Source organism: Vicugna pacos, chromosome 9 (assembly GCF_048564905.1).
Source record: "Vicugna pacos chromosome 9, VicPac4, whole genome shotgun sequence".
In the NCBI taxonomy this organism is placed as follows: Eukaryota; Metazoa; Chordata; class Mammalia; order Artiodactyla; family Camelidae; genus Vicugna; species Vicugna pacos.
In genome coordinates, this window is record NC_132995.1 from 22,857,734 (window position 1) to 22,929,565 (window position 71,832).

General features: G+C 42.2%; 1 protein-coding gene and 1 long non-coding RNA gene across 2 annotated transcripts; both read left to right on the top strand.

The window, feature by feature from the left end:
* The first annotated feature begins 3,903 nt into the window (after positions 1–3,903).
* On the top strand, positions 3,904–43,731 carry LOC140698397 (uncharacterized). Its single transcript, XM_072968736.1, has 13 exons — positions 3,904–4,034; positions 6,309–6,629; positions 7,104–7,384; positions 7,911–7,989; positions 28,958–28,984; positions 30,795–30,853; positions 31,072–31,203; positions 31,740–31,863; positions 36,435–36,494; positions 36,593–36,750; positions 37,029–37,149; positions 42,253–42,362; positions 43,704–43,731. Exons 2-7 carry the CDS (start codon positions 6,437–6,439, stop codon positions 31,144–31,146), a joined length of 714 nt encoding a protein of 237 aa, XP_072824837.1. The 5' UTR covers positions 3,904–4,034; positions 6,309–6,436; the 3' UTR covers positions 31,147–31,203; positions 31,740–31,863; positions 36,435–36,494; positions 36,593–36,750; positions 37,029–37,149; positions 42,253–42,362; positions 43,704–43,731.
* LOC140698404 (uncharacterized) lies at positions 12,408–23,719 on the top strand. Its single transcript, XR_012076188.1, has 3 exons — positions 12,408–12,650; positions 14,023–14,192; positions 23,604–23,719. It is a non-coding gene; the product is annotated as an uncharacterized lncRNA (long non-coding RNA).
* Positions 43,732–71,832: the final 28,101 nt, after the last annotated feature.

Here is a 71,832-nt window from a genome sequence, read left to right on the forward strand (position 1 = left end):
TCACTGTGGTTTTTAAAAGTATTTCTCTAATGACTAATGACACCTTTAATCAGCATCTTTTCATATGCTTATTATCCATCTGGATATCTTTACTGAAGTGTGTTTTCTGGCCTCATTCATTCAGGTGTTTGAATTATTATTGAATTTTGAGACCTCTTTATTCTGGATCAGATACAAAGAGAGACCTTTATCAGATATATGATCTGCAAATAGCTTCTGTCTATGGCTTGTCTTTTCATTTGCTTAGCAGTGTTTAGAAGAGCATTGAAGAGTCTTCATGTTCATAAAGTTCACTCTATCAGTTTCTTTTTAAAATAGATGATACTTTTGGTGTCATAGCAAAGAAAAATTTGCCAAACCCAAGGCCATAAACCTTAAGCCTATGCTTGTTCTCCTAGCTGTTTTATAGTTTTAGATTTCCTATTAAGATCTATGATCCATTTTGAGGTAAATTTTGTATATTTTGTGAGGTGTGGATCAAAGTTCATTTTTTTTTTTTGCGTATCACGATCTAATTGTTCCAGCACTACATGCTGAAAAGATCCTTTCTCCACAGCATCCTTTTTGAGAATCAATTGTCTGTATAAGTCTTGGTTTAGTTCTAAACATTCTATTGTGTTCCATTATTCTATTTTCCTGTTTTACACCAACACGATAATTTCTGATTACTGTAGCTTTATAAAAAAAGTTTGAAAATCAGATAGTGCAAGTCTTCCAACTTTGTTTTTCTTGTTCAAAGTTGTTTTGGATTTTTGGGATCCTTTGAATTTTTATATGAATTATAGAATAAGTTTTTAAATTCCTTACATCCTGTTCTGCCAAAATTCCACCCATGTCTTTGGCCGTCTCCAAAGCCACATTTTCTGAAGAAGTCTCTCTAGATCCCAGGTGAAAGGAATTTCTCTTTCGTCTGTGCTCAAATCACATTTGATATTATTTGATTACATTTAATCATATTTGCCTGTATGTACTTGTCTGATCTTTCCAGCCATTTAGTAAATCTCAAAAGATTAGGAATCTTGACTTGGTTCCCTCTGTGTGCTGAGAAACTAGTTCTATGCTTTGCAGGAGTGAGCCCTGCAGTAAGAGGTATCTGCAGCACACATCTAGCTCATTGCTTGAATATTGTCAAGGAATTCTGCAGATTTAGAATTGTTTATTGATTGTTGTCTCCAAGACGGCTCAGTCTTTTTTATTTCTATTGCTACTGCTGCAGTTTCAAAGAACAATGGGCTAGTTATTTTCCAAATATCAAATCATACTCTAATTGTGTTGTCACGCAAATTATGTGCTGCTGTGTCTTAACAACCTGCTTAGTGTTCACAGGCTCCTTCACTCATGGAAAATTTGGGAGAATGTCATATCCTTAGAGATAGCAATGCGGTCTTTGGCGACCTGAGCAGCAGTATCTGAATTCACTCCTGCTGTTTTTCCAGTGTCCCCTCTAGACCTCCTCCAGCCCTCCATGGGGGGCCCTGCAGTTCTGCCCTAGAAAAGCCTGTTGCTTCTCAGGAAGACTTCCCTATGAAACATAACCATGTCCTTCTTGTGGGGACATTCAGTCCAGAGACCTGAAAGCAGGGGAAAATATTTAGCCTGCTTTTGGTAGAACCTAAATTCTTCCATACTTGTTAGAAGCAATTTCAATGAGGAAACTGTTTTGGCATCTAACAAATCAGCATAAATGACTGATGAGGAAGATCAGCTTCCCCATCCCACTCAGTCGTCATGTTGATGTGACACACACATTGGCAAACATTTTCTCCTGTGAGCAACATAAAGTTCAAGACGTTATGAATGGCTTTTTGTTTTTATTTCTTAGTCTTTCCACATTCACTGTGTCTCGTGAGATTATATGAATCCTGCTTATTTCCAGCCCAGCACTAAACTTTTTAAAAGGATCACGTGTTTAAAAGGCTAGTGGACAATTTTTTAGAAGACAGAAATCCTTAGATTTTGGTCCCAGAGTTGAATCTTGGTTAGTGGTGAATGAAAATTCCCGTTAAAATTTTAAATTCAGTGATATAAAGTCTTAAAAATAGTTAAATATTAGTCAATTTCATTAAACACTATAAGAGTTATTTACCTTTAAGCCTGTTTCTGGGGCAATTTTGCAATGATTCCCTCCCTTTATCGATTCCCTCTTTATCAGAATCCTTGAGAGGCCCCTGTCATCATTGTCAGTATCATCATCATCATCATGGAACTGATTCTTCTGGAAGATTCTAGGAAAATAAAGAGATGGACGGGATTATGTGTAGGTCAGTGTGTGCATATACAATAAGAACAGCTGTCAGACATTAGATGCAAGATACCCATTTCATTTAGGGGAGAATGTGGTCATGAAATCCTGATGTGGTGAATGAAGGAAGCGGTGGGAACAGGATAGTCAATGGAAAGGAGGAGGAAGTGAGTGAATTGGAGAGCATAGATCCTTGGTTAGTTGATCAGCACATTGGTGAGAATGAGGGGAGTGTGATGGCAGAATCATGTCCCTCCCCGGCCACAGGGTAGCCACCTGTGACATGTTACTGTACATGGCAAAAGGGATGACAGATATTTTAGGATTAAAAATCTTAGAGGATTTCTGTCTCCTAAATTGTCTATTAGTTAGCCTTTAAACCCATGATACATTATTATAGATTAGTGCAGGGGCACAAATAAAAAGGATTCATATAATCTCACCAGACCAACTGAATGTAGAAAGGATAAGGAAGAAAAACAAAAAGTCACTTATAAGTGCCTTGAACCATAAATTGCTCATGAGGAAATGTTACACAAGGTGAATGTCACAGCCACATACATACTGCCTGAGTGGGATGGGACAAGGGGATCCTGAGATGAGACAATAGGGTGAGTAGTCTGGATTGTCCAGGTGGGCTGAATGTAACCACAGGGGTCCTTAAAATGGAGGATATTTCCCAGCTGAGTTTAAAATCAGAGGGAGGTGTAGCGATGGAGCAATGTTCAGAAAGGCTGCTGACCATGAAAATGGAGGAAGTTGAGGGGCACAAGCTAAGGAAGGTGGGTGACCTCTGTAAACTGGAAAAAAAAAGGAAACATTCTCTTCTAGACCCTCTAGAAGGAAGGAACCCTGCTGGTATCTTGAATTTATCCCAATGAGAACTGTGTTGGATCTCTGACATCCCATAAGCTAATAAGTCTGTGCTGGTTTAAGCTATTAAGCTTATGGGAATTTGTTACAGTGGTAATAGGAAAATAACATAGTGAGTGGTAGTGTAAGGGATTAAAGGTCTAGGATGGGGTGTGGAGAGAATTCTGATATTTACACCTAAAAAACAACCAGGTGAAGTGGGAAGGTGTTTTAAGGAAGACCTACCTGGCAGGGCTGTCAAGCAGACTGGAGTGAGCGAATCCTTGGAGTTAGAGGAATCAATTAAACCTCACAAGGAAAATAAGAAATAAAATGTAGCAGGGCTTCAGTGTTAGTAGATGTAGGAATGGAAATGGGCAGAGAGATATAAACATTATTTTGAAATTAGCTACAGGTTTGATGACTGCATGTTTGGGAGAGTTAGCCGATGTGTGGACTGAATGCATCCCCTCAAAATCCATATGTCGAAACCTCATCTCCCAGGGTGATGATATAGGGATGCGGGGCCTTTGGGAGGTGATTAGTAGGATAAAATGAGGTCATGAGAGTAGAGCCCTCATGAATGGTATTAGTGTTCTTATACAGGGCCCCAAAGTGCTTGCTTCTCTCTCCTCTCTGGGCCATGAAGATAGTGGGAAGACAGCCATCTTCGAGCTGGCAATCCTCTCCCAGATACATTGACCTTGAAAGCCTCAGCCTCCAAACCATAAGGAATATGCTGGTTGTTTAAGCCACCCGACACACGGTAATTTGTTACAGAATCCCAGACTGACGAAGACAGTGGAGAATGCCACTGTGTTTTGCACTGATTGCCTGGAGAATGCTGAAACCCAGGGAAGTGGGCAGCACAGACGTTTACTCATTTAATCCTGCCAACACTGTAGGGGATAGAGTCTACATTTTCCTCGCTATTTAAAAGGTAAGGAAAAAGAGGCACAAATAATAACAATGACAACGACAACAACAACAACAACAGCAACAATAATTTGTCCAAGATTCACACAGAACTCCCTGGAGGGAGAGTGAGAATTAATACTTATGCAGGCTGGCCCCAGAGCCCCTGCTCATAACTACTAAGTCAGATCACCTTGCTTATTTAATCAGTTTTTTTCAACTGTGATATGAGTGTACTGTGTCCAGTAACTTATAATTTCAAAATACCTCACTGTAAGGGAAACATTAGTCGCAGGCATTACAACCCACAGAAAGCTAGACATACAAAAATAACTTGTTAGGGCAAGATAACCAATAATGTTTTTAAATATTATACCTGCTGACCCTTTGCAATAAAGTGTTTATTTATAATTCTGTCTGGCTACAGAATAACATCATAATCCTGCATGTGGCTGGTGGCTCCCGTGTTGGACAGCACAGGTCTAGAGAATTTAAATGACTTGCCCAGCCTTGCCCAGGAAGCTCGTGGTGGGATCAGAGCTATAGTCTGGGACTGTTCCTTCCTATCCAAGTCCCTCATGGAAGTTTAGAAGCTTCTCCTTTGGTGCCCAGCTGTCTATCCGTACTTATGACATCTTGTCAGGTGCCCCGGCCTGCTCCTGAACATCAGCCAGAACCCACTTCTGCTCTTTTTTGGCCAGGTAATACCTTCTAGCAACTTCCATTGCCTTCTTGGCATCAGTTTTTACATGGAAGGGTAGTGGCTAGAGAAGGAAATGTGTCCACATGACAGGTTTTTCATAAATAAAGTAGGAGTGGTCAAGAGAAGAAAACCTCAGGAATATGAGTGGAAGCAGGTCATTTAATATACCAAATGCGTACTTTCAATGTATGTTTGTGTTTCCGAGTCCACGCTTGTTCTACTCATGCATTATAGGCCAACACATCAGGAGACAAGGATTTGGGGCAAGAAATAGCGGCTTTAATTTGTAAAGCCAGTGGAGAAGATGGTAGACCAATGTCCTGGAGAACCATCATCCCAAGTCAGAATTCAGGCTCTTCTTATATTAAAAAGGGGAAGCGGGAATGCTTGGTTGATGCAAACTTGGTGTATGAATTCTTTGTTTTTAGAATCCTTTGTTCTTGCAGCTCTTCACCTGGGTCAGATCCGTGTAAACCTCCAACAAGCAAATGTTATTTTCTATTCTGTATCTTGTTATCTTTATACGAATGGAAAAGTGATAATATCCTTCAAAGTCAGAGTCTTGAGAATAGGGTCTCCTGTATATTTCAGGATCTAGGCAACATTGTTTCACAAAAGGTGCAGAAACAGCAAGACTAAGCCTAGGAAACAGGGCACAGGTTTAAAGTCAAAGGAACAGATCTAATATGGAGTCAGATTTGTTCTTTCCTATTTCAGTAGTGCCATGGAGAAGGCACTGTGGGCAGCTTTCTGTAGGGTCCTGGAGGCTTTCTCTCTCAGCCTCTGTGCGCCTCTATTGAAAACCCGTCATCGCTATCTGGCCTGCTGGAAAACCAGTCCGCCTGTTTTGCCCTGAAGTTGTGTTCTGTTTATAACTCATCTCTACTCCTTGGAAAACAACTCAATAAAAACTCAGTTGGTTTCCCACCAGCCCTGAGCAGGGGTGAGGGATAGCATGTTATTATTTTATAAAAAATATATATAAAAAAGTTTTAAAACAGCACTGGGCACATAGGAGAGAGACAATCAATGCTTCCTGGCTTAAATCGAAAATGATGACTCAGTGAGTCTATGGCTGCTGTATTTGCTGAACTAGTTACTCCTTTGCTCCATTACACATTTATTTTAACTGAAAAAGAAATATATGCATATGGTTAAAAAAATTCAAACAGAGCAAAAAATACTCAAGTGAAAGAAGTTTTCCCTCATCCTCTGTTCTTACACGCCTCCCTGGAGATGCCAATGTTTACAATCCTTTGTGTGCTTTTCCAGATATGCTATGCAAGTTCCCACCAATGTATGTAAATTCCTTTAAAGTTTTACTTATTTTTAACTTTAAGGGATTTAAATCCTCAAGTGGCTTCTGCCACAGTAATAGAAAAGAAGAAATCTGACTCCATATTAGACCTGTTCCTTTGACTTTAACCCTGTGCTCTGTCTCCTAGGCTTCTTGCTTGTAAAACAATATTGCCTAGAGCCTAAAATATACAGGAGAGCCTATTCTGAAGGCTCTGACCTTTAAGGGTATTTAACACTTTTCCAATCATATAAAGATAACACGTTGCAGAATAGAAAATAACGTTTGTTTTGTTGGAGGTTTACAGGGATCTGACCCAGGGAGATAGCTGCAAGAACAAAGGATTCTAACAAGAAGGAATTCCTACACCAAGAAGTTTGCAAAAACCAAGCACATAGGAAAGCAGCCTGAATTCTGACTTGGGGAGATGGTTTTCCAGGACATTAGTTTGCCATCTAGGTCTACAGAAACTTGCTATTCCATGCCCCAACACTTGGTCTCCCAACTTACTGGCCTGTCCTGCACTGAGGAGAATGAATTTGGACTCAATAACACTTCTACCTACCTAGCAAGTTGGACACTGGGACTGAGGGCAGCTCTCCCACACACAGGGGCCTACGGTGAGCCCTTGATTATTCCCCGAGGTTGGGGTGTGGTTTACCCAGGAGGGATGGGGACTCTACACCAACACTCAGGCAGTCTGCTCCTTCTGGGGCTCTGACATTTTACCTCCCGCTCCCTGCCAGCCCAACATTTGGGACAGTGGAGCTAAGGCAGAGATCGTGCCTGCCTGTTTCCCAGCGTGTAAAAGGGGAATATGTACTCTTCCCAAGGTAGTTCTGAGAAACAACACCTGCGGGTGCTTGGTTCCCTGAGCAACAGTAAACCTAGCTCCTTGTGGGGGCAACGGGTATGATACCCGTAGGGTTTCTGCAGAGACCTTAGCTGGAGGGCTGGGCCAGGGACGTAAAATATGAGCTGTGGGCAATGACGGGTAAGAGAAGGGTGTATAGGCAGGACTGCTGCCTCCTTCGGGGTGCCACAAGAGGTAAAACGCTTTCTCCCCATCTCTGTTACTCCCCTCCCAATTCCAGATAACTGCCTTCCCTCTGCTCCTCCTGTCCATGTGTCTCCCTCCACTTTTCCCCGCCTCCCCTCCTCCTCCCCTATTCTCCCTCCCTCGGTTCCCCTTCTCTCTCAGGACCCAGAGCGGATCGCTGGCCCTCCTGCGCATGCGCAGTTGCTGCCAGCTGGACCGCGGGTTGGAAGCTCCAGCTCCGAGCCGGGGATCGGCCCCAATGGCTTCTCAGCTCTGTCGCCCTGTAGGCCTTTGGCTACTGCCTGGGGCCGGGGCCTCTGGCTGTGGAAGTGCAAGGTGAGGGGATATCGGGAAAGGGGTGAGGCGGCTGCGGGAGGGCGGTCGGCGTGTCACAGCCCCCCAGGGCGCCAGTCAGCGTGTGTTCAGCTGGATTGCTCGGGCCAGACCCCTCTGCCCGCGCCACCTGCCCCGGCGCCCCGGCCACAGCTGTCCAGGGCCAGGTGTGCCCCTGCCGCCTCTTGGCCCAGCCGGGCTCCCCTCAGTCCGCGGCTGGCGTCCGCTTCCCCTCTCCCGCCCGCGAGTCCTCCCCTCCCGGGCTTCCTCTCCTAGGCCGCCGACCCGTCCCCACCACTGGGCGGGCTGTGTCCCGGGCGGGCGGGGTCTGCACACCCGGACGGGGCGGGCGGCTTGGGCTGGGGCTGGGGCTGGCCTCCGAGCGGGGCTGCAGCCCGCGTCCCCCACCCCGCTCTCCCTGCCCCGCGACCCCGGGGCTGCCTTCCTCTCCCTTTCCCGATCCCTGAGGTCCAGATTAGCGGCGTGGGCGCTGCTCCCCAGGCTGAGAGCCCGCGGCTGTAACTCCCAGCTTCTCCTGGTGGAGTCGGGAAAAGGGAGCGGCAGTGCTGAGGGAGCTTCTGTCTCCTTGATCAGGATTTCTGCCCCAGGTAAGTACCTTGAACACTTTCAGGTGTTATGATGGCGGTGCTTGTTGATGTCACATGTTTTTATACTGAGAGGGATTACAGTGGTGAAAGCAGGGCTTGGTTCAGTTAAAAATGAGCTGAAGGCATGAGGCTGTCTCATCCTCCAGCATTCACTCTCCCAGGGTGAAACGTGAGACCGTCGATCTTAAAAAGATACTTATAGTCCCTAACTAGTCCAGCCCAGCTGTTGTGTGTTAACAGGAACAGCACAACCTGAGGCGTTGGAGACCCAGGGACATTGCACTCCTAAAGAGCTCCTGGCAAAATCTGGTTTGTTTTGGTTTTTTTGTTTGTTTGTTTTACTTAAATTGTGGGACAGACTAGTCGTATAGAGGGAAAAATAATTGGCAAGAAGGATTTTTTCATATAACAGCTTTATTGTGATATTGTTCACACACCATGAAGTCCACCCACTTGAATGTTACAATTCAGCAGCTTTTAGCATATTCACATTTGTGCAACCACTATTATTCCAGAACGTTTTCATCACATCAGAAAGACCAGTTGAAATGCATGACCTATCCACCCCTTCCCAGTGGTGGTTCTAAAGAAGTTTCTTGGCTGTTCCTGACCATAAATTAACTTGTTACATTCCATGAAATATCTGGGAGGAATTCTAATCAGAATTGCAATGAATCTGTCTATCAAAGCAGGAAGAATTAATGTCTTTATGGCATAAACTTCTTCTACACATGAATATATCTGGGACCCTATCTTTTCATCTGTCCAGAGCCAGGCCTATGGGAAATCCTCATTAATTCTTGGGTTTGTGAATGATGAGATTCAATACATCATTAGATGCAACTGTAGCCTTTCACTGAAGAGAAAAGTAACCTCGTAGAAGCCAAGTGATACTCTGATGGTTAGAATGAGTGACCGCCAGTGCTGGAGTATTCGAGTGGACTTGGTGCTTGCAGAGTTCTCCACCACCTACAGCTAAGGGGATTACCGTGTTCTTTTACTTTTTTTTTTATGGCGTTGCTTTTATTTTTACTTATTATATAAAATTATTTTTTATTGAAGTGTTGTAAATTTACCATGTTAGCTTCAGATGTACAGCAGAGATTCAGTTATAAGCTTATGCATATGTATATAAATGTTTTTCAGATTGTTTTTAGTACAACTCATTACAAGAAATTGAAAATAGTACCCTGTGCTATATAGTAGGTCCTTGTCATTTATTTTATATTTATTAATGTGTATCTGTTAATCCTCCCTTTCCTGCCTGCTAACAACAGTTTGCTTTCTATGTCCATGAGTCTATTTCTAGCAGCACCGTTTTTGCTAGCAATATATGCTGGTTGGCTCTTTTCTGTTTCAGTAGTTCCATCTTATGTGTGGGCGTTTTTCTTCTGGTGGGCCTGTGTGTGGTTTGCACACGTGATAATAGAGATCTGTATTTGGGAGAACTCCAGGCCTCGTGTAGTCCCTCGTATGGAGCGCCCACTGAACTGATGCTTGAACTTGGGAAAAAACAGTAAATGTTGGAATTTCCACTATGGTTGAGACTTCCAGGTTTCTATAACCTCTTTAGCCCACCTAAATTTTGGCTGCACCCAATACTGGATAATTTGGTGGAACTTCATGGTATGGTGGTGTAGAGACAGGGCCTTGTATGCTTCTTCTCTTTCCTTTTTCTAACAATCATTTTCCTGGGCCTTCCAGGTACTCCCCCAGAAGGGCCCAGGGCTGGCTTGGTGCTGCACTGAGGCAATATTTGTTAATAAGTCCCTTTCCTCATCTCTTCTGAGCCTCCATTTCCTTCTCTGCACAATGAGGGCTTAGACTAGATAAGTGCTTTTCAGTTTCTTTTAAAGCCATGTTTCCTTTGAGAAACAGAAAGTTCAAATCTCTCCTCCCATCACAACCCTTTAGATTTTGACACGTCCTCCAAGGAGTCACATAGCTCTTTGTGGTAAATTGACGTGATTGTGATTCCACGTGGCACAGAAAAGACTCTTCAGAGATTTATTGCAGGGAGAGGGCAGGAAAGGGGCAGTATGTCACACTTTCTTGTGTGAGCACTGGAGCAAAGGCTTGGGTTTAAATACAGTGTCTGATGTGGCAACTCTCTAATCTTGCACAATGTGATAAACCTCTATCCCTAGTTTCTTAATGTGTCAAGTTGGGGTGGTAATGTTTTAAGGCTTTTGTGAAACATTATACACATAAGCCATTTGTGTCTCGGTAGATACAAGACCTGCTAGGGAGTCGGAATTTCTTTAAAAATACATATATATTGTCCACATCACTCTGTCTGTGTGTATTTTGAAGTTCCTGGAGGGTGAGGGTTGAGTGTAATGTCCATCGTGGGACAGGTGGCCCATGGGTCTGTGTGCCTCAGATTGCCCCCTCCTCCTCAGTCCTCTTCCTCTCAGTCCAGGATGAAGTTCCCTAGTAGATTTACACACAGGTCTTGTGGAAATGGCTTTTCATTTTATTGTTTCACCAAGGAGGGTTGCCATCATGATCTCTGTGGTCAGGTTTTGGTGACCTGAAGGCTATGCAATTGGGGATTTCTATTTTATAAAAAGAAAAAAAATTACAAATACAAAATTAGACCTAGGTTGGTGGCAGGGGCTTTTGAAAGTGGGGACCATTAGCTTTTTTAGCTTCAGGTGCAGTGGCCTCTGGCCACGAGGACACATCCTCATGCTCTGAATTTGGAGGGACCAGTGGGTTCAGTGGGAATATTTACTGAGTGCATCTCATGGGCTGCGCATTCTCTTATTTGTACTGTGTGTTCCTTATTTGAGACGGTGAGCTGATTTAAACTCAATAGCCTCTTTAAAATAATAGACTTTTTATTTTTAGATGTAATGTAGATTCCCATGTAGTTGTAAGAGATAATATGGAGAGGGCCTATGGACTCTTTGCCCAATTTTCTTTAATAGTTCCATCTTGCAAAGTTGGGGTACTATTCATTCGTGACTCACTAACCCTTTTAGGTTTGTGTTATTGCCCTCATTTCTATTTATGAATAAACTGGTGTTGAGAGAAGCACACAGGTCTGCCCAGGTCACCCACATGGTTAGTGAAGATTTGGGTGGAACGTGGGCTTGGCATTTCCAAGCAGTACCATTATGATGGTCTGTGGCAGGGAGCAGCATTCACTTTGCTTGTTTATTCATTCATTCAACAAACATTTATTGAATAAACTCTGTGGGTCAGATGCTTTCATAGGGTTATCTGATTCTTCAGCAGTATGGAGAATCAGGTAATGTTTTCTTTTTCTTTTTTTTTTTAATATGAGAAAAATATCTCTGAGAGGTTATAATCTCCCCAAAGGAAAAATAGCTCATAAATGAGGGATAGTACATTTGTACAGTTCCTTCTTCTTATGCAGGTGGTACCCTAGGCATTTTACATTTGCAAACTTCCATAATCCAGATATATTCTTGTAAGGCAAGAAGTTTTTTTTTAATTGAAGTATAGTCAAGTTTACAATGTTGTGTCAATTGCAAGGTGGGTTTTTTTGAATTTTGAATGGAGAAAATATTTTTTGAGGGGGTTAATTAAGTCTATTTATTTGTTTCATTTTTCTAAAATGAGGTACTGAGGATTGAGCCTAGGTCCTTGAACATGCTAAGCACGTGCTCTACCACTGAACTGTACCCTCCTCCCCAAAGCAAGTTTTCTTACCCATTATTCTGCACCTTAGGAGTTCAAATAAATTGGCGTTGAAATCCAGATATTTTGATCCTACTATGGTTCTTTGCATTATATCCTGCTGAGGGGTGGGGAAGCAGTTCCTTTATTCATTCATTTATTCAGCAGTTTTGAGCACCGACTTTGCATCAGGGCCTGCCTAGGTGCTTGGAAACAGAAAACAAGAAATGATCCTTTTCTGCAGGGGATGGAAGCCTAGACCAAAAGCTGGGTAATGTGATCTGAGCTTCAGTAGCCATGTGCAGACGCTGAGGACAAAATTATCCCCGATTTGCTTGGACTTCCCTTGCCTTCTGTCTGGTGCACACCAGGTCGCCTCATCCCAGTGAGGCCCGCAGCCCACAGCACAGTGTGTACATCGATTTACCCTCCCTTCTCGGCAGGGCCTGCAACATGAACGCCCCTGACTACGTGCAGTGCGCTGAGGACCACCAGACTCTCCCTATTGCGGTCCAACCCGTGGGGATCATCTTAGAGAATTTCTTTTGCATCTATAATGGAATCTCCTTGGTGAGCCAGATCAGACCGTGCGGCTCCCAGTGGGCACTCTGTATCTACTATAGGTATCTCTATGCGCCCGAGAATGGATGGAGTGACTTCCAGACCCACCGCAATGTCATGGGCCTTGTCACCATTACTGACTGCCTCTTGGCCAAGACCTTCTAGAAGCTCCACGCACAGAGGAGCTGTATGGCACCACACTCTACGACTCTCAGCTCTTTGTCTTTGTGCTGTATGGGGAGGTGGCCGAGCAGCCGCACACCGACGTGGCCTTCAATCTACGAGGACTGCAGGGTGGTGGAGAAGAGGATCGACGACTTCACTGAGTCACTCTTCATCTTGCCCAAGTCCAAGTGGCTGGATGGGGACCCCGAAAATTCTGGGGAGAAGACCCCCCTCCTCTACATCCTATTTGAGAAGGAGGACTTCGTGGGACTGGACACAGACAGCAGGCAAGTCAACCTGAAGGCCGGGCCACCCTGGCTGTGTGACAGATTGCTTCCCTACATCCAGAATGGGATCATCAAGGAGGAGGGCTTTCTTGTAGCCAAGGCGGGAAGGAGGTGTAGCCCGCCGGTTTTCAGACGTTTAAAACTAAATCCGCCTTTGTTTCAGAGAGATCCTTTTAGGGTTAGTGTGGACACTTACTCCCCCTTTTCAGCCAGGACACTTGGGGGGACCCCTGGAGTTGCTGTCCAATAGAGTAGCCACAGCTACTGTTGTTAGTAGTGCTGGGGAGGAGGCCGGTCTGAGCTGAGATGTGCTGTAGGTCAAATGCACATCAGACGCTGAAACTTGTCTAGTAAAAAGAATATAAACTATCTTGTTACTTTCTATATTGATTACACGTCAAAATGATAGTATTTTACATACAGTAGAATAAGTAAGGTCTGTTCTTAAAATCAGTTACTTGGTTTTTTTTTTTGTTACATTTTAAACGTGGCAACTGGGAAACGTTATTTACATGACTCTCATTTCATTCCTGTTGGACAGCCTGTCCTGGGACAGTTTCATCCCTTTGCTTATAAATGAGACTCTGAATCCCGAGACGCAGAACGAGGTGCTGGTTGAGCTCAGGGTGGAGCCGATGTCTCCTGCCTCCCAGGCCCAGCACCAGCACGGCTCAGGCCCTCTCCCCTGCCTGACAGCCACCATGCCAAGTTAGGACATCAGAAACACTGCCAGGGGCTTCCGAATTAGCTCCTTACGCAGGGAAAGGCGTGTCACGGTGTATGGGACACAGCAGGGAAAAATTCGTCCTCACTTTGTCCCTGTGATTAGGTCAAAGGCCCCACTCTGCCTTGGAAGTGCAGACGATCTCTTCTGGGCTGCCTAACCCCTCACCCTCTACTATGTTTCCCTGTGTATCTTTCAAGCTGTCCCTCGGGCAGAAGAGGGTGAGACATCTTTGCCGAGAGGTGGTCCCCCTTTACTGGGGAGAGTGAGGTGAGCTGTGTCCCCCCGGCCTTCGGCCTCGGGCCTTGAGTCTGGAGAGCGCTCATGGCGGTCCCACAGGTGACGGTCGGAGGACATGGCACGTGCTGCCGGGCCCGCTGTGCAGGAGGGGCTCTGTGATTCTCTGTGATTCTAAGGTCAGATTCTACTTTCTTGTTGTTGGTAAGATGGAGGAGAAGATGCCAGAGAATTGATAAAAAGAAAATCCACACCAGTCCTGTGAATGACAGACACAGGGGATCCGTGTCCCACCTGCGTGTGGTGCCTGGCGGGCTCTGGAATAATTTTCACTTCCTCCCCGGACATTCCTCTATGGCTTAAGGAAGGGGAGAGGCATGTCGTGGCCATGATCTGTACTTGTCCTCACAGGGCCCTGTGATCTACATGCCCACACTACACTTCTGCTCCTTGGAGATGAGGTGTCAGGTTTAGGAAACTGGGCACTGCTGAGGGCATAGCTGCCAGAACCGTGCTACACCAAGGCTGGCTCCGTTCACCTCACCTGTCACCTCCTGTTGAGTCCTAAGGCGTCATTCAAGGTAGGTGCATCGGTGCAATGAAAGCAGGGACCTCCTTCACCCCCTGGACAGACTGGTGGGTGATCAGTGGAAGCCTGGAGCCCTGCCCCAGCCCCACGCCAGTGCCTCCTATTTTGTCATAGGAGGCACTGGTGACATTTTTGCTCAGCAACTGCTTGGCTCTGATTCTGCAGAGCCAACAGAGAATGCCAGCTTGTTTTTGCCTTTTGAAGTCTGCCCTTGGGATTTGGCGGAGTAGCTGGATGTGTGCTTAGCCCATAGTGGTTGACACTGTCACCATTGTTTACCCAGAACCTCATGTACCAGGCGGCATGGCTGCCGGCATCAAAATACAGCAGCGCATTAAACCTCCCTCCTGGTGGGTCTGTCTGTTCTGGTACCATAAGGGCTCAGCCAGCATCTGAACGTCAGTGAGATAACGTGGCCAGTGAGCTCGGGTCAAGCACGTTCTCCTCCAGTGACTTTTACTCCATTGTTGCTTTTACTATTCCACAGTCATTAATTTTTTAAACAATGCTTTGGTTCAGGAGCAGAACCTAATTCTCCCCTGTTCCTCTTGGTGGGAGTGAGTAAAGTTGTCCAGCTTGAAATGCGACCACATTTTGTAGCTCAAAAGCTGTCTACACGCATCTAGGTGAAGTTTTGGTTTGGGGCGCTGACCACGTTGGGGTCCCCCGGCAGCATCGCTCCCCTCAGGCCCCTGCCTCCCCTGGATCAGGAGGTGAGGGTGGGTCTCACCGTCCCTGCGTCCCTGTCCTCATCACACTGACGTAATTTCTTGTAAATGCTGTCAAAGTCATTTTTGTTCTCGTGTGTTTCTAATTTTGGCTGTTCCTGTATTCCTTTTTCTATTTTCCTTTTTCCCTTATACCACCCCGTGAGCTTGTTGTTGGGTCTGAAAATGTGGGCTGTGCACACCCTGCATTGGAATAGCCAGATCGCCCTCTGTGCCGTCTCCATCGCTATAAAAAGCAAAAACTTAACAGTTGCCATGATTCGTATATTATCCTAGTCATCTTATTTTCTACTTTTTTGGAATTTTTGCTATGTTAGCACATCACCCACTGGAGTTTGATATCTGTTAAAGTCCTTGCTTTGAGGAACCTGTTAGTTCGTCCTTATATTTGGTAACAAATGCTCTCTTACTAATTTTGTTTATTTGTTTTGAAGAAGTGAGATGCGAATTGATTTAGGCAGCTGCTGAGGTATTTTTTTCATGGAGTATTTAAACTTGGAAAGTCAAAATCTGCAGCACCTTGCTTGATTCTGGCTTTTACACAAACGTGCTCGGCACACGGTTCCTGGCTGTCGCTGTGTGATGTGCGTGACGGCGCTTCCTGGCCGGCGGTCACTGGTGAGGAAGTGGCCACCACGGAGGTGACAGCTGCAGGGGACGCTGTTGGAGGAAGCAGTCACCGGTTTTTTGTTTTTTGGTTTTTTTTTTTGCATTCACCTTCCCAGTGCCATTTACTTTACTTTGCATTCATAGAGGGGCAGGAGCGGGCCTAAAACCATGCCACTCTTTTGTTCCCTTTATGAGGCTGGTTTTTCTAAGTATCAGGAAAACATTGCCTTGTCCTAAGTAACTGGTTCACTTGGATCTGGTGGACACAGGGACCGCTAAAGGGGACCGTAGCTTCCTCTCTGCTTCAGCCAGTGGGCATTCAGAGCTGGGTCTGTGGTTTGCCTCAGCAGCCGTGCAGGCCTCCCTGCACCGGCCTTTACTTTTACCCCTTTTTGGCAGTAAATAGCTGACTCTGTGTCTGTTGCAGCTGATGTCCACCACTGACGGCCGTGTGGTTATTTTGCGGTAGTGAGTCTCCAACACCCCTGTCAGCCGTGAAGGGACCTTGCATTCTCACCCCGACCCTGGTTCATCTCACCCAGGGAAAGGGCTTGGCCACCACCGTCATGCTGGACATGAGGCCTTGTTTCTCCTTTCATGCTCTGGTCCAAATGTGGACACTTCATCCTTCACTGACTTGGTCTCGCTTGAGACAGTCCAGACTTTCTGAAAGAGTCCATCACATTCTGGGGGGGAACAGAACAGAAGTAAGAGTCGCAAGTAGGAGTCTAGGCTGTCTGGGTTGGCAAATGCAGGCTGGGATCTGTGATGGCCGGTCTGTGCCCTGGAAACTGGCCTTTCCCGTGGCTCCCGAGAGAAAAGGGGTCAGAGCGAGAACAGACTTGCCTGGGTTCCTACCATCCTCATCTGCTCACTGACAGGAGTGTCAGCTAACTAGGAGCTCCCCCAGACCTCGGGCCCTTCAAACCTCAGATCACGGGAGATCCTTGAGTCCCTTCTTCTGGTCCTTCTTTGTGAGAATCCAGTGCCTTCTGAGGTGACTGGCAGCAGGAGATGCCTCCCCCTCCAGGGAACTCCCTTCGGAGGACTGTGACTCAGTGCACCTTGCTGTGAGCTTGTGGGTTTCCATCGTGCTCCCTGCAGAACCAGACTTGAGACTGGCTTAGCGACAGAAATAACAAGACTGATTCCAGGGCAGGGCCAGGTGGAGGGAACAGTGGAAATTGAATGTGACCTCAAACACCTAGGTGGGTGCTGGGGCTGTTACTAAAATGGGGAGCCTGGGAGGTACCTGCCAGGAATCGAAGTCTAGAGTAAATGGTGGACATAAGGCCTTTTTTTGACATATGGCATTTTTAAGATGCCATTTGTCATCCAAGTTAGGACTTCCAAGAGGCACTCGTGTCTATGAGCCTGGGGCTCAGGTGAAGGAGCCGGACTAGAGATACACATTGGGATTCGTCATTCTTAGCTGGTGTTCACAGCCGTGCAAGTGGATCAGCTCATCTCAAGAGGTGCAGACTGTGTCTGAGGGGGGGCAGGGCTGTGCCTGGTTTGGAGGAAAGCCCGGACCATGCAGCTTTGGTGTGTCAGTCAGCGGCGTTTGTGATTTTCAGAGCAATGGCATTTATCCTTAAGGTTCTGGGGGGTGGGCAGGGCCACACAGGAAGAAATCTGAAGAGAGGGTTTTGGCCACGTGTGCGCGTCTTGGGACGATCCAGAGGCTGCAGGGTCCAGAAGGGGAAACTCCTCAGAAGCTGGAGTCGGAGTGGGGAGTTGGGAGAATGTAGTCACACTCTCCTGTGATGAAGGGAGGGAGGCCTAGGGAGTCCGCACCCTAGCGGACTCTCTTTCCCACGAACAAAAGGCAATCAGACAGAAGATTTGAGGTAAGAAGGGATGGGCGTTGGGAGAGGAGCCAACCTGGAGAACGGTGGTTGAACAATTCTTGAATAGTCTCCCTGAAACATAGAGTTAAAAAAACCCAGACTCTTAAGAATATTGATAGTGACTGGGGAGGAGGCAGTTGTTTTTCTGACCTCCTAAGGGTAAGGTATGTATCCGGGGATATACAGAAGAATCGGGCAGTCTGTTCCTGGGGCTTCACCCTTACCAGGGGGAACAGTGCAAGTTTAAAGGGGGAGAAGGGCAGCGGAGGGAAACTAGCCAGGTCCCGTGTCACGTACCAGTCGGCCGCCCTACTTGCGTGTTGCATTCACATCCATGCCTCCCAAGTGGGCGGTGGCAGCCCCGTTTTGAAGATTGGGAAGCCTCCTCAGAGGTTTAAGGAATTGGTTCATTTAGCAGCTAGTAAATGCTGTAGCAGGATTCCAGCAGGGCCTTGTCAGACTTCAAGGGCATGTTCTCTCTACTAATTCCGGTTGTACCCGAAATGGTGAAGTGAGTCAGTTTCGGAGCCTTTCAGAGAAAGTACGCTTTAAGTGCCTCAGGACTGTTGCACAAAGCTCAGTGTTCTTTCATGGTTCGGAACCACCGCAGTGCTTTTTGCCCCACAGATGTAAGGTCTTACTCCTTTGACGATGGCGTGGTTGTAAATGACATACAGGTGCAAAACCACACTTAGCAGCTTCTGAAGGGAAACTCTCCTGTTCTCCCTTGATCGGCTTTCTTCCACGGGATGTAACTGTGCTGCAGCTAAGGCCTGAGCTTTCCGTATGGAGTGAGGGTTTGATATCCAAATTTAGCATAAAACAGTCAGATGGAGAAAATCGAAGATGACAATATATTTTGGGGTTTCATTAGACAAGACATACTATCTGTTAATGGCTCATAAAGCTAATGAAATTGAGTACAGAACATTGCATTTCTTACTTTCTACTGAGAGCTGTCTTCCAACATAAGGTTCTCTGCTTTGGAACTTCAGCTCAGCCACTAGGGCGCCTGTCATTGTGTTGGTGTGATTGCATTTACACAGTGCATGTAATCTGGGCTTCCTTAGCCCCAAACACTCCAGTGCAGAATCATAGGCTGTAGCCATCACTTAGTTATACAAATACTTCTAAAACTATATGATACCAAAATAAATAAATAAATAAAAATAAAGAGAGAGAGGGAGATTGCCTTTATCAAAGTTCCTTTGGATTTTAACTGCAAAGTGTTGTTGAGCAGCTCTGGTTTCCTTTGGATATGAATATATACATTTCTTTGCATGTAACTTGGATTTCAGGCTTGAACACCAAGCTCTTGTTTTCCATGAGCCACAAAAATCATAGCCAAATGACACACGTATGAAACAGTTTATTCTTTTTATCTGAGACAGAATCCTTGAATTTGGGACTTGAGCGGCGACTTTCCTGTTTGCTCTTCCCACCCCTCTTGTCACCTCACTCCTTTTTCCCACGTGGCCTCCAAGAGGTCATGGTCTCATAGGAGCAGGTGGACAAATACCAGTTGGTCGCCAAGCAGTGCTGCTGTAGATGGAGCCCAGCCAAGAGCTAAAGGACATCATCAGGGAGGACTTCCTGGAAGAAATTGGCTCTACATTCAGTTCTGGGGACAGAGTAAGAGTCAGCCAGGGGAAGGAATCAAGAGGGTGACTCAGGTGGCAGGAGCAGCCCGGGTAGAGGCCTGGAGGCTTGTGGGGTGGGGACTCGGGGAGACTGCCCTGTGTGGTCCAGGGTGGTGGGTGACCCTGCTTTGAAGGACACTGGAGAGGGCCTAGGGGTGGAGGGCTTTGGAGGAGCTTGGTTTTTACTAGAACTGACACAGAAGAGGCAGTGAAGGGTGTCAGCAGGAAGTGACCCTTAGGAGAGCAGCTCTGCCTGTCCTTTTGAGTCCCACCCCTTCATTCTTTTATTCACAACACACGCAATTCTGAGTGTCTAGGGGAGAGGGGGTGGACCCACAGTAGTAAGCAAAATGTACTTGCTTCTTGAGAGCTTAGCAGTGTCAGAAGTTGACTTAGATTAAAATGTTTTATTAACACAGCAGGGCACCTAATCCAAAGTGCGGAGGTTGGAGGGAAGGAAGACTTCCTTGACAAACAGTTAAAATGAGCCTGGAGGCTAGTGGGAAGTAGCAGCAGGTCACGGGGCCCCTGAGGTCACTGGGGACCTGGTACTGAGGTGAGGATGGACAAGCAGGGTCGGGGGTGGGGCTAGAACTCTACCAGGGAGCCTCTGATGGGTTTGAAGTGGGGGAGATGTAATCAAATTTGTGCTTTGGGAAGGCTGCCTTGGCTGTGTGTGTGTGTGTGTGTGTGTGTGTGTGTGTGTGTGTGTAGCGGGGAAGAGGGGGAGGGTGTCACCAACTGGGAGGGTCATTAGAAGACCATTCACAGGCTCGGAGGCCACCAGTGGGAGAGGGGCGTCGGGACTGCTTGGGGACCGCAGGGGCAGAGTGGATGCCGGGTTTCCTTGTGTGGAGGGCTTGTTAGCGGGGTCGCTCTAGTGACACCTTGTGGCTGGAAGTAAACAGATGGAGGCCGCCAGGTGGACTTACCTCTTCTCTCCTTCCCTGCCTTGTGTGATGATCTTAGCTCTGCCAACATATGGAACAGAAGAGCTAAGTTCCAGAGTAGCCCAGGACTTTGCTGGGCTCGTTCAAGTGAGAGCAGATAGGATTTAGGCTTGTGTTGAGATCTGTAAGTTAACTTAGCTAGAAACGTCCTGTCTTTTGGATTTTCATAGGGGTAGTAATTCTTGATAAAGATTGCTTTCTTGGTGAGAGGAAATTTAATACAACTGATGTCTTTCTCAAAAAATATCTTATCTTTTAAGAAATTTAATATTCAAAATAATAGGAATATTTTAAAATGATAAACTAAGGCTTTCGTGTAGTTTCTTTGGTTTCTGAGTTGATGTGTAGGTAGACCCTTTGCATTACATAATAGCACATCTTTGACAGTATTTAAAGAGCTGTTAGTGAGCGCCCCCAATTTGAAAGCATCATTAAAGCTTGCTCTGAAATAGTGAAGTCATATAGGTCTTGTTTGCAGAAGCCAGATATTTGGTTTATAATCTGCAGCATAGCTCCCTTTATAAAATAATAATAGATTCAAAATTAACAAAGTGGAAAATAATTGATTTTTTTAAAAAAATGAAACATAAACTTTCTTGTGCTATTGTTGCAACTGGAAATTTTGAAAAGAAAAATCCTATTGTAATATCATCTAAGTGAAATACATATATGTCTGTCACATTTGAATAGTAACTGCACAGTGGTTTTTGAAGTCAGGATCATTCCAGCTCAGATACTGGCAGTGATGGTTGCTGGTTTTCAATGGAAGAGCCTAAATTTGCTTTCTTAGCTTTATTCTTTTCTTTTCTTATATTTTCTTTTCTTTTCTTTTCTTCTCTTTTCTTTTCTTTTCTCTCTCTCTTTTTTTTTTTTTTTTTTTTGGGTAGTGCGAGGGTTGAGTAGTGCTGTGCCAGCATGATTTGGGGGCAATTTGTGGGCAGATGTCGTGCAGCAGCAGTGAGATATTTCCATGCATTTTACTTTCCGGACATCACCAGGGAACATGTGTGGTTTGTGCCTGCAGGATGGGATGCTGCAGGACTCCCTGGTCCATCAATGTTATGTCTTGGAGCTGCTCCGGTCAGTGAATGATTTTCTGTGGCTTGGAGCTAATGTGGTCTGATGCAGATGATCAGATGTGTAACTAAAGTACTGTTACTTGAAATAAGAGAAAAGCTAGCAAAAATGTCTCTAAAATACAGGATGAGGGAGGAGAATTGGCTGAGCTGCTTGCAGTGGGGAATATTCTCAGGTGACTCCCTCACTGTGTCTCCTGTCACTATCCCCCACAGCCCTGCATGGCAGTCCTACTGAAGCAACCATGCACTTTCTCAGAAACGCGCTGAATTTCCTTGTGTCTCTGATTGTTCACTTTTTTTTTTGAAAGCACATCTTGCCCTTTGCTTAAATGCCATCCCTGCTAGCCACCACTTACACTCATTCTTCTGGACCTCGTCCATATATAGCTGCTGAATGAAAGAACAAAATGTAGTATCTCCATTTAGTGGAATATTATTCAGACATAAGAGTGAATAAAAAAGAAAAAATAAATAAAGGGGAATATGAAAAAAGCCATCTGCTCTGGGTAGTCCACCCTGACTGCTCAACCCGGCCTTTTCCCTTTGAAACCCCACCCCTTATACCCCACTCTAACTATTTTTGATAGTATTTACCACCTTCTAATAAAGTTTAACATTTTCAAAAAAAAAGAGACATGCTGATACCACTTCAACATGGGAAAGCCTTGATAACAGCACGTTAACTGAAAGGAACCAGACACAAACGGCCACATATTGTTGATTTCAGTGATCTTAGAAATGCCCAGAATTGGCTCATGCAGTGGCAGAGAGCAGATGATGGTTGCAAGGGGCTGGGTGGAGGGGGGTTGTGGAGTGACTGCTAGTGACAGGGGTGTTCTATTGGGGTGATGAAGTGTTCTGGAAATAGATGGTGGTGAGGGCTGCACAACCGTGAGTGTGCAGAAGACTGCTGAGCGCTGTCTCTGGGAGTGCTTGTTGTTGGGGCGGCTTTATTTTGTTCTCATCCTGTAATGTGAAGGGTCATCTTGTGCTGAGACCATTCAACTCCTGTGAGTGGTAAGGCTAAGAGACTTTGCAGAGTCATGTTTCTTTTTTCCCCCTTGCTGAGTGTAGGCAAAAATGGTTTAAGCCTGAGAAAGTGCTCCATATGCAGAAATGTCTTTCAGTTTTGGCTGGTGTAAAAATCTTGTGAGCTTTTTAATCATTTAGGACAGTCTGTAGGGGGAAACAGCCTGTGAAGCCTGGGTGAGACTTGGAAGAGCCGCGCTACCCTCCCAGACACGGGTGGGGATTTCACCCCCATTCAGGCAGTGAAGGGCCAAGACCCGTGAGAGGAGTTGACAGTCATGAATATTTATGTGTATCCGCTGCTTCATCTTGGATATTAATTTCTAGCTGAGTCATTTTGTGGCGGCAGCCTCATCCTACATCAGGAATTTATAGTATCTGCTCTTTGAGGTGAAGAGCTGACAGACTTGATTATTTAACAGTCTATCTTGTATTGATATCTCAGATTCCTTTGTCAATCGCAAAACAGCAGAAATACAGACGTCCTTTAATGCCGATGTGACCTGGAGCAGGTTTAGTTTCTGTACCTCAGTGACCTTATCTGCGTGTGGGGAAGATGATAACAGTGCTTCCCTCAGAGGGGCTGGTGAGAGGAGACTGAGAAGCACAAATGGAAGACTTACACGAGATGCTCATGAATGACAAAATTTAGTGCTCTCAGCCTGGTGAGGCCTCAGGGGCAGAGATGTCAGAACAGAGCAGTCCTAGCCGGAGTTCGATCCGCATTGGCAGGTTTTATGATCACTATCACCACTGTGGGTTATCAGGTAGTTTTAAGACTTGGTAATATGAATTCATGTATAATGTTAAAGACTAGACAACTCAGATCCGGTTTACATAGTTCTCAAGATTTCCTGTGAGAAATGGATATTTTTTCCCCATCTTAAATCTGAGTGGATTCTCTAAAAAAATTCTGTAGTCCTCCATCTTTTTCCTTTAATTCTCCTTTTTTTTAAATAAAAGTTTTTAAATGGAGTTACTGGGGACTGAACTGAGGGCCTCATGCGTGCTGAGCACATACTCTCTCAACTGAGGTATACTCTCCCCCATAATTTTTTTAAACTTTACTTTCTTAGTATTCAGAGGTTAGAGGCCTCTAATTCTTTTTTTGGAGACTTGTCCATAAACCGGTAAATCTAAAATTAATGGACAAAATTTGGTTTATTAAAAAAACATTAGAACTTTTATCAATCCATTCAAAAGGAAATGCTTATTGAGTTAAAATGTTTCTCCTTTATGGTGATTTCTAATTTTTGGTCTAGCTTAACTTATTAAAAGTAATCCTCATCATCATAATGACCAAGCTTGCTGTGAGTGGACACCTACCAAAGGCTAAACTGTTTTTCTCATGTTTTACTTCAAAGCAGGTGTTTGACGGTAGGTATCAATGTCTCCTTTTTGCAGCTGAGGGATTGAGAGGTGGGCAGCTTGTCCCAAATCAAACGCAGCTGGCGGTGCCTAGCTCGGTGCTGGAACCCAGGCTGCACAGGATGCATTCTCAATTTCTCCTCTGATCAGCCTCCCGTTGAGTGGTTTCCCGAACTCCTGTGAGTCCATAAATGACCGATTTTGGCGATCTCAGCCTGATGAGGCCTTCAAAGGAGAGACACCAGTGAGAATGTGAGACAGAGTGGCATAAATTAAAATTGTACATTTTCACAAATGTTGCATTCTCAGGTAATGACTTAAATAGTTTATGTTTTCTTTATATTAGTGCTATGTAAGCACTAAAAACAAAACATTAAAAATGATTATAGTGCAAAATAGGAGTGGGCTTTGAAAGTCCAATCATTGCTAATGATGTTGCTTGTTTTTCTCTAGTGGTGCTTATTGACAGAATAATTTACAGTGACTGAATTTGTTTTATGTATGTAGTCTTAGTATGGAGGAAAAGTTTGTCAGTGCATATTGAAAGTAAAATCTTTACTCTTTTCTTTCCTGATGATAAATATGTACGTTGTTTCCATGGCTTAAGTATATTTCCTCATTTGTGAAATTTGAGTGATGCCGTTTACCATGTCTGACTGTGAGAGGTAGACGCCTTGTATACAAAGCATCCAAAAGCTGCTTAGTAAAAATGTGCTGTCACAATGACAGATAGTTTAGAAGGATTAACTGTGAATACTAAAGAGGGTGGCTTGTTTCTGATGCATATTCAATATGGATATATATGAATATGGCTTAAAGTAACAAGGATTCAGGGTTTTGTGTGTGTGTGTGCGTGCAGTATGAAGTTTTAATGAAATCTGTATCATTCTATTGAGACAGGGACTAGTTAAATTGACTTAAGCAGACGACCTTGAAGATTATTTACACAGAATGTGTATTGTTACAACTCAGTGTTCATGCCGCCGTGTAACTATACACTCAGACATTTAAATTCGTAGGACTCTGACCAGAAGCATTAAGTTTAGAAAAATCCACATTGATCATTTTCAGGGAATAAGCTTCTCTCTTTTGTGATTAAAGAAAATTTTGATTTATTTTTCTGCACTCTTAATAGGTTTTAAAATATCAAAACATTGATTTGACATGTCAGCTTTTTTAATAGAAAAAAGCTCATGCTGTTTTAATATGTAAATAAATGTTTTTGTATTTCAATACACTTCTATGATTTCCTGGCTCTTTGAGAAGTATTTTGCAAGATACTTAGATTACCTCCTGTTGGAAAAATACAGACATGACTTTTATGAATATAGGCCTAGTACAGGTCTGTTGGTTTTTGCTACAGTGCAAGACATGAGGACTAGGAGAGCAGTATGTGCTACATAAGCTTTTAGTTATCTGATTCTTTTTTCTGATCCACAGGCAATTTTTGTGTTGCACCTTTCCAGGCAACCAGGAAGGCCTTTTAAGCCATAGGTGGCGCTGTTGCACCTTCTTACAGTCTTAACTTTCCTGTTTGTAAAGGAAGTCTTAAACAACGTTTTTTGTTTTTTTTTTTTTTTTGATTCCTTTGCTTAGTGCTTCAGGGTAGCACAATGTCCATTATGTCTGGCTACCTGGAAATATTATTCTGCTTATGTCTTAGTTTTATTCTATCATCTCGCTGTGAACATTTCAGACTTCCTGTGCAAACAGTTGCAACATCGGACTTTTCTTGCAGTGTTAGAAACCAGTGAGCCGGGATTTTATAAAAGAGCTAGAAGCGGCCTCTGGAGCACCTTAAAGCTGAAAAGTGTACTGAGTTCCCTAAGTATTATCCCCACCGCTGTGTGTCAATGGGTGGTAGGAGATTTGGTACATATACAAAGGGGTGTGGTGTTTTGACTTGGGTTTGCGTGCACGCGCTGCCACTGAGCTACGTGATCCTGAGTCAGTTCTTTCTGAGTTTTTCCCTCGTCTGTGAGATGGGGACACTCATTTCTGCTTTGTAGAATTGTGAGAATTAGAAATTATGTAAAGTGTTTAGCACAGTGTGTATGACAAGAGGGCTCATAATCTTAACTGCTGTTTGGTGTGAAGCCATCATTTGATAGTCTTTGGCAATTACTGAGAAACAGGAAAATAAAAAAAGCTGGTTTTATGATGAAAGATATTTGAGGAGGTTCCATAGTTCCTATACACATAATTTAGCATCAGCAGAGTCAGGACAGTTAGACAGTCGCCCTGAACCAATGTTAAGCCACAGAATTTTTGTTACTTCATATATGTTGGGGCTTAAGGGGACCCAATACTTATACACATGTTGTGTCCAGCAGCCAACTGAGAGATGACAAAGAAGAACAGGCAGGCGATAAATGTCTCCTTTATTACTGATGAAGCCACGTTCTCCATGAAATTCAGGGCTGTGGGAGAGTGAGTGTCATGACACTATGTCCCAGAATTAGAGACTTACGCAGTCCCAGGTAACTCTGGGCCACAGCGAGCATTCCCTTGAGAGATTCTGACCCATAATGCACAGGACTGTCTTGCCATGGAACTGAGCATCCCGGGTGCTTCCTAAGGGTGGCCAACACTGGAGGGGAAGGAAAGCTTTCATATGCCCTGCTTGTCTCCCCGGACTCACACCTCAATCTGTTAGTGTGAGGAGGGCTAGCCGTGGGCCAGTGGTCAGGGGTGTGAAGGGAGAAGCAGTCTCCCATGGACCAGAGGAGTGGGGAGGAGGGAATCCCCCCTCAGTTTAAACAGGTGGTGGCTTGAAACAGAAGGGTGCTCCTCAAGAGTTTATAAGAGGGGAAATAAGGATTTCCTTTGGGACTCAGAATAGTCATGAAACACAGAAGATGATTAGATGGGAGACTTGTAAATCACTTTCTTGTTAAATTGAAATTTGTTGGGCACCAAAAATGTGCTACATTCTGTTCTGAGAGTTTTACAGAAATGAATCCTCCAATTTTCACAACAAGTGAGTAAGAAAGATTTGATTGTTATCCCAGGTTTACAGTGTGGAAATTGAGGCACACAGAGGGTAAGTAATTTGGCCAAGGTAACAGAGCTAGTAAGTGGCAGAGCTGGGATTTAAATCCTGGCTATCTGGTTTCCAGGCTCCCAGGGATGGGCTTTGGGTGTTTACAGGTATCTGCATCCCTGGATCTCTGTACCTCTGCATCAGTTAGACCAGAAAGGATAGGGAAAGTGGAGTTATACAGGTGCTCACTGTCGTGTCTCAGCCACTGTCCATGGAGTGTGCCCTGTGATTGGCATTAATTGTTTTCCAGGCAGTAGATCTGTTCTTATAACAGAAATTTAGTCCATTGAGTTAATCTAGAAACCCTTCCTGCTCTGCTTCAGTCCACGCTTGCCATGTGACTGCCTGCCCGAGATTGGGCCGTGGAGGAGAATCTGTACTCATGGTTGAACTCTGATATTTCAATCTGGTTTGTAGTTTCACATCTCCTGTTACATTAATAAATTAAATTTCTGGTTTTTTTGCATCAGTGTGTCATAAGTTTGCTTAATGTGAAACCAGTCCATGGGAGCCCAGGGGTGCTGAGGGTATAATTTCTGAGCATGTGGCATTTCTACCCGTGCAGAAATGGCTGGAGGATGTCCACCTTCCTCACTGATTTCTCCCAGCAGCAGGGTCCTCTCCCACCCCCGGATGTGAGGATGGGATCTCTCTGAGTAGGCCATTCAGAGGCCGAGTCCACCAATCAGATGAAGTACCTGGAAGTGGGTTTAATAGAAGAAAAGGGCTTCCAGGTAGTCCGATGGGCTGTTTGAGTCCGTTTGGTGAAAAGATGTCCACTGTCTGTGGTTGAGCTGCTTCTTTGCTGTTTAAAAGTCTGTATTACATGAAGGGATTTTAAAAAGCAGAAAGGTGTGATTTCAGGTGGTACATCCGCACCGGTGAGTAGTGCTGGATGACCGCCTGTGTGAGGAATAGACAGTCTTACAAACTTCATAAAACAGCTTTTAAAGCTCTTCCATCTGAGTGCACTTCGTATGGGGTCCAGTTCATGACTGGTCGCGCTGAGAGGGCACGTAACTGATGATGGCAGAAAGGACACGGAGGCATCAAAAAGGTCCCAGACATGTTCTGTGTTTAGAGGATGGGGCACAGAGTAATATATTTGAGCCGGTTTTTCATTGAACACTTTTGAGTATTTTCTAGGACTCCCCAATCCCCCATGGTTCCATGCAGCTGGGTGTCCCCTCAGTGCAGCTCTGTCAGCGCTTGCCCTGGGCTGACGCGGTGTCACGGGGAGCAGGACGGTCAGTGTCCCCGGCTCCTCCGAGCTCCGTCTCCTCATCCGCAGAGCCGGGTTTCTCATCCGTGTCTACTTAGTAGGATTGCTGAGAATCACACGTGATGGTTGTCAGGTGTGATTTGTGGTTGTCTCTGTGATTGGCGTATAGTCAATATTTGATAGAAACACTTGTTTTTTATTATAATTGTGGCTCCTAGATTGCAGTGGTTTTTAGTCTGCATTTATTTTTTTATATAAATTTATTCTTATTTTTAAGTAAGCACTTGTATTTATTTATTTTCATGAAGGTACAGGGGATTGAAGCCAGGAACATGTGCGTGCACAACAGGTGCTCTACAATGGAGTAATACCCACCCTCCTTGTCTGCACTTAAAAATAAATATTTCAATACACAAAATATTTCTTAAACACCATCATGGGTCCTATTTTCTGCATAGACAATTGAATACATATGCCATCTCAATAAGAATAAATGTCATAGGGACATACCTTTCTAAATCTGTTTACGTGTTTTAAAACGATCATAGCTAGTGAAAAACACGAGTCTTGGATCCACTACTTCTTAGGGTCTGCTTTGCCATCATGGGGAATTACATTCTACAGAGAAGGCTAATTGGATCTCATTGATATTTGGATGATTTTGCAATGTTCAAGGCTTTCAAAAGCTGACCGTTTTGTATTTTAAACTAACTACAAAGTTATCTTCTAGAAGTTGTAAGTCCTTAGCTTGTGAAGTGCCCAGTAATTCAGTTTGTATATGTCTGTGTCTCTGTGAACGTGTATGTGTGTGATTTCAGGAATGTAGCAATAAGTTCCATATAGCCTTCTGAAATCTTTCTCCTCCAGTTCAAGGTGTAGGTATATATTTACACAAATAAATTGATACTCTTTTGTGATTTGGCATATTGGTGGGAATAAGAGGTTCTCATAATTGTTTCAGAAGGGTTGGGGAGCATGAGCTTAGAAAATGGGAGGAGATAGAGGCAGGGAGGTTCTTTAAACTTTGTGCAAGATGAGAAACAGTAGCTTTTCTTTTTTCTTCTAAAGCAAACTGGCACTGAATTGTAACATACTAATACTCAGAATTGCTTTTCTGATCAGAGACAAGTGCCTCAGATTTTTCAAGGCAACATGAATGATGAAATGTGTTTTAGCAGTTATCTTTAAAAGTAGTTTTATTTTTCAAGTATAAGTCTATAGACTGTTCTTTTTTTCCAGCTGTACAAGAATTTCTCATTGATCCAGGTACGTGATCAATGTGTTTAGTTTCTTTGGGTTATTTATTTTTTTTAAGTGCTTGAGTCATTCTGGTGTGAATGAATGTTTAAAATTTCTGGATTTTGATCTTTAAAACTTGCTGATTTATCAGAACTGCAAAAAACCTGATGTTTGTTCCTTGTTTGGTGGGGCAACCTATTGATTTATGTTGTCTGTTATAGAGGGAAATTCTTCCTCTAGCCTGTAGATAATTAAGTGAATGGTTTGCAGTGTGCCTTAAAAATTATTTGAATGCATTGAGCATGTTTGTCCAGTGAATTTTGGATTGAGTCATAATAATGACTTTGCTTTGATTCTGTGGCTTTTGTCCTCTCCACAAGAATTTGAATTCTCTGTTGCATTTTGTATTTGTGTTCTTAACAGGGGAAGGAATTTTGCATTTTTTACAGAGGTGGGTTTTCCTATCCCCTCTGAATTCCTTCTGTAATTGATACAGCGAAAATCTGTTATTGCAGTGCTTAATTATTTCATAAAAAATTTTTTGGCTTAATCAGAAACAATGACAAAGAATGATAATAAAAAATACGAAAACCTTCCTTCCTTTGAAGAATAGAAATGAGGTGGTCAGGCTCACGCATGCTTTGTACCTGACACACTTACTCTCATGTCATTGTGTATCATGAGTCGGAGATGGAGTTGCTTCAGGTTTATAGATTTTTGTTTTAACAGTTGTGTTGAATTCATTCTCTAGGCATGATGATTCCTGTTGCCTTTGTGGAAAGTGTAGATGAAGGGAAACAAATGCTTTGTTTTGTTTTCAGGAGGCCTGAGATGCTGATGAGAAAAGAGTAGAGGGTGGGCTGAGGAAAATAGTGATAGACCCTCACCTCCAGGCTGAAATTGATGAACAAAGAAATCAATTAAGTGTATTGGTATTTGACTAATAGAAGTCAGACAGCCCAGACTGTCTAGTTATGCCCAAAGGAAAGTACTGAATTCACCTGCAGAATTAGGTGCTTTACCATGTAGAAGCAGCTTAGAGCAATCAGAAAAATCAGTCTTATGATGAGATATAAAAAGAATATAATATCTTTTATTTCTGAAACTTTTCTACATTAAGTTGTGTAGAGCTAAAATTAAGTTTCAAGCACCAGGAGTTAAGAGTTTAGGTGGTTCTGTGGGATCGTTATTCAGGGATGTGTCTAGACCCTGCTGGAGTGGCCGAAGCTGGCAGGAAAAGATCCAGAGCCAGGATTTTTCATCCTAGGATGTCCTCCATAATGGTTCCATGTGGGAGCCCATGATTGAGTTAACAAGTTGTAACACATCCCAGCCGCCTGTCAACTTTAAGAAGAAAAAATGTGCTTATTAACTGCTTTAAAGCAAACACCTGTGCATCCTCACTCCTGTCTCCTTGCCATAAAAAGCAGAGACAGTGCCTTGCTTGCATATTTGAGGTTATAGATAGCACACTGCTTATTGCACAGCAATGACCCAGGCCCTCAGCTATAAACGCCAGGCCTGCGTGGTGTTAGATAGTCTATTATCCCCAAAACAGGGACCAGGCTGGTCTGGTGGTCTGCTTTGTAATGAACATGTCTAAAAAATGTATCTTGTTCCCCTCAGCCCATGACTTCCCTAAAGGTAAACTAAGCCTTAGTACTCATGGTGGAGTCTACAATCTCTGTCTCATCCCTTCTTTCCCCAAGTTCCTGCCTACTATCTCACAACTGTTATTGACTTTTTACTTTGATTATACACAATAAATATGGGAGCATTTGAGAGACTCGTGGATTTGGCTCCCTAATCCCTCTCGCTTTCTTTCCTTTTTCCGCAGTCTTGAGAAATTCATTCCGTGTCGGTAAGACTTCCGCCAGCCAGAACCCACAGTTCCAGGTGAGAAGGATGCAGGCTTTATCCCTCCTACCCGAGGGAGAGAGAGGAGATAATTGAGATATGCTCCCCTGTGGTCCCTTCCTGCCCCAGGGCCACTCCAGTTCACCTGCAGCCTTCTGGCCTCTGCTCACAGGGCCTCTGTCCCAGGATTGACCGCAGCCTTTTATTCCCTTGTCAACATTCCCTGTGCCTTTCAGAGGTTGCTCTCTTCTCTGCAGTTCAACCCTGGCAGATGTGATGGTGGTCAGCGTGCTGATGGGCAGTTACTTGGGGACTCCCAGGAGCCATGCTGATTCTCCTGAGTCATTCGGGGTTACAGAACTGTCAAGCACTGCAGGAAGCCCATTCACGTGAGTTCAACACAGCATTACATCACTTTCATTTTATTTTTGAATTTTCAGTGGAGAAATTATTTGTAGCACACTGTTCCAGATTTTAGGCCGCCTGCTTTCCTCACCACCATTTCCTTGTTGGCTCTGGTGCTTGTTTTAAGAACCAGGTTTCTTCTCTGGTCATTTGTAGCAGCTGGGCTCGCCGAATCCTTGATTTGCATTTGAAGCAGAATGCTTCTTCGTGATGTCAAACTGATTTTCCTTGTCATGTCTGAATATTTCTTGTACACTCAGCAACAGTTTCAAGTGAAATGCTCTTGTCCAATTTCGGTTAACTAATATTTGCTGATCTCCTGCTTTCATGCTGAGGGCAGTTTCTTCTTCCTGTAATAAATGTTAGCAATTTGCATTTACTATGGAAGGTACTAATCCGAGGTACTTTTGTTCTTAACAGTTTTAATACAAATCACCCATTAAAATGTACAGCGGATTTTACTCTATGCCCAGAAATGTGCATCCCAGTCAATCTTAGAATATTTTCTTCCCCCCAACAGGAAACCCAGTACGCATAAGCAGACATTATCAACTTCCCCATCCTCCCCAAGCCCCAGGGAGCCACTCTTCTGTCTCTGTGGATTTGCCTGTGCTGAACATTTCATGCAAATTGAGTCACTTCATGTAAGTGGAACCGTCTATTTTGACTGACTTCTTTCACACTGAGTAACGTTTTCAATGTTTGTCCACGTTGTGGCCTGGGTCAGTACTCTATGCTTTGCTATTGCTGAATAATATTTCACTGTATGGCTGGGCCCCTTTGTTTACCCATTCATCACGTGATAGACATTTGGGTTGTTTCTGTTTTTTGGCTCTGAAAATTAATGGCGAAAAGTAATGGTGAATATTCCTGTAGGAGTTTTTATGTTAACATTTGTTTTCAGTTCTCTTACTTGTGTGCCCAGGAAGCAGAATTGCTGGATCATTCAGAAGCCAAATGTTCAACTCTCTGAGGACGTGCCAGGATGTTTTCCAAAGTGGTCACGCTGTGTTACATCCTCACCAGCAATGGCTGCGGGCTCCGCTTCCTCTGTGTCCTCATTAGTGCTTGTTAATCTTTTTTTGATTTTAACCTATTGTAGTGAATGTGAAGCGGTTTCTCCTAGTTGTTTTGACTTGATTTCCTTTAGAGCTAATGTTATTGAACACCGTTTCATTGTGCTTATTGGCCATTTGTATATTTTCCTTGAAAAATATCTTTTCAGATTCTTTTTTCATTTTTTAATTGAGTTGCCTTTTTATTGTTGAGCTGTGGAATTTTTTTTTTTGATACACAAATTCCTTATCAGATAAATGATTTGAAAAAATTTTCTCCTGAGTGTTGTTTTTTCACTTTCTGGATGGTGTTTTTTGAAGCAAAGTTTTAAAGTTTAATGAACTCCAATTTATCTCTGTTTTCATTTTTCCTTGTGCTTTTGGGGTAATATTTAATATCTGATGTATTTTATTAAAACTTGTATGTATAAAATAACTTAATTCTTAGGACCGTTCTAGGAGATGGGTGCGGTTGTTGTCCCCAGTCTATGCATCGGAGACTGAGATGCAGAGAATTTGACTGACATATTAGTGTCAAAGCTACCCAGTGCTGTGGGAATTCAGACCCTCATGTTTTTCCCTAGCATCTGAGCTCAACACCACCATGCTCCAATCTTTCCAGGAAACGTTAATGAAAAAATCTTTACTTTTTTGATTTCTTGTTAGATTTTTTTCTTATTGGGGACCTCAAATTCTCATTTTCTTTTCGGATATCAGTGTCGATTTATTTTAGGTCTCATGTAGGGAGAAGCATTGCTATCAGTTAACTTCTTTATTACTCACTCTCCAGTGATGATTGTTGCTAGTTGATCTAATCAAGTCATGCTTAAGTCTTTCCTGCTCATGACACTAACAGCAGAGTCATGACTTATAGAATGCTCAAAGAAGAAAGTACTTGATTGATTTTATTTTGCCAACCAATCAAACCAATCAAATAAAACCCTGGTGTTGACACAGACTATAAGCCCTCCAAAATAGGGTCACTGTCTTCATTGTGTTTCATTTGTTGGGTCACAGTGTCTGGATAGTGCCTTGCTGTCCAGCAGTTTTGTGAGGATACGGTGCTCGTGAATCATTGTAAGGACAGAATTTTGACAACAGACTGTGTTGTTCATTTCACGACGGAAAAGGTAATATAGAATTACTGTTCAGATCTGTTTTAAAATTAAGCTTTGAATTTTGAGAATAGTTCAAGAAGCCATACAAAGCTCTTTTTCACTAATTTTAGATCTATCTTAGACACATTATGTTTACATAGCAGAGTAACTTATCAAGTAGATTTGACAAAGGAGTGTTATATTGATTATTTGTTTTAGTTGAAATATTCTACCAGGGATAAAGTCATAAGTGCCCATAAATGAACAAATATATTTGTATTTCTATGCAACATGGGAGCAGACTACATATGTTTCTATATAATATATATGACTGTGTGTTTTAATCTTTCTGTCAGTGTTTTAATAGTTTTTCAGCAATTTTGTAACTTTAGAATTCTTCTAAAAAAATCACCCCCAATTCTAGTGCAGTTTGTACTGTGTATCCTGTCTTATGCATGGGATTCCACTGTCCCCTCAGTGAGGAATTTCCTCTCCTATTGTGTTAGGAGCAGAGTTAAAGGAACTGTGATTTCTAGGCCTTTGCTCTCCATGTGTTTGCAGTTGGCTCTCAGTCACGATTTTCCCTTTCCAGAGTTTTCATTGTTAAATTAGAATTTCTGAAAATAACTATTAATATGTTGCATTGGTCTCCCTAGAAACTTGACGTCTTTGTGCTTTTCAGTTTTCAATTTATGAAAAATGCAAATGCACTCTTGTTTTTAAGTTGTCCTTTTTCAATAGATATTTATCTCTTAATTGATAGAATAATTTTTCCCAATGAATGAATTGGTGTGCATGTTTTAAAGGATAACTTACTTTTTATTTTTCTTATTGTAACAGTAATATTCATTGTAGAGAATTTAGTAAATAAGGATTAACACAGTAATAACTTCACAATGGCCTCTAATCTCACCTGGAGATACAGTTGTAAGGTTTGAAATTGAGAATTATAAGTCCTCTCAAATTTTTCTTTTTCAAGTACGTATAGGTTACTGAGATCCTCGAATTCCCATATGAATTGTAGCAGCAGATAGTCAGTTTCTGCAGAGGAGCCCGCTGGGATTGTGATCGAGACCACGTTGAATATACGGATCGCTCTGGGGAGCACTGCCATTCCAAGAGCACTTTCTTTTGATAGGGGAATGTGTGTGGAGTGTCTGTCCTGGTATTTAGGTCTTCTTTAACTTTTTTTTTCAACAATGCTTTGAGTTTACAGAGTATTATTTTACTTTAATTATCTTTGCCTTTATATTGAGGACAAGTGTGCAAGGTACTGGGATCAGAAGTGTATTTGAGCCCCGCAACTTGCTGCCACCATGGACGCTGCGCTCTTGCTTCACCCGCTGTACAATCTTGCACAGAATACGACCTCAGTAACTCTCTCTTGAATGAATGATTATATGATTGTTGGATGATGCTTGAGAGTCCTTGTGATGATTTTTTTCCCCAGCCTTTCCCCAGTTCTTAACTATGCCCTTTCTCTTCCTAAACTCCAGCCTGGGTTTCAGCCTGCCTGTGGCATTGATTTTCCTTGTCTGTGGACTCTTCCTTTCACTGGTTCCCGATAATGTTACATGTGGGCTGTGGAAACTTGCTAGATGTCAAGAAAGAGCTAATCCATTGTAGGCCAGTATTTTTAGAGTTTGTTATAGTTTTATTGATTGAAATTAAATGAGGCTGCCCCCTGAGCCCTCCCATGAGCACTTTTGACCTTCCTACAGCTGATACTGCTCTAGTTGCTGCATGTGCCCTTTCCCCAGCCTTGATTTTGTAATTGAATAAGTCACAATCACTGGAGCCCTCTCTTTAAAAGATAAAGAGAACATTTGCTCCTTTTCCCTGTTTGGGGACTTCAATGAGATGAGATCCCAGATAAAGAATGGAGCCCCACCTCTTTCTGACCCCCGCTGTTTCTGTTCCTTTCTTCAGGGGAAAAGAGTACAATTCAACAGTATAAAGATTGATTGTGAGCTAATGAGATAGACAAGACAACCGATCATTTATTAAATAACCTTTCATGATAGAAACAAATGTATTATACACACAAACAGCACACAAAGCACTGTAGTACCATGGTTACAATCGTGGGTCCGAGTTCGTGTCCTGCTCTGGAGAGACCAGTCCTGTGAGATGGAGAACTGGTAAGTTGGCTTAGCCTCTCCAGAACTGGTTTTCTGTCCTGCAGAGACGGGGCTCGCTAGGCGTCCCCCCCGTAGAGGTGCTGTGGGGTGTAAATGACGCGCGTGGGCAGCCTGAGCACAGCTGCTCATTCCTCGTAAGTGCAGGGTAGCATAGCTTTTGCGGTGATGGCTTTATGACCGCCCCATGTAGACTGTCAGTGCTCTGAAGGGATGCCTTGTGGTTTGGAGATGGGATTCTCACTTCTGTAAATACCCAAGTATAGTGTTATTGGGTCCTGCTGATTTCAGTCTATTCTTTAGAAAGTACATATTGTAGATATATTTTTCAAGCATGCGTGCTTTTTTTCTTTTACTATTTAAAGTTCTACCCTCTCATCTCTTGGTGTTACTTTTCATGGAATCCAGGAAACAGTCCTAAGCTACCTGCCTCTTCACACTTTTCCGTGGTGGTTTCCTTCCCTGATTAGAAGAGGGTTTTGCATAGGAAATTTTATTTGTTCCCCTTTTCTTGGAGTCTCTCTCTCTGTCTGCCCATCTCTCACCTCTCAATCTGTCCATTTCTCAACCCACTGCTTCTTCTGACATGTTCCAAAACGCATTTCAGGTAGCTTACAGAAGAACAGATACCAAAGAAACAGGTGAGAAAATGGGGCCCAGTTCAGACAGTGAGGCTAGGAGGCGAGCCTGTGTGAGGGTTGCAGGCGTGAGACACATGCCTCTGCCATGTGACTTATAAGATCGACAGCAGCAGTGTGCTTCAAGCTCCCAGCAGACACAGGGAAGCAGGATTTGAGGGAGATGCTTACTGGCTGTGAAATAAATAAGTGACTTAGGAGAAGCCCAGCCTTTCCAGCTACTAAGGCTTAGGAGAATATTTTGAGTGTCTTCCAAAATCAGAGTATGGCATCTTTTCTTTTTTCAGAGTTCTATGTATAGTTGGTTACATTCTATACCTGGAAATTTCTCCAAAACTGCTTCCCACGTGAGTCCCATGGCTCGGGGATTGGGTGGTTCTGCTCATTGATGGGGGTTGGCCAGAAACAGAAAATGAGAGCCTCAAAGGGGCCTGGGATTTGTCAGTTATGTTTTGTCAGTGCTGTAGGGTTCAAGAAATGCTTTCACCGTTTCTCTCCATCTGAGGCGGCAGCGTAATCTCTTACCAGCATCAGGAGCTCAGGGCCACGGGATGGTGGGGGCTGACTGCACTGCCGTCAAGACAGCTGAGCTAGTCACTGCAGGTGTGGTTCTTTTACATACTGCATTTCATGTTCTTTACTAGAATGTTTCAACAGGGAGTTAATTAACTGAGTTAATTAACATTTAATAAATAAGATCTTTGTTGAAAAGACAGTTATAGGCAGAATATAAGCTGTGAAGTCTTTAAAAACGGTTTCATTACTGAAATTTCATTTGGGGAGATACACGGTTTATCTTATATATGGCTCTCTTTTAAAGTAACAAAGAAACAAGACAGAAAAGGCAGAGGATGATTTCTGTTCTTCCTCTCGGCTTGCAGGTGCCCTCACCCCCAGTAGCATCAATCAAGACACCAGCACTGACACTGGCCGTGCTCAGAACTGCCTCAGCCCTGAAGACACTGCTGACAAATAGAAGGGGGCCACGCCCTGTTACAGCAGGTGCTCTCACTTTGTGGGTCCTTATGTAACTTCGTGGTGTTAATCAGGATCGCCCGTCCTACATTGTGTGATGCTGCTGCTTTGTCTCCTAGTTACTTGTTTCTCTAAGTATTCTTGTATTATTCTCCAATGCATAGTACTACACACCTAAAAATGCTTTTTTTCAGATGAAAAAGAATGTGCATTTAAAATAATAACTCTGAAAAAGGGGGCAAAAAAGGCTATCCTTGTCCTGCTATTCAAAGATAATAATTAACACGTTAACGTATATTTTCATCAGTGTGGATCACCTCTGTCATAAAAAACCAGAGAGCACTCTGTGACTGTTTACTGTGTGGACACCTCCATTTTCCATTCGGCTTTTTATATGTTTTTCTACAATATTCTATCTCCTCTGGCATGATTTTTGATGACCAGTATAGCATTCTGTCTTGTGGAGGCATTGTCCATTTTACTTCGGACTTAAATAAACTTTTAAATTCCAAGTATACTTAACTGAAATACTGAAAAGAGAACTGTGGTGGTAGAGGAAGGCCCTACCTCCCTTCCCCTTATTTCCGAAGAGTAAAAACTGTTGAAAATTTGATATATATGTTTCATGACCTTTATGCCTATGACATACATATATACACACATATGAGAATTCCATGTATACGTGTGTGTATATATGCTTTATTTAAAAATGAGACCATACTATATGTTTTTCTGCAGCTCGCTTTAATCACTCAGGTGTATATCATAGACGTCCTCCCACTCCAGACTCACAAGGTCCTTTCAGATAGAGTGGAGGGGTCTCCTGATTTGCGGGTGTGGTCTCTTTCCCACGCACACCTTTGGTGAGAGAATGCTGTGGACAAGGCCCTGGACCACGGCAAAACGCCGGCTCCCTCATTGCTCGCAGCTCGTCGTGATTTAACGCATCATTGTCTTGATGGTGGACAGTTAAGTTTTCTCCATTTTCCACTGTCAGAAAGGATATTTGACTGGCATCCTTCTTGTACAGACATTCCTGTGATCTTTTATGAGTATTCCTTTAGTTAAGGCTTCTGGAAATTTAGTCCCTGGATGTGACATTTACATTCATCACAGACTCCATTCAAGTAACTCTAGAAATTCCTTCCATAGGGGAATGAAAAGATGCACAATTACTTATGTAACCAATTCTCTATTGCTGGATATGATTTCACTTCAGTTTTTCTTCCCACCATTGTAAACAGTGCTGTGTAAATGCCCTGATGGGTACATCTTTTTGGACTAAATTTGTTTTTTCCTAGAGGAAACGATTCGTAGAAGTGGTGTTGAGTCAGTGTGTACGTACGTTTTTCAGAGTTTACATATCCATTGACATGTCGTCCTCTGAAAATGTCGCTCATGGTTTCTTCTCCCACAGATGGACACTAGATAGAATATCTTTTAAAAATATTTGCCAATATGATGAGCAAAAGTGCTTTTTCATTGTTTTAGTTTGCATTTGATGACCAGTGAGGTATTGAGCATTTTTCACTCATTAGCCATTTGACTTTTTTAAAATGAATGATTCCTTTTATCCTTTGCACACATTTAAGTGGGGGAGCTTCTTGTTGCTTTGTGACAGCTCTTTGTATGTTATGAACATTAACTTTTTGTCTTCAACAACATGTATCACAGAGCTTTTTCTTGTCATTTCTTGCCTTTCATTTTGTTTAGGAGGATTTTAATTTTGGTAGTGTCTCAAAATATTCTTATGATAATAAATGTATTCCTTATGTATTTTATCTCTGAAATTATTCTTAAAAATAATTTCTTATACTGGAATAAATCTCCTCTGTAGGTTTTTTTTAATCTCTAAGATGGAGATGATAATAGTACTTGTTAATGTAAGGGTAAGTTGAGTTAATAAGAACAAAGTGTTGTATTTGCTGTTATTAGTACTTTTTTATATTTACATCACTGTCTGTAAATTATCTTGTGGTCCTTATGAGAGGAATAGTATTTATTCTTTCTAGGTGATTGTCTGATTGTCTCAGGACAATTACTGAAGTCATACTTTTCTCTTTGATTTGAAATCCCACCTTTACAAAATACTTATGTACACTAGAGTCTCTTTTTGAGCTCATGGTTCCCTTCTGTCAATCTGCCTTTCTTACTCCAGCACCATAACTTACATATTGTAAAAATTTATTTAACAATTGGCAGTCTGAATTTTTTTTCATTCTTTTCTTCCATCCCAAATTTTCTTGTCTAGTATTATGATTTTATTATTCCTGAAGAATTCCAAAATATTTTGTTCAAGTTAAAAAAAAATCAGATTGGAGTTGTCATGGGAGTTTTCAGTAAGTTTTGAATTATTCTGATGAGAACTTACATCTTTACAAAACTGCTTTCCTCCATGCAATTTGTTGATGTCTCTACATTCTCACCTCTTACTTTACCCCTCAGTACAGCCCTGAAGTTTCTCCATTTAGAACATGGGCATTATTTTTTAACTTATTCCAGATTATAGTTTATGTTTTTGTCAATTTTGTAAGTGAAAATTTTTTGCTATTATATTTTTAAACGCTTAAAACTGAAATTTAGAAAGGAAGATTCGGTTTGTAAATACTCACTTTGTAATTTGTCATTTAAAATTGTAAGTATTAAGTAGTTGTTCCAGAATCCTTTCTTTTTTGTTTTTAAAAATTTGTGTCGAAGATTCTCAAAATGTTCATAGCTAAGTAGTATAGGTGGGGAGACAGATGGAGAGAGGTAGTGTGGCTCATGTACAAACTGTGAGCAGTTTCATGGCTGCCTTTAGGCTGGAGAAACCACAGAAGAGCCCAGGTTAGACAAGGAATGGCTTTGTATGCACTTGAAAGCCAGCTTTCCTGCCTGTATGGTGAAGCCTGGTGGGCGTGGCAGGTAGATGATCAAGGTCTGATCAAGGTCATTTGCTGCACAGAGCGCTGTGTCTGTGAGAAATGCTGACCATTGCCATGGCAAATGCTTGGTGCCAGGAACAATGCAGGGGAGCTGGGGAGCCTGTGTTAAGGATTTTCCAGTCCTGGGAGTGGGAAGATCAGACTCTGCATTCAGATCTGAGTTTGAATTAATCCTCTTTAGCTTACTGGACCTCTGACTTTTGTCAAGTTATGCATCCTGTTTGAACTCCTGCTTTGTTGTCTCTCAAAACAGAAGAATTACAGCCTGCTGCTAGAGTGTTTGATCAGGGTAAATGATTTGTGTCTATAAGATGCCACGTACAGTCACAAGCTCAGTGAGCAATGAGCTGTCCCCTCTTCTCCTGCAACTCAGTGCTCGATAAGTCATCAGCAGAAAGCGAGTCCCTAATTTGTATGTGGTGCAAGGAAGAACAAAACTAACGTCTTGCCTTTCCCTGGCAGTATTCTTACTTCTTTGCTTCATGTACCTCTTTCCTCCTTCACTCTCCCCTTTCACCTCCTCCACCAAGAGCCCGAGACTCTCTCAGAACACTAGATTCAAATTATTTAAATGTTGGCTCATTCCCATGAAATGACAGTGACTTAAAAAAACTGTACACATCCCAGAATTCATTGTATTTGATTTACACACACACACACGTGCACACACACACACACACACACATCAGGCTACCTCCCATTTACTGAGGGAGAAGGGCCACTTTTTCTGAGTTTTCATTTACTCAGCGTGAGAGCAGTCTCTTAAGCAGAATTTCACCTGGCTTCGTGCATGGTTTTTTAAATTGGATTTCTGCTTTTTGTCCATAAAAATATTCTCCTATTAGAAGACAGGAAGTGGAGACATAGATATTCTGCTGAGATATTGGTGTTATCATATTTGAGTTTTAATGGACATAAGGCGGCATAGAGTCATACATTATTATGGATGAGAATCCATGATGATGTAACTTGGACAAGAATCTGGGTCTCCTGCCATCGTGTCCATGCGGGTGAAGAGGCAACTGGGTAGGGGATGGCAGGGAACCTTCTTGCTTGAGTTCCAGGTTCTTGTTAGTTTTCATTGCTCAGCTGCCTTTAGTTTATGTCCATGAGGCCTCTCATGGGAAGGTCACTATGTCCTGAGAGACTGAGTTACTAATCAGCAGAAAGCTCTGGACCCACTCATATTTTCCAGAGTTTTTCTGCTGACCTGCTGACACTTTATATAAATGAGACCTAACAAACCACTGGATATAAAATCCTTATTGTTATCATTTGCCCTCGAGTTCCATAGGAATGGGGTGCTGTCTCAGGCTGTCTAAGGCTAGATCTGAACAAAGATAGGGTGATAGGCTCTGCTGCTGGACCCTCCCCAGTCGAATGGGATTTCCACCTTAGTTTTTAGAATCAGGCAGATGAGTTCAAATCTTGTCTTTACCAGTTATTAGCTTTGTGACCTTGGGGAAATAACTACTTTTTTGGTTCCAATTTTCTTTATCTGTAAATAAGTTCAGTATTTATTTTAGGGTTTTTGTTTTAGAATTGAATGTGCTAATTCCCTAATTTATTCCTAAAATACTGATCACATGGTTCTATGCTGGTGCCTTAGTAGTTGATTGCTAAGGGACTCAACAGTGAGAATGGGGATGGGGCCCCCTGGATCATACAGCTTATATTCCAGGATATGCTTGTAAAAGACAAGATTGCAGTGGATTTTTAGTAAATGTCCATTCCTTTCCTAATCCCCATTGATTGTGTATATATCTTTATACTAATATATGAACAATTTTTTTTGCAGTTTAAATCTCTTTGTAGTATTTAAAGAATGTAGCTATAACAAAAATACGTGAAATAAAATGACTTGACTTTTATTTTCCTTTCAATAAGCAAAACAAAATAAAATAGAAAAGAAAAGAAAAAGTATTGAAGGAGTAGAAATAATTTTATTTCCGTGGAATCAACTCCCTATGTTAGGTTTTTCTATTGTGTTGTTCAACATCATATAAAATTGACAGGTTGTGACTTCAGTGTTGATAGCTAGGTGAGTATAGTTTCTTTTTGTGGTTGTCTTTGATGAATTATTTGCACTAGATCATAAATGATGTGCATGTTACATATTGGAAACGAGGAAACATTGGAGACATACTACCTCCAATGCAGTCATTTTGTTACCGAGTCCAAACTCGTTCTGCTCGCCGCATGACAGGCCAATAAACCGGGAGATGAGGTGTTGGAGCAAGGAATAGTGACTTCACTTGCAATGCTGGCAGACCCAGAAGACGGCAGACTGATGTCCTGGAGAACTATCTTCCCCAAGTAAGAATTCAGTCTCCTTTTATACTAAAAAGGGGGGGGGTTGTGGTTGGTTGTTGCATACTTCTTGCTTTATGAATTGTTTGTCCTTTGAATCCGCTGTTCTTGCAGCTGTCCATGTGGATCAAATCATGGTACCCCTGTAAAACCTCCAAAAAAACAAAGGCTATTCTCTATTATGCAACTTGCCATCTCTACAGAAGTGCAGATGAGCTAACATTTTTAAAGATCAGAGCCAGGAGAATAGGCTTTCCTGCAGATTTCAGGCTAAAGGCAACTTTCTTTTTCAAATGGTGCAGAGCTACCAAGTCTGAGCCTAGGAAACAGGGCACAGGTTTAAACTCAAAGGAACAGATTTAACATAGGATAAAAACTGTTACATTTTATTACAATTCCGTTTCCAGCTTCATAGATAATATTAGTAAGAAATATGAGCAATTTTGTATTTTTGCTTCTTAATAACCGATAAGTGTACCAACTATATTTTGTGAGCAGGGATGCTGTGCAGGCATTGGGGTGACAGCAAACTCTTGTAGGGGGTGGCCGACCCTGCAACATCTCTGATGCCCCGTGAGTGTTGGTGAGGGTCCCCGTAGCCAGGGGCTCTCTTCAGGAACCAGCATATGGGCATTGACCTCTGGAGACCTCTTTTTCGGCTGCAGGAATTTTTTCAGATATTGAGATTGAAAAATCACTCCAGCTGGGAATAATTAGGGAAAAAAAAGAAAAGGAAAAGGGTTTGGAGTAGAGTAGAAGAGTAGGACTTAAGATCACGGAGCCTGAGTGCTTGGCAGCGGGGCCTCGGGAGAGAGGGGAGCAGAGGTGGGGAGGGGCCTGGCTCCGGAACCAGCTCCTGTAATTGTCCCTGCACACAAGCCACATAGCTTTAAATTGGCCTGGGCCACCTCTCTGGGCTGGATATCACCCTGGGCAGAACCGTGGTATCTGTAAAGTAAAATGACTTCACAACTATTGCACAGAGCTGCAGGTGTAAGAGAGCCTAAGCCTGTCTCAGAGTGCAGGGGACAAGCGGAAAGGAATGGCAAAATTTCCACTGACAATTGAAATTTTGTTAAATAGCCTGCTACAGTTGTTTGCATCACTTGAATGAATGCAGGCATATTTCTGTGGGCATTTATAGGTTCACTGAACCCCACCAGCCCCTCTTGCCCCCATCGGAGATGGGCTTTCTCAAGCACAGTGCCCCTCCTGCTTGGGTGGAAAACGCTGCTGGTCCTTGCCTGGGGCCGGGCTGCTGCAGGGCACTGAATCCCCGAGGCACGGCCTGTGAGACACGACAGGAATATCTCTGCTCTTGACTGGGTGCCTCCGTTTCCCCTGCAGTGTAAAAATGCCGGTGACTGAGTTAGAAGCATGCTTCCAAGCTGTCCATGTCCTTGGCATCCAGAAGCGGAGCCTGGAAGCTTTCGAATTTATCCAGAATGCGGTTTACATTCACCTTCAGCAGGTGAGTGTATGTCCTTACACAAGTGGAGGAATTACTGCAGTTTTCCTGGAACTTTCTCACTACAAGTCCATTTGATTTTTCTGTGCTAGGATTCAGTATGGCCTGCTAAAAACTCTGGAGTGAGATCTTGAAACCCTGATGAAGAGCATTATTTATTTCATTTCTCTATATGATACTCTTTTACTTTTAAAATTCAGAATTTTTGGTTGTTTCAAAAATTTTTTGGGGGGGTTGGAGAATCATGTTTACTCTTACCATCTTTGCAACCCGTTGCTTTGTGCCTCTCACCTGTCTTCTGTCACTTGTGAGGCGGTTCCATTTGTGACCCTGTCCGGGTTGTTCATGTTATAAAACATAAAGCCTGTAAAAGTACAGTCCCTTTTCCTCCGAAGACATTCCACAAATACTCCTTTAACCTGGGTGTGGTTTTAAGAAGACAGAATCTTTAGAACATGTCCTTGCAGGTTGCTAGTGCAAAATCCCAAAATCAATAGTCTAGCTCAACATCTAAAATCTTTCTAATTTACCTTGGAATTGTATGGATAAGTGAAGCAGTTTGCTAAGAACTCAGACCAGGTTTAGAATACAGGTTGGTGTAGCTCAGCAGGTCCTCCCAAGCTGATGCTCTGCCAGAGGGCGGGGCCGAGGGGAGAGGGCGGGTCCTGCCCTCCCTGAGGTGACAATTTCATGGCAAAGACTTTCACCTGGTGAAGAACTTGGAGTTTCTTCTAAGAAGAGTGGGTCTTAAAAGAGTCCAAAAAGCGCGGGAGTGGCACAGTCCCATTTGTCTCAAGTAGGGGAGAGCGGCTGTGGGGCCACTTAGGAGACTCGTGAGTCCAGGTGGGCAGTGTTGGTGGCTTCCACTTGAGCGGTGGGACGGTCAGTGTTTAAAAGCGAACATATTGAAGGCATGTTTAGATGGTAAAAAGGAAAGGATGAAGGCTGGCTGTGAATGCAGGATGGAGTAAGGCCCAGGTTTCTGGGTGGATTAATGAGGTAAATGATGGTCCTTCTGTGCTCTGAGGAGGGAAAGCTGCAGAGGGAGTTCTGCGGAAAACTGATGAGTTCAGCTGTGGGTAAAGTGAAAGGTTGTTAGATGTGTGGTCTGGGAGCTCAGGTGAGAGCCAGTAGTGAGTAGAGGGAGGTGAGAGGGACTTTCAAATAATTTTGTATTGTGAACATACAAATAAGTATGAGTAATGACACATTTAACACCTCTATATTCTGGATTTAAAGCCCAGTAACATTTTGCTATACTGACTGCAGAGGTTCTTAATATTTTTTAATAGAAATAAGTAGAAACAAAATAGTGGAGTTAGTGAGCATCTTAGAGTAGATGTGTGTCCTTGTATGTATTTTTATACCTCATCTGTTTATAACCATAATCTACAAAAAGTTATCTTGCTTAGCATAAGAGTTAAACACAGGGACGTGACACACATTGTTGGGGGTTGAAGCTGATCTTCTCGGGCAAATTATGGACCCTGTCTTTGCCTTAGTTGCATCGTCTGTGACTGCCCCAGGGCCCCTCATCACAGCTGATTTCCTAGAGTAGATGTTGGGAGGGAGGCTGCTGAAGGGAGTAAGAGGTGGCAACTGCTAGGGATATTGAAGAGAGACAAAAACAGATTAAAGCCGATAAACTGAGTACAAATACCCTCTAAATAGAAGGAATCCCGCAGTGTTTTGAGCCGCTTATCATAAGGGAAAGAAAATCACGTGGATCCAAAGCTCTTGAGCATATGAGTATTGTGGGTGGGAGGGTGTCATTATAAAAGTGTTGAGAAAAGGCCTCTTTGTTTTCCTTGACATTACCAGTAAGGATGGGAAGCAGAAGCGAAACCCTCTGCTTCACAGTTGAAGGTGCTGTTTTGTGCGAAACTGACCAAAGTTTGGAAACCAGTCATCAGCGATGCTGGCAAATGAAGAGGCTTCTGGATTGGGTGGGGCACTTGCTGTGACTTCCAGGTGACCTGCTGGCTGGGGGCTGTGTGGCGGGCAGTAGTTTTGCAGGGTAGCCCGGGCATAATCCCTAGCTCTGATGCTGCTGGTCTGATTAACAGACCTGGGCGCACACTGTCCTAATGGGGCAGCTTGGGATGTGGCCCTGCCGTGCTGAGAGCGAGAAGAGGGCTCCCCTGAGGAGGTGTCCCTGCGGAGAGTGGAAACGTACTCCTGCAGGGGAGGAAGAGCCTCTGAGCAGCGGGCCGGATGCACAGGCAAGACCAGCATGAGCACTGATGTTTCCGGGAGCCGGAAGTCATACAGTGGCCCAAACGGCCTTGTTCCTGAGAGACTGGAGGAAATAGATGCTGAAAAGGCAGGCTAGGGTCAGACCCTGTGGTGGGTTATGAGTGACAGGAGAGGATTGTTCAGGCAAGCATGAGACAACCCTGTGGGCGTCCCAGCTGGGGCGTCACGCCGAAGGGAAGAGCAGAGTTATAGACTTTGCCACTTATTAGCTGTGTGACTTTGAGCAATATCACCCCACCTCTCTCTATATATATCTTCATCTGTAAAGTGACACAGTGACAAGGTCGTGTCATCAGAAGTATTAGCTTAGCTCTGATCCTCTTTGTCGACTCCTGTCAGTGCTTCCCTGCAAGGTTCTGCAACGGCTGCTTTTACCCTGAGACGGGAGGGCATAAAGGGACACTGTAATACCCGAGGGCAGGAAGGGGTTGCTTTAAAAGCAGACATGTAACAGCCTGCAGCTGCAGACCTGCAGGCAGTTTGGTTGACGGTCCTTGAGAGGACTTTGGAGGCCTTAGCGTCGTCTTAAGTCTTGTTTCCCCTTGGGGACCGGATTTGCCTTTGGGGATTGATGTTGAAGATTTGAGCTTCTGCAAAGCTGTTTTCAGAGATGTGTATATACGTAAAATATCATATAAAATAAAATGATTTATTTAACGTGTGCGGATTTGTAGCTGTTAGGAACAACTCTGTTGGCCTGGTCTCCACGGAGGACACCAAGGGTCAGCAGAGCGTGCAGGAGGGCAGGCAGCCTGCAGTGCTTCTGCGGGGTGTTCTCCCCAGCAGGGCGCTCTGCTGAGTTGAGTCTTCTACGAGTTTTGTTGCCAGAGGAGCAGACAGCAAATTAATGAGTTCTAGAGGGATTGTATAATGACAGGAAGAAATAGGAACCCGGAGATTTTCCGGACTAAAACACGCTTTGGTTCCTGATTCAGTGTGTTCCATTACAGAATTGATGAGTTGTGTCTATTCTGGAACGTCATTGAAATAAACGTTCAGCCTATATGTTAAGGGCTTTGTTTTATTTGGCTGGATGACTCGAGCCGGGATGACAGCCTCTCAGATCACTCTGAGGGACTGCTCCCAAGAGGTAGGGGAGGAGCTAGGATATATAGAAGCTTACAACAAAGACCAGGTAATTGGAACAATAAAATATTGCTTGTTATCTAAAGAAAACCAGATATCTCAAGTTCAAGTATTTACTGCTTTTCTATGTATGGTGAGAAGCAAACATTTGGGTCATTGAATTCATTCCTTTGGCAAGCCCCTGGCTATCTAGGGCCAGTATCCTGTCCTTTCTTACTCTGAGTCTGCTCAGAGGGCACCACTGTGAGTGGCTGAGAGGCCGGGCTGTAGGCATGTACTCGCTGGGGGTTGGCAGCAGCCGCTGATGACTCGGATTCAGCATTCTTTGTTTACTGTCATGGTTGCAGTATTTTCATGCACATTGTAGTATTTTCATTCACAGTGCTCCCACTTGGTCCTAAATTTGACCAATATTTTGAGAGAAATTTCATGACCAATTTTGTCCCACGGTGCTAGGATGGCTCATTCCTAGTTCAGGTGAAGAATCTTCTAAGTTGCCATTCAAGGTGTAAGTTTTTTTTTGTCAGGCCCTGTTGATACTAAAAGTTCTCTGGATCACCTGTCTTACTACTCTATTATGATCCAAGAAGTGTTTAACCTTCTTTGCTCATTCCCATACCTAGAATCACACTATTATATTTATTTTATTCAGGGTTATAAATTTTATCTGTTTCTTCAAGATGTTTAGCCATCATCAATCTTGTGGGCCTAGTTACACATTGGGAAATGTAATAGACAACAATTTTATAAAATAGACAGGATATAAGTAATACAGCTAGTAACGTTAATAAAGTCACGAGTAAGAATTTAATAGTCGAGAAGTTGTATTTTTGGGTTAAAATTTTGCTTGTGTTTCTGAGTTTGATCCTATGAGAAAGTTCATATTTATGGTCAGGGTCAGAGCAGGTATTAATTGGCCAGTTGAAATCTCCCACCTTGTAAGATCAACAGTGGCCTAAACAGAACTATAAATTCTTTTTAGAATAACGTTTCTGAGGGCTATCTAATTAGAGCCTTGGAGTAGGGAAACCCACCAAGGTAACACAGAAGTACTAGACATAGGTAATTTATCATAAACTTAACAAGTGGAGTAGATCATAATCAAAGGTTGGAGAAATTATCAAAGTAATTGGTATACAGTCCTGGTCCGGTGTCTTGGGTCAGCTGTCTAGCTCAGATGTCGTCTTCTTCTCATCCTGGTCTGGTAGCTTTTTCTCCATTTGGGCATTGTTTTAAGGTGAGCAGCACTCGATAGGCCAGTGCACTGCAGGGGATGTTTCAGATAGGAAATGAATCCGAGACTCCGTTTCCTTCAGCTTTGGTGTGTATGGTCTGGTAAAGAGTACCTGAAAAAGGGTCCTTCCATTCAGGTTGGAGACAGTTCTTTAAGTCATGCCTGTTGCAGTATGTATAATCCCCTGGCTGCAGGTCATGGGGCATTGGAACTTTACCCAAGGATAGATTTCTGAGCTTCAGAAACAAACCTAGAGTATCCTTTTCATAATTCAATTAAACCGTACAGTAATGTGACATAACAGCAAGGAATGATCTGGGAAGTGTCTTAGTAAATATGGACCTCAATTAACAAAACTAGAATTTAATATCCACTAAAATATAATTTATTTTCTCTCTTAAGTTACCCTCAGTTTTCTCAAATATAGCCAAATCAAGATTAACTTTTTACAAGTTAAGTCTGATTATTTGATCATATAGGCTTTTTTAAATTGGCTGTGTTGGAAGTTTTAATACGGAGTCTCAGGGTAGAATGTTAAGGTTTGCTAAGGCCAAGAAAGACACGTCAAGGCTTTTCATGGGTTTCTGCCTTACAGATTTAGGTAAATTCTTTTCTCTTTAAAATCCTTAAAATATCTTTATACTCCTATATCTGTTAGGAGATGATCTCCCTAATTTGTTTGATAGAGCCACTGGGGACCTAAGTGTTTTTAGTCTCTTGAGGGATCAGATAGAGAGAAAAGATAAGTGTTCCAAGTGTGATTACATAGGTATAATTTATCAAATTGCTGTGAACCATAACTAGCTTAAGGAGAAGAGATTCTTTACGTCTGGGAAACAGGTTAAAAGCCAGTAGTATTTCAAACAATATCAAAAATTATAACCATATTCAGCAGGTTAATCAGCCCCATGTAACTAATTCTTTTAATGAGAGTTTTCATTAGAACTTTAAAATGTCTTACCCAGTTTAGTTCAGTGCTATAGTGTGAAATTTATTAGGAATCAGTAAATCTCCTTGAAGAGAAAGCATTTTGCAAAACCATCAGAAGAAAACAATTAACTGTCTATAAATGACAAAAGATTTAAAAGCATGGTTAAACACCGTTACACTATAATCAATAAAGAAATCTGTTCACTGTACCCATAATTATCACTGGTAACATTTCAGATATACCAGAATTTTAGGGAGTCCATATAATTTCTACAATATCTATATTAATAATATTGTCTCATTCAATATAACCTTAGAAGTTTTATGATTCATTTGACAATTCCATGTTATTTAAAATGCCAAATGAAACTTTATAGTTAAAAATCTCTCTTTGGGATGTTTCAGGGGCCTTCTGTAGCATCCCAAACTTAACTGGAGATTAAAAGAATTTTAATTAATTAAATTAATTTTTATTTAATTAATTAGAATTTTATATTTGGGGAGCTTTTTGAAAGATTTCAGAACACTTGATCAGATAAACATATAGATCACTGTAAAGTAGTACTAATTCATTAACAAGAAAATACGTCAAAGGTAAAGGCAGAACAGATCAGCTAAGTGGTATAAGAAGTTTTACAATCTGTTACTGAAGGAGGATTAACATTTTAAGAAATTTTTTTCCTCTTAACAGAGAGAAAAACAATTCTAATCTTGTACCAGCTTACTTCTAAGATTCATTTACGTTGCCCAATTTGTTTCTAAACTTAGCCAATTCTGACCATGTACAAAACTCTTCCCTCAGGGTTCCTTTTCCACAAGCCTTCCACAGCTTTCTATACTTATATTAGTGTGTCCCTTATTTTTCTTCTATTCAGAAGTAACCAGGTTCAGGAGAAAGTCACTATTTTTCATTAACAAAATATAATTCCATTCTTATATCTTCCTTTACGCATTTATATTACTTTCCTAGGATACTGAGATCATTCCCTTACTAATAGAGACTATTTCAGTGTGGCACCAACCATTTATTAATATTTCTATATACCTTTAGTTTCACTGTAAGAGGAAGTTAAAAGTTAAGTAATTCGTATTTCAATGTTATTTTATCTGAAAATGGCATAGCTATTTAATAAAATCTTGTCATTTTACTTAATTTAGCACAACACTAGAATTTAAAGATACCAAACACTTAGAGATTATTTTAAACATACATTTTAAAAATATATTTTAAATATTTACCTAAAGCTCTCATCTCATTTGCATTTAATTTACTTAAAATTTTACCACAGCACATTACTTTTATTTTTTTTTGACAAATCTGCAACAGATATAACAGGATCTTATTTGACTTTCATTAAACCTAGGTACAGTAAAGGTATTATACATAATATTGATGACTTTAAAGATGTCTATATTAATTAGAACATACTTAAACTAAACAATATCAAATATTATCTTAATATTGAATATTTTCCATTTCACATGACGCTGAAAGTCAATTTGTTCAGTTGTTATTTTAAAAATACTTAATGTTTAAGCTCTTATATTTTTACGTCAATTAAGCAGAGCTCTATGACTTTGAATTTTTTTTCTTTAGCAGTAGAAATATCTCACTTCTATAATGTGTACACAGGCTTATAATCAGAAAAAAGCTAGAGATCTCATAGCTTCACTTTAAAACTTACTTATAAGATAGGTATAATAATAGTTGGAGTAAGCTGAATTTGCTTGCTCAAATCATTAAGGCTTACTATTTATGAAACAGACAGTTAAAATTTCTTCACAATGTCTGAAGGACCCTTCAGAGTTCTGAGTTCTAATATGCCAAAAATTTCTTGGCCTTAAGGTTTATTTCGTTGAGCTAATTAGACTCAGTCCTAGGTCACTGTTTGTTGTATTTATATTTCTGATGTGCAAGACAAAGACACTGTCTTCCAGGTCCCCAGAGAACTGCTCTCTCACCCAGGCCGTATTTTATCTCCTTAAATGGCATTTTTGTATCAGTGAGAAGAGCTGTAAACAAAGAATTCCATGTTTTAAAACTTTAAGGCTTACTTAAATATGTCTTCCAAAACTTGCATAAGGCATTTAGTAAGATCTCTTTTCCTTGTGTTATAAGTTAAACCCAGGGTAAACCTGTATTTTTTTATTAGCCACTCAAATTAGTTTTTAGTTTTACATTATATTGGACGGCTTATGTAACTATATTGGTTTATTTTAATTTGTTCAATTAATATTTTCAGAGGGACAGATATGTGCCTAGCCTTATAATACCAAGAAGGGGAAGTGTTTTTCCTCTTAAACATATGTATCCCACAACACAAGCAAAAGTTTGTATAAAGACCATTTAAATATACCAATTTCACAAACTTTTATCTCAATTTTATTAAATCTTATACCTTTAATTTTTATATTTATTAAGTTTAATCAATAATTCTTATTTCTAGAAGGAGTGCCAGAAACCTTTTTTTGTGTGTGTGTGCATTGTATATAATTTTATAGAAGTCTCTAGGATGCCCAAGATTCAGCCAAAGAGCTTAGGCACTTGTCAGTTTTTAATTTCATTAATTGGTCTGTTATCCCAATTATTGATCAAGTATTTCAGTCTATATATACATATATTTCAAACTGTGGTAAGTAAAATGGGCTTGTTTGAACTTTAATCTTGGGGGGGAGTAGGTGAACTCTTTGGCCCTTTTTTTTTTAACTTTACGTTGTGTAGTATCAAAACCCTGTATGTAAATCCAAAAATGTCCATTTTATTTATTTGATTCAAAATAACCATATAAAAATATTTATCCTTTTGGGATAAGCCACTTATTTTTTTTTTCGACATTTTTACAATCATTTTTCCAGTTATTCAACCTAATTAACATTAATTATTCTATGTTTTTATTAGCATATCTAGAAACATTTATCAGAAAGGAAAACACAAACGTAGCTTTTCAAACCAGTTTTATTTTTTTAACTAAGTTCTTAGGTTAACCATTAGGTATATTTTTCTACATTTAAACTTGATTTTAATAGAAACCATAAAACAACTGTTTATAATGAGATCTCTTTAAACTTTCACCAATTAAAAAGTTTTTCCAAATTAAAAAATCCATCATATGGCCGTCAATTTATATACAAATATAATATATATATAGTGATTTTAAACCAATAAGATGAAGAGGCCCTTCCACATGAGAGTCGGGGTGTTGCCTAAATAAAATTCAAAGGTTTACTCTCCAAAAGCTAAAAGCCTTTGTGGTCCAGGCTGATGCAGCAAAGTTTAAGATGGCAAAATATCTGAAAATTGGTACAATCAAAGAATTGCTTAGAATCCCAATTTATTTGCGTGGCCACCATATGTACACAATACTTGAAACTTTTGTATGGTGGAGTCCAAGGTTTCCTTTAAAAAATAAACTAAACATACATATACATACATACACACACTTAAAACACCCAGAGAAAGATAAAACATTTACATTTCAAGGACACAGGAAGAGAAATCCAAGTTACCCCTAAAGGGGATTTTGTTTTTATAAGTTCAGAATTCCAAAAAATGTTTTTATCAGGCCTGGTTAGTTATTTTCAGAGTGAGTTTTTTTTTTTTTCTTATTCCCGATTAATGTTGTAAATTTTGTATGTACATAAACCTGGCTGGGGTAATAGTTGGAGACTGGCAATCTGTCATTTGTTTTTCTTTTCTTTTCTGTTCTTTATTTTTTTTTTTTTGAAAGTTCTATTCCCCATTGTAAGGTCGGGTTCTCAGAATAAATTTGCTAGTAAGATTTCCCACAGGGACAACTCTGTGTCATGAAGTCTTTGTGTCTACCACTCCTGGAAGATTCTCTGTCACCCGAGAAAGCTGTTACCAGCCAGGAGGATGGTCCGAATTTTGGAGTTGAAAGTTTCCTCATAAGAGTTTTACTTTTATCCTGAAAAATTCAATGGAGGTAACCAAATTGAGGAAAATATTAGACCAGACTCTTACCTAACCACTCAGTCCTGAACCCAGTGTCTTTCAACTTGGACTCACTCAGGATGTCTCCACTGGGTGAGTATTTTCCTCATATGTTTCCACCAGCCCCACTTTGGACATATCCTCAAGGTGGATATTTCCTGTTATCTTTCAACCAGGCCCCACTCAATATGTCTCCACTGGGTGGGTAATTCACCTCAGTTTCTTTCAACTGGAGGGCCACGTACCTGGATACACCGCCAGATAAAACTTAGGATCATCAACCAATATGTGAGATCCGAGAACCTAGAGAGACTCACCCAAATTCATCTGGACTCCCCGAGGAGGTGGATGGGCACAAAGGGCCACTGCTGGTACCAAGGCTCCGGTTACTTGGAGAGTTCAGGTGGAGAGAAATCTGCTGTGGTGCTTCATGGTGTCCAAAACTGTTGACTGAAATACATGTGCAGCCTAAAAGTTAAGAGTTATGTTTCATTTGGCGGGAGGACTCGAGCCGGGATGACAGCCTGTCAGAACTCTCTGAGGGACTGCTCCCAAGAGGTTGAGGCAGAGCTAGGATATATAGGAGCTTTACAACAAAGACCAGGTTGTTGGAACAATAAAAGATTGCTTGTTATCTAAAGAAAGCCAGGTATCTCAAGTTCAAGAATTTAGTACTTTTGTATGTGTGAGAGGAAGCAAATATTTGGACTCACTGAATTCATTTTTTAGACAAGCACCTAGCTATCTCGGGCCAGTAGCCTGTCATTTCTTATTCTGAGTCTGCTCAGATGACACCATTGTGAGTTGCTGTAGCAGCTGAGCTGCAGGCCTGTCCTAGCTGGGGGTGGCGGCAGCCTTTAATGACTTGGTTTCAGTATTCTTTGTTTACTGTCATGGTTGCAGTATTCTCATTCACATTGTAGTATTTTCGTTCACAGACTGATTATGGATAATCTGCAACCTTGGAAAGCAACCGAGATGGAATTACTGCAGGTACCTTCTGCTTTAATAAGCCGTGTGCAAACATAAACAGGGAGGAAGCATACACTTGGATTTGGAGGTGTAGGAAAGGGATCCTGCACATTGCAGGAGAACGCAATGCAGAATTCCTTAAGTCCACCTTTCTTTACTGTAGTGGTTTCTGAGAACAGTTTATGGTAATTAACCAACATTGACAAACTGCACAAATTGCATTTAAGAGCTGGCCGGCTGAAACTTGTGTATTGGAGAGGTGGAATTCAAAGGCAAGTGGTCAGGTGGATTGGAGAGAGATGGAGCCAAGGCCTGGGCCCAGATTCCGGTTTAAATTGCCATTTCTTCACCATAGGGCCTTGGAATAGAATTCAAAATCTCTTAACCTGTTGGTGAATCTGTGAAATGGGCATAATATTCGTTTCACCCTGGGATTGTTGTAAGATCTAAAGAGTATTATAGCACACATGAAGCACTTAACCCACTGGCACTTAGCAGTGTTCACTGTGTGGGGCCGCCCCGCTTAGCATGTGTCAGAGCCGTAAAGGCAGCATTTGTCTGTTGAGGATGCACTTGCAGCCCCTTGGCTAGGTTATGAATTTGGTGATTTCCTATAATCCTTGTAATTCTATGTGCCATGGACAGTTATTTTCATGGACAGATGAGGAATCTCATGGTAAAAAGACTGTATAATTTGCCCCAAATCAGACCATGATTTTGGGTGCAGAGGCCTCGGTTCAGCATGGGCCCCTGGGCCTTCTGCCCTCTCTGTTCAGCACCAGAGCCAGATATGGAGTCGGCTGTTTCCCTGCCCAGAATATCCGGCAGGCCGCAAGACACATCTGGCCCTGTGCTGCTTGAGCAAAAACTCCGAAGGAGAGACAGTTACAAAAGGGATAAACATAAAAACAGACGACAGCAAATTGTGATCAGCTCTGAGAAGGAAAGGAACATGTCTCGCCGTGCAGAGCTGGGAGCTTTCCCGTCTGGGCTTCTCTGGGGTGTTCATCTCAGCTAAAGAAGTTCTGCTGCTGCACCAAGGCAGGAAGGCAGGGCGCGTGTGGCCAGGTAGACAGGGCCTCGTTGATCTTACTCATTCCCCATTAAGCGACAGTTGTCTCGGGCACTTTACTAATAAACAGATGTTGGCCATAATCATCACGCACTTTGCTTGGTAGTTTTATTGGCCCCAGCATTGAGATGAGGTCATTGAAGCTGGGGAGTTTGCTGCATGCCCGTGATTACCTTGCAAATACCCCGACTGTTCTTTCAATCTAGACTGGTGTGGCTGTCATGTCCCAGCCCTGTGAATGGCATCGTGTAGCTTCTCCCAAGTGGCCCAAATGACTGACATTGATATGCTTAATTCGTTGGAAATAGTATGTGACAATAATAGAAAAAGGTAGTAAGAAATTGTTTGGAAAATTGGAAAAAACCTTTTCTTCCCCAGCTGGGGGAGCGTAACCTGTGTCACTCACCCTACTCACTGCCTGTCACCTCCTCCCCGCCGACTCCGTGTTCATTAGCCACACTGAGTCTTGGGAGAACATTTTGCCTTATGACACTTTTGACTAGGACCTGCAACTTCTTTGTCCCTGGTTAACTCTCTCTTCAAAGCCATTCAACTTTTTTGCAGGCTCCTCCACTCAGATGTAAGAATAGCCTCTTTAAACTTCTTGATGCAGCTCCTTAATGAAGATCTTGTGATGGAAACCTAGCCAAAACTGGGATGTATGCATATAGTGACTGCAAACTCAGCACTTTTTCAGTTCAGAATCAGAGGGGTGAGTGACTCAGGAAATGCTTTTTTAAGGTAACAAGGGGAAAGTGAAAGGACGCTTGCTGTGTGAGAAAGAAACATCTCAATCACAGCCAGTAAGGCACCTGTGTTCAGGATGGGGTGTGGCGAGTGCAGAGTTCTCACAAAGAAAATAGTGGTGTGATGGGAGCGAGGACAGTTGGGTACTTTTTTGGGGAGGAAAAAAAGTGGGCTGACATTTCCTTGTTGAACAAGAGGATTGTGACATGATGTGCTTGTATTTTGGGGAGAAGGGTTTTGTGGGGACAAGCCTAGGAGTACGCTGTATGTCTGGGGAGTCAGCACAACAGAGAAACACAGAGAACCGGGCAGACCCCAAGACCCATGCTGGGGGAGAGACTGCCCACCAATTGGAGCCCTGGAGGCTGCTTCTGTCCCTTAGCTGTGGCCTCAGACCTCCCTTCACAGCCCAGTCCTGTTGATACAAGAATAAAAAACGTTGGGCATGAGAAGGGCTGTGTCCCAGGCTTTCATTGAGCCCCTGGGATGTGCCCCACCAGATTTTGTTCCTTAACTTCATGCAGTAAAGAATTCAAGAGCAAGCCAGTGTTGAGTAAAGGTAGATTTATTCAGAGAGATACATTGATAGGCAAGAGAAACTTCACGAGGTGTGGGGGTTTGATGCTCATATTAGAAGTAGGTACACACTCCACACATTGTGGGCCTTCCCCAAAGAGGGAGAGAGAGTGGTGACCGCGAGGTGGCGCTGTGTTGCTTGTTTTCTTGGGCTTGGTGGTTTCATATGCTAATAAGTAGAAGGACCAGCCTTAGGGCAAGGGGCTAGGATTCCCAGGGAGTTGGCCATTTCCCACCCTTTGACCTTTTGTGGCTAGCATTGGGACTGCCATGTTGCCTGGGGCATGTTATTCACCAAGTTACTATTACAATGGATGTTTACTGAAGCTCAAGATCTGCTAGAAGTTAAATCTCTTCATCCTGAGCCTCAAGGCCTATTGGGGTTTGAATCCTTTAACATTTTGATGTTAATTGCTGTGGCCTTCCTTGAATGGCTGTGCTCTTCCCCCTTCCATCCTGTCTCACTGTGATGACACAGAGACAGCAAAGGTCGGGCCCTACCTGTGCTCCTGCATTTAAAGGTGGGAGGTGTGAGGTGGGCTTATGATGACCCTGAATGGTAAGAAAAATGTTTCAGATTTTCCTACGTGAGACATGGGGACCTGACAGCAACCTCCGCAGATTTATCTCACGGGCATTATCGCTTGTGTTGTTATAGAAACAACAGGCAAGCCAAGAAACAAGTATAACTCACAAGGTTGTAGTACTGAGATTTATTTCGCTGGCACGCTCAGAGGGGCTTCATTTCCAAAGCTCTGAGCACCTCCAAGACGTGCACATGAGGTTTTATAGGGTTAATTACAAGTATGGGGCTATTAGCCAATAAGGCTCAAACAACAAAAAGCAAGGAATCAGTACACTGAAGCTTATCAATTTGGAACAGATCCCGTTACTGACAATTGTTGTCCTTGGATTTACGTGTTAGCTTATTAGCCCATTAAACTGACACTAAACTTCAGGTTTACCAGGTAGCTCAGCAAAACTTAGATCAGTAAACCGACACTTATCACACTTAGATTTGTGACTTAGCTTGTTAGCCCAGCTGGGGTTTTCCTTCACAGTGTCACTTATATTTTTTATTTTTCTTTTTATCTTTTTTTAAGTATTTAACCCAAATTTAATATCAGGGTTTTTTGGGAAAGAAATTTCTCTTTATCTTTTCTTTGGGGTTCTTTTGGGGGGGAGGTAATTAGATGTATTTATCTGTTAGTGGAGGCCCTGGGGCTTGAACCCAGGACCCCGTGCACGCTAAGCACATGCTCTACCACCCGCCCCTTCATCATTTTCTTTTTGCTTTAGCTGCCAAGAATCTTACAGCTGAATTTGTAGTCGGCCTTTAACACTTGCCCTGACTTCATGGAATCCATTTTTATGAGTTTATCTCCCCCTGGTTTCATTTAAGTATTGAATCTCCATTTTCTCTTCACTCTCGGTTTTGCATTTTTGTTGTTATGGTTGTTAAGCTGTGTTTAAGAGAATTGTTTAAATTCTCTTTTAGCAAGAGGCTGAATGTAAATAAATATGTAAGCAAACAGCACAATTAAATGCTTTTATACATTCTGAGCTGTTTAGTAGTAACTTAAAAACCGAATTGAATATTAAAGTGATAGCATTTTAAAAATATTTTTTAATTTTTCATAAAAATATAGCTGATTTAAAATATGATATTAGTTTCAGGTGTACAATAGATGCTCCATTTATAGTTACTGTAAAACATTGTCTGTATTCCCTGTGTTGTAAGATACATCCCTCTAGCGTGTTTACATTACATGTTGCAGTTTGTATAAGAAAGTTGGGTAACGCAGAGTCTGGAACGTGGCTGTGTATGACTCAGGTTCACGCTCACCCTGCCTGTCAGAGCTCAGGCCTTCACTCCTTTCTGCAGGGGAGCGAGTGGAGGCAGCTCTCATCAGCGCTGTCACCACCCTCTGAGTGGCAGTGACAGCAGTGACTGTGTGTGGACGTGCAAATTGTTTTTCCAAGAGCTTTATATGCGTTTCTGCATTTAATAAATAAAGCCCTCCTGTAAGGAAGCGTTTTTAATGCATAATACATTTTATTTTGATATTGATAGATTTCAAACCACTGGAAAATTTACAGTAGTACAATAAACGCTTAGATACAGTTCACCTTATAGGGCACTATTTGGCTTTCTGTGTCTGGCTTATTTTAGCATAAAATTTCAAGGTTCATCCATATTGTAGCCTGAATCAGTACTTTATTCTTTTTGTTTGATAATATCCTTTTCCATTTTTTTTGGTTTTAGTCTATTTAAAAATATTTTCATTGAAGTCTAGTCAGTTTATAATGTTGTGTCAGTTTCTTGTCTACAGCACAAGACTTCAGTTAAAAAGGAACATACCTGCATTCATTTTCATACTGTTTTTAAACATAAGTTACTATAAGATATTAAATATATTCTCCTGTGCTATACAGTATAAACTTGCTGTTTATTCTTTACATACTCAGTAACTGCAAATCTTGAACTCCCAATTTATTCCTTCCCACACCCTCCCCCCTCTGGTAACCACAGTTTGTTTTCTGTGACTCTGTGTCTGTTTCTGTTCTGTAGATAAGTTTATTTTTTTGTTTCTTTCTTTTTTTTTTTTTAGATTCCACATGTCAGCAATCTCATGTGGTATTTTCCTTTCTCTTTCTGGCTTACTTCACTTAGAATGACATTCTCCATGTCCATTGATGTTGCTGCAAATGGCATTATTTTATTATTATTTTATGGCTGAATAGTAGTCTATTGGACAAATATGCTACAACCTCTTTATCCAGCCATCTGTCAGTGGACATTTCGGTTGTTTCCATGTCTTGCTATTGTAAATAGTGCTGCTGTGAACATTGGGGTGTAGGTGTCTTTTTTAATTAGGGTTCCTTCTGGATATATGCCCAGGAGTGGGATTGCTGGGTCATCTGGGAGGTCAAGGTTTTGTCTTTTGATGAACCTCTATACATTTTTCCACAATGGCTCCACCAAACTGCATTCCCACCACAGTGTAGGAGGGTTCCCAATTCTCCGCAGCCTCTCCAGTATTTATTGTCTGTGAACTTCTCAATGATGGCTATTCTGACTGGTGAGAGGTGATATTTGATTGCAGTTTTGATTTGCATTTCTCTGATAATGATATTGAACATTTTTTCATGTGCCTACTGGCCATTTGTGCGTCTTCATTGGAGAAATGTTTCTTTAGGACTTCTGCCAATTTTTGAATTGAATTGTTTGTTTTTCTTTCTTATTAAGTGTAAAAGCTGTTTACATATTCTGGGAATTAAGCCCCTAGCAGTTTCATTTATTGCAAATATTTTCTCCCATTCCATAGGTTGGTTGTCTTTTTGTTTTGCTTACTGTTTCCTTAGCTGTGCAAAAGTTTGTAAGTTTAATTAGATCCCTCTTGTATATTTTTGGTTGTTTTTCTATTGCTTGAGTAGACTGCTCTAGGAAAACATTGCTGAGATGTATGTCACATGTTTTGCCTATGGTTGCTTCTAAGAGGTTTATAGTGTCTTGTCTATATGTTTAATTCTTTAACACATTTTGAATTCATTTTTGTGTATGCTGTGAGGGAGTAGTCTAACTTCATTGATTTACATGCAGCTGTGCAGTTTTCCCTGCACCATTTGCTGAAGAGGCTGTCTTTACTCCATTGTATGTTCTCACCTCCTTTGTCAAAGTTTCAATGACCAAAAGTTTGTGGGCCTATTCTTGGTAAATGTGTTTATCCGTTCATTGATGGATGGATATTGTTAGTAACTTTTGGCTATTCTGAATGATACTGCTATGAATATTGATGTGAAATTTTTATGAGAATATGTTTTCATTCTGTTGGCTGTACAGTTGGCCCTCCATATCTGTAGTTTCCACTACATGGATCCAGATGGCTGATTGTAAAGGGACTCGAACATCCTTGGATTATGGTATCCAGGGTGTGGGGTTCCTGAAACCAACCCCCCAAGGGTATTGAGGGATGACTCTACATATAGGAGTGGAATTGCTGAGCCATATAACTCTAAGCTTTTGAGGAAATACCAGGCTTCTCCAAAGAAGTTGCACAATTGTCCCTTTCCCCTGGCCGCATATGAGGTTTCTCTGCCTCCTGAACGACATTTGTTATTGTCCGTGATTTGGTAATAACCATCCTAGTGGGTGTAAAATGAGATCTCATTTTGATTTTGATTTGTCTAGTGATGTTGAGCATCTTTTCATATGCTTATTGGCCATTTGTATATGTATCTAAATTCTTGGTAAATTTAAAAATTGGGTCTGTTTTATTGTATTGTTCAGTTGTAAGAATTCGTTATATATCCTGGATGCTACTCTCTTATTAGATACATGTTTTGCAAAATTGTTCTTCTATTCTGCACATTGTCTTTCACTATATTTTTTTAAACATTAAAACAATTTCTTTACAGGGGAGGTAGTTAGATGTAATGATTTATTTTATTTTTCTTGCTAAGCAAGCACTCTCTGACTTGAGATACCCATTTCCCCTGCCATTTCACTTTCTTGATGATGTCCTTTGTAAGAAAAGGGTTTTAATTTTGATGAAGTCCAGTTTATCTGCTTTTTTCTTCTATCACTTGTGCTCTTGGTATTGTATCCAGGAAACCAAAGCGTATCCTAGGACCACAAAGATTTATACTGTGTCTTCTTTTAGAAAGTTTATAGGTTTAATTTTTACATTTCTGTCTGTGATCTACTTTGTTTTAATTTTTATTTGTTATATAAAATATGGGTGTTCAGATTCCAGATTGATTCTTTTGCCTGCAGACACCCAGCTGTCCCTGCACAATTTGTTGAATAGACTATTCTTTCAATGGGGTGTTTTTGGCCCCCTAGTGGAAAACTGTCTGTAAATGTAAGTTTTTCCTCGTGGGTTTTTATTGTGTCTTTTAGATTTATTTATCCAAACTTATGCCAGCAACATACTGACTTATTACTATAGCATTTTAGTACCTTTTAAAGTGAGTCCTCCAACTTTACTCTTCTTTTGCAAGGTTGTTTTGGCTATCCTGGGCCCCTTGCACGTCCATATTAATTTTGGGATCAGTTTTTCAATTTTTGCAAAGAAGTCAGCTGGAATTTTGATAGGGATTCCACTGTATATGTAGATCATTTTGAGGAGTCTTAATATTTTTAATAATACTGTCTATCATTCCATGGAAATGGGATGTCTTCCATATATGTAGATCTTTTAAAATTTATTTTGGTGATACTTCAAAAAGTTCAATGTACAAATCTTGTAAATTTTTGTTAAATGTATCTCTCATTTTATTTTTAATGCTGCTGTAATTGGAAATGCTGAGTTTCTTATGGGTGGGACTATATATCAATCTTCTTATTTCAAGAATTCCTTAACAGCAATTACCCTAGTTATATATTTGCTACTTAAATCTATCCACAACAATTCCCCACCCCGTGTTATAAGAAACCAAGACCCAAGTTAAGCTACCTGAACACCTATGTGGAAATGTGAAATGAGACCCTTGGGTGGGGCTTTGTGCAGATGATACTGGAGCTTATTCAGGATGGCTTCATCGTAATTTCTTTTAAACAACCCTTTCGGTGTATTTAGTCAGATACATTAAGAACATGCCCTTTTGATGTGCGGAGTAGCTAAGACTATGATTTTCAAATTATTTCTAATGAGAGTGTTGTTCTTGAAACCTAATTTGCATCAATCTTTGAAGATTTATGTTTCAGGGGCTTTGACTAAAGAACACCTGTCTTTAATCAATAACGACAACTAAATGCTCAAGCAACATGTAAGAGCTTGAGCAAACTGCCCCTACCCCATAGTGCTGGGTGGCTGCAGCTGCAACTGGAGTCAGCGCTTACCTATCCCAGTACGCTTGTGCTGATCTGCTCAAAGTGGTTCGTCCAACAGTTTGTCAGTAGTCTGTTGGACAAAGTCATTAAAAATTGATTGAAGGATGCTGGAATGCAATATATTCTTATTAATATTAATTAAGCACATATTGAGTGCTTATTGTATGATGGAATTGTCCCTCAGCCTCACATGAATATTATTTCTCATAAAACCTCACATATTTCCTTGTTAATCTCACTTTACAGATAAGGAGACAGACAATTAGGTCTTCTCTCTTTTGGGGGAGCTCATTATCAATGATGGGAAGTTATAAGGAAAAAGATATTGATTCATCATGAGAAAACATTTTTCTGAGGGTCAGCAAAGAAGAAGATGAACACTGAAGAAGGTGATCATTGTTCAAGTGAGACAAGCCCTGGGTTGTGCGGAGTCAGCATCCCTGTCCTAGAGAAGGCACGTGTAGAGCTGCGTACTGGGTGAGGCGGCGCGGCCGCGCAGGGAATGCAGATGCTGGGCCGTTGGGCTGTGCTCAGGCCCGGTGGGGCTTTCTCCTAAGGGCAGTGGACCATCATTGACAGATTTTATGTTGGAGAGTGGGGTGCTCTCGTAGTTCACTTTTGTCTTGTAGAATGCTTGGAAACATTTAGAAGGCTTGGCAGGAGGTGATGTGATGAGTCAGAGTAGGGTGGCTGCGAGGTGTAGCAGTGTTCAATTTTCAAGTGGTTTTCAGGCCCAGGCTTGTGGCTCAGTAGCCGTGTCAGTTTGAATGACGCACTCAAGGAAGTGAAACAATTTATCTAATCAATTGAAGCAGTGATGTACCCAACTCCCAGGACTGTTGTGGAGATCCAGTGAGATAACGTTTGCAGTGTGCAGCACGGTCCCAGCACAGAGTCAGTGCTGAGTGAGTGACAGTGAGTATCTGGTAGGTCAGGTGTGGGTGGTGGGACACGGTGTCTGAGGATATCTGGGCCCTGAAGGAGGGGTCCATTCACATCTGTGAGTGATGGGTCTGAGTTGGGTGAGGCACAGAGAACTTAGCTCCCGACCAGAGGCCCTGGGCAGGACGGCTATTGGAGGAGCACCGTGAAGTCAGCACTTTGCAGGTGGAGTTGGAGGTGCCCTTGTGACATCTAAGTGCAGTGTCACGAGCTGAAAGAGGAGGTCTGGGCCCAGGCTGTGCATTTTCCTAAAATCTCAACTCCTGAGGACACCGATGTATTGATCACTGAAAGTGAAGTCATACTTTAAAGGACAAATGAATAGTAGTATCATCACTGTCAACAAAGCTCACGTCTATTTATTCATCACTCACTTTGCTAATTGGGTACTTACAGAGCTCACTTCACCGTCCTCCTGTGGGCTCCGGCTCCACAGAGAAGAGCTTGTGTGTCTCCTTCTTTTCCAGAAGAAGACACATTTAGCTTGTAGCCTTCTGTACCTTGCCAGACTTAGGATATTAGTTTGTTGGTTTAATTGTATTTTCTGTTGGCCATGTCCTGACAGGAGAGAAATGTTACCTCATGGTCATGTTTCAATTAGCTGTTACTGAGAATTGCTGATCTGATACATAGTGTATGTATTATATTAACTTTGTAGAGTAGTTATCATTTTTCTGTCTTTGCCCTTTAATTTTGATTGCCCCTTCAGTGTTCTATCCTTTTTGGGGCCTTATTTTTTTTTAATTAAAAAATGTCTGTTAACAGTTAAGAAAACAAAAACAAAGAAAAATGCACATGGGAGCTAAATTTAGAAAATGTCTAGTGTGTTTTCTATCTCGGCAATGGAGGGTTCTAGAAACTCATGAAAACTTTCATTACACAAGTTCCTTAAAATGCTGATTAAGAAATAAAACCTTCCTTCCTCATCTTTCAAGCTGCACAACTAATTGTCAAGAAAGTGAGGGGAAATTCTCAGAAGCCAAGACAAATGAGAAAGCAGGGTTTCTGGGAGATATGCGAGCCTTAGAATCCCTGGGGTGCTGGTTCGATCCTGAACTGATTTTCAGTTGCCTTGACAGGAGGGCAGGATGTGAGCCCCAGGCCTCTGACACTAGGAGTTGGATGGGGGATCATATTATGGGCCAAGCCCATCCTGAGAATCTTGCTTTACTAAAGGGTGAAATAGGAAAAAAAAAATTCCTCAAGGCAAGAAAATAAGGAAAGTCAATTTTGTTGGAAGAGGGGAAAAATAACAAATCCAAAGTAAGGATATAGTTTAAAGTTGTTCTGGCATTAGAGTGACCACAAACACCTGGCAGAAAAGCACAGCTACTCCTTGATTGATAAGTTGTGTTTTGAATGAATCAGTGAACAGCCATTCTGAAAAAGGCCTCCAGAGTCTTGTGGATCAAGATACTGGACAGCAAACACCTCCCTTCCAAGGTCTCATTCAAATAACCAGAAAGGTTTTAAAGGAAAGAAGCCATGATCATAGTTCTATTTATTAACATTTCTATATGCTACGAATTCAGAGGTGACTATGTAGTTGTCTCCTCTATTATGGACCTTACTTTCTCTTTGGGGAGACAAAATGACATAGTTGGGTATCTTGGTGGAGGGAGGTGTTAGTCTGTTGCACTTAGCCAGGAGAGGAGATTAAGAAAACAGTGAAGGGTGGGTGAAATTTTTAGCTGAGGACAGTCTTGTTCACTTGGCTTTTAATTGCAGGCTCAATGAGCTGTCACTGGAGGGACTAGAACTTACGGAGGATGGACTTAGCTCAGGCCTCATTGGAATGGACAAATGAACCTGGAGAAAGACAGTCAAATCTGTGCAGACATTAAAGTTCACTTGAACGTGCTGCATCCCTGAGCCAAAGATAGGACAAATATGCAGCAATTCTTGAGGACAGAAGAGTGGTTTTTAAGGTTCTCCAAGAATGAATCCCATGGAACCGAGATGGCCAGTTATCAAACTGAGACTTTGTTCTTTGGACGGTGTACCCATCAAGGATATTGATTGGCCTTTTATATGTTTCCATTTGTCTTTAATACATGTCTGTTGATGAGGACATGGGCACAAATGTTTGACACCTTGTCGAGGCGATTTTGGATACCTGCCTAGAAGCACGGGCACAGTTGCGGCTGCTTCATACATCTTGCAGCCCGTCCCTTTCCCCGGCTCCGTGATCACGGCAGAGTGGTTCCTTGTTGACCTGTCCGTTTCCTCTGTGACATCATAACCCATGAAAAGACCGGAGCATATTAACTTGGCTTTGTTAAAGTCAAAGAAACAGATCAAATATGGAGTCAGATTTGTTCTTTCCTATTTCAGTAGTACCATGGAGATGGCAGTTTGGGCAGCTTTTTGTAGTGTCCTGGAGGCTTTCTCTCTCAGCTTCTGTGCGCCTCTATTGAAAACCCTTCATTGCTGTCTGGCCTGCTGGTAATGCACACTGCCTGTTTTGCCCTGAAGATGTGTTCTGTTTATAAACTCATCTCTACTCCTTGGAAAACAACTCAAGAAAAACTCAGTTGGTTTTCCACCAGCCATGGGCAGGGGTGAGGTATACCATGTTATTATTTCATAAAATAATAGTAATAATAGTAATAGTAATAGTAATAGAAATAATAATAGTATTATAATAATAATAATAATATAAAAGAAGTCTTAAAACAGGACTGAGCACATTGGAGAGAGTCAATAAATGCTTTCTGGCTTAAATCAAAAGTGATGACTTAGTGATTCCATGGCTGCTGTATTTGCTAAGCTAGTTACTCCTTTGCTCCATTACACATTATTTTAACTGAAAAAGAAATGCAAGCAAATGGTTAAAAAAAAAACTCAAACAGAGCACAAAAATACACAAGTGAAAGAAGTTTTCCCTCATCCTCTGTTCTTTCAGCCCTGTCTGGAGATGCCACTGTTTACTATCTTTTGGGTGCTTTTCCATATATGCTTTGCACATTCCCACCTATGGATGTAAATTCCTTTAAAATTTTAGTTATTTTTAACTTAAAGGGATTTAAATCCTCAAGTGGCTTCTGGCCGGGTAATATAACAGAACAAATCTGACTCCATATTAGATCTGTTCCTTTGAATTTAACCCTATGCTCTGTCTCCTAGGCTTCATCTTGCTTGTAAAAAATTGTTGCCTAGAGCCTGAAATACACAGGAGAGCTTATTCTGAAGCTCTGACCTTTAAGGATATTTAACACTTTTTCATTCATTAAAAGATAGCAAATTGCAGAATAGAAAATCACGTTTGTTTTGTTGGAGATTAACAGGGATCTGACCCACGCAGATAGCTGTAAGAACAAAGGATTCTAACAAGAAGGAATTCCTACACTAAGAAGTTTGCAACAACCAAGCGCGTAGGAAAGGAGCCTGAATTGTGACTTGGGGAGATGGTTTTCCAGAACATTTGTTTGCCAACTAGGTCTACAGAAACTTGCTATTCCATGCCCCAACATCTGGTTTCCAAACTTATTGGCCTGTCCTGCACTGAGGAGAATGAATTTGGACTTGGTAACACTCCTATCTACCTAGAAAGCTGGGCACTGGAGCTGAGTGTTATGGAAACAGGCCAGCCAAGAAAAAAGCACCAATCGGAGTGCCGGAGTACTCAGAATTATTATGCCGGCGGGCTCAGAGGGGCTTCTGCTCCGAAGTTCTGAGCACCTCCAAGACATGCACATGAGGTTTTAAATACTTCAATACAAGTAAAGGGATATTAGCCAATAAGACTTAAAGAACAAAAAGCAAGGAATCAGTACACTGGAGCTTATCAATTTGTAATAGATCACGTTACTGACACTTGTTGAGCTTGGAATTACGAGTTAGGTTGTTAGGCCAATAAACTGACACTAAACTTCAGATTTACGAGATAGCCCAGCAGAACTTAGATCAGTAAACTGACACTTATCACACTTAGATTTGTGACTTAGCTTGTTAGCCCAGCTGGACTTTTCCTTCACATGAGGACAGCTCTCCCACCCCCAGGAAACCACTGTGAGCCCTTGATGTTTCCACTAGGGTGGGGTATGGTTTACCCAGGAGGGATGGGGACTATGCACCAACACTCAGGCAGTCTGCTCTGTCTGGGGCTCTGATCTTGTACCACACCACTCCCCCCAGCCCAACACCTGGGACAGTGGAGCTAAGGCAGTGATCCTTCCTGCCTGTTTCCCAGCGTGTAAAAAGGGAATATGTGCTCTTCCCAAGGAAGTTCTGAGCGACAACACCTGCGGGTGCTTGGTTCTCAGAGCAACAGAAAACCCAGCTCCGCATGGGGGCAACGGGTGTGATCCTCGTAGTGTTTCTGCAGAAGCATCTGATGGAGGGCTGGATCAGGGAGGTAAAACATGAGCTGCGGGACTTGAACAGTTACAGAAGGGTACAGAGGTAGGTCTGCCATCTCAGGGTGCCCTAGAGGTAAAGCTTTTTCTCTCCAACTCAGCTACGACACTCCCCTATCCAGACCCATCCCTTCTCTGCTCTTCCTGTCCATCTGTATCCCTCCACTTTTCCCCTCTTCTCCACCCGCTCCCATCTTCTCCCTCCCTCGCTGTCCCACCTTCTCTCGCAGAATCCAGAGAGGATCCATGTCCCTCCTGCGCATGCGTTGTCGGTGCCTGGTGGTCCGCTGGTTCGAAGCTCCATGTCCGAATCGGGGATTGGCCCCAAATGCTTCTCAACTCTGTCGCCCGTTAGGCTTTTGGTTCCTGCCTGGGGCCGCGGCTTCTGGCTGTGGAAGTGCAAGGTGGGGGGCTCCCGGGAAAGGGTTCAGGCGGCTTCGGGAGGGTGATCCGCCTTTCACAGCCCCCAAGGGCGCCAGTCAGCCCGTGTTCAGCTGAATTTCTCTGGCCAGACCCTTCTGACAGCACCACCTGCCCCGGCGCCCCGGCCACAGCTGTCCAGGTCCAGGTGTGCGCCTGCCACCTCTCACGCAGCCGGGATCCCCTCAGTCCACGGCTGGCGTCCCCTTCCCCTCTCCCGCCCACGAGTCCTCTCCTCCCGGGCTTCCTCTCCTCGGCCGCCTGCCCGTCCCCACCAATGGGCGGGCTGTTTCCCGGGCGGGCCTGGTCTGCAGACCTGGACGGGAGCGGGCGGCTTATGCTGGTGCTGGGGCTGGCCTCCGAGCGGGGCTGCAGCCCGCACCCCCCCTTTCCCTCCCCCCTAGGGCTGCCCTCCTTTCCCTTTCACCCTCCCTCAGGACCAGCTCAGTGGCGTGTGTGCTGCTCCCCGGGCTGAGAGCCTCTGGCTGTAGCGCCCAGCTTCACCTGGTGGAGTCGGGAAAAGGGAGCATCAGTGCTGAGCAAGCTTCTGTCTCCTCCCTCAGTGTTTCTGCCGCAGGTAAGTACCTTGAACACTTTCAGGTGTTATGATGGCGGTGCTTGTTGATGTCACGTGTTTTTATAGTGAGAGGGATTAACAGTGGTGAAAGCAGGGCTTGGTTCTGTTAAAAATGAGCTGAAGGCATGAAGCTGTGATATCCTCCTTCCTTCCCTCTCCAAGGGTGAAACGTGTGACCGTCGATTTTAAAAAGACAGTTACAGTCCCTAACTAGCCCAGCCCAGCTAGTGTGTGTTAACAGGAACAGCATCACCAGAGGCCTTGGAGACCCAGGGATATTGCAGTCCTAAAGAACTCCTGGCACAGTTTGGTTTGTATTGGTTTTTTGTTTTTCTTAAATTGTGGGACAGAGTAGTGGTATAAAAAGAAAAATATTTGTCAAGAAATATTTTTTCATATAACAGCGTTATTGTGATATAGTTCACACACCATGAATTCCATCCATTTAAATGGTAAAATTCAGCAGCTTTTAGCATATTCACAGTTGTGCAACCATTATTATTCCAGAACGTTTTTATCACTTCAGAAAGAGCAGTGGAAATTAATGACCTATCCACCCCTCCCCCGTGGTGGTTCTAAAGAAATTTCTTGGCTAATCTTGACCATAAATTCACTTGTTACATTCCAAGAAAAATCTGGTAGGAATTCTAATCAGAATTGCAATGAATCTGTCTATCAAAACAGGAAGAATTAACGTCTTTATGGCACAAACTTCTTCTACCCATGAATATATTTCGGACCCTATATTTTCCTCTGTCCAGAGCCTGGCCCATGGGAAGTCCTCACTACTTGTTGGGCTTGTGAATGATGAGATTCTATACATCGTTAGTTGCAGCTGTAGCCTTTCACAGAAGAGAAAAGAAACCTCAGTGAAACAAGTGACTCTCTGATGGTCAGAAAGAGTGACAGCCATTGCTGGAGTGATCCAGTGGACTTGGTGTTTGCAACCAGAATTCTCCACCACCTACAGCTAAGGGGATTAGAGTGTTCTTTTATTTTTTCTTAATGGCGTTGCTTTTATTTTTACTTATTTTTTAAATTATTTTTTATTTAAGTGTAGTCAATTTACAATGTTAGTTTCAGGTGTACAGCAGAGATTCAGTTATAAACATATGCATATGTATATACATATGTTTTAGATTGTTTTTAGTATAACTCATTACAAGAAATTGAATATAGTTCCCTGTGTTAAATAGCAGGTCCTTGTCATTTATTTTATATTTACTAATTTGTATCTGTTAATCCCTCCTTTCCTGCCTGCTAAATACAGTTTGCTTTCTATGTCCATGAGTCCATTTATAGGAGCACCATTTTTCCTAGTAATATATGCTCTTTGGCTGCTTTCAGTTTCAGTAATTCCATCTTATCTGTGGGCGCTTTTCTTCTGGTGGCCTTTATGTGGTTTGCATACGTGGTAATAGAGATCTTTATTTGGGAGAACTCCAGGTCTCGTGTAGTCCCTGGTACAGAATGCCCACTGAATTGATGATTGAACTGGGAAAAAAGCACAGTAAATGCTGGAATTTCCACTATGGTTGAGAATTCCAGGTTTCAATAACCTGTTTAGACAACCTTAATATTGGCTGCACCCATACTGGGTAATTTGGTGGAAATTCATGGTATGGTGGTGTAGAGACGGGGCCTTATATTCTTCTTCTCTTTCTATTTTCTAACACTCATTCTCCTGGGCCTTCCAGATCCTCCCCCAGAAGTGCCCAGGGCTGGCTTGGTGCTGCACTGAGGCAATATTTGTTAATAACGCCCTTTCCTCTTCTCCTCTGAGCCTCCGTTTCTTTCTGTGCACAATGAGCGCTTAGACTAGATAAATACTTTTCAGTTTCTTTTAAAGCCATGTTTCCTTTGAGAAACAGAAAATGCAAATATCTCCTCTCAACCCAACCCTTTAGAGTTTGGTATGTCCTCCAAGGAGTGACATAGCTCTTTGTGAAAAATTGATGTGATTTTGATTGCAGGTGACACAGAAAAGACTCTTCAGAGATTGATTGCAGGGAGAGGGCAGGAAAGAGGCAGTATGTGACACTTTCTAGTGTGAGCAACGGAGCAGGGACTTGGATTTAAATACGGTGTCTGACGTGGCCTCTCTCTAATCTTGTAGAATGTGATAAACTTCTCTACCTCAGTTTCTTGATGTGTCAAGTTGGGGTGATAATATTTTAAGGCTTCTGTGAAACATTATACAAATAAGACATTTGTGTCTCGGTAGAAACAAGATCTGCTAGGGATTCAGGGATTTGTTTAAAAAAAATTCTTGTCCATAGCACTCTGTCTGTGTGTATTTAGACGTTCCTGGAGGGTGAGGGTGAGTCTAAAGTCCATTGTGGGACAGGTGGCCCATATTTCTCCGTGTCCCAGTTTACCCCCTACTCCCCAGTCCTCTTCCTCAGTCCAGGATGAAGTTCCCTAGTAGATTTACACAGAGGTCTTGTGGAAATGGCTTTTCATTTTATTGTTTCACCAAGAAGGGTTGCCATCATGATCTCTGTGGTCAGGTTTTGAAGGGCTGCCATCATGATATCTGGTAAGAATTCTATGCAATTTGGAGTTCCAATTTAATGAAAAGAAAAAAATTACAAATAGAAAATTAGAACAAGGGTGGTGACAGGGGCTCTTTTAAGTGGACACCATTAGCTTTGTTAGCTTCAGGTGCTGTGGCCTGTTGCCACGAGGACCCATCCTCTTGCTCTGAAGTTGGAGGGACTAGTGGGCTCAGTGGGAATGTTAACTGAGTGTATCTCATGGGCTGGGCATTGTCCTATTTGTACTGTGTGTTCCTTATTTGAGACAGTGAGCTCACCTAACCTCGATAACCTCTTTAAAATATTAGACTTTTAATTTTGAGATGTAATGTAGATTCCCATGTGGTAGTAAGAGATTATATGGAGAGGGCCTATGGACTCATTGCCCAGTTTTCTTAATGGTTCCATCTTGCAGTGTTGGGGTACAATTCATTACTGACTCACTAACAATTTGAGGTTTGTGTTATTGACCTTATTTCTATTCACGATTAAACTGGGGCTTCGAGAAGCACA

Excerpts from the sequence above, each read along its gene's own strand:
- LOC140698397 (XM_072968736.1), top strand. The coding sequence starts at position 6,437 with ATGGTTTTCCAGGACATTAGTTTGCCATCTAGGTCTACAGAAACTTGC. Across the intron at positions 6,630-7,103 it reads CCCACACACAGGGGCCTACG|ATAACTGCCTTCCCTCTGCT; the intron begins GTGAGCCCTTGA and ends TCCCAATTCCAG. Across the intron at positions 7,990-28,957 it reads GATCAGGATTTCTGCCCCAG|CTGTACAAGAATTTCTCATT; the intron begins GTAAGTACCTTG and ends CTTTTTTTCCAG.